This window comes from Trachypithecus francoisi, unplaced genomic scaffold (genome assembly GCF_009764315.1).
Source record: "Trachypithecus francoisi isolate TF-2019V2 unplaced genomic scaffold, Tfra_2.0 Contig01440, whole genome shotgun sequence".
Classification (NCBI taxonomy): domain Eukaryota; kingdom Metazoa; phylum Chordata; class Mammalia; order Primates; family Cercopithecidae; genus Trachypithecus; species Trachypithecus francoisi.
The window spans coordinates 25710639-25780777 of record NW_022681431.1 but is presented as its reverse complement, the minus strand read 5'-3'; the positions used below and the strand labels follow the sequence as shown (position 1 = coordinate 25780777).

Genomic DNA, 70139 nt, shown 5'->3' with positions numbered 1-70139 from the left:
GCAGTGCAGTGCTGTGACCATAGCTCACATCCGCCCTGAACTCCTGGGCTCCAGCAATCTTTCCACCTCAGCCTCTCAAAATGTTGGGATTGCAGGTGTGAGCCACCATGCATGGCCTTACCTTTGAATGCTAAGGTTTTCTAATTTCCTTCTGTGTCTTGTTGTCTTCCAGATTTTAACAACCAGACTCAAGTCAACAGTGGTTGAGATAATGGCCCATAATTGGCTGGAGAATGCAAACGTGGCATTTCTCCAGGGTTCCATTGGCTCAGAATGACAAGTGACCCCTGCCCTCACCTCCCTCGCAAGATGGCTCCCCAGGGCTTCCTCTGAGCTCTCATCCCTGTCCTGCACCTCCCTGTGAGGACAGCTGAGCTGCTGGTCCTGTTGGAGCAGCATGAACACCTTGTTGGGTATTCATGATGGAGAACAGCTCATGAAGGAATGAATCAGAACCATTGGATGCTATGCAGATAAATATTTAGGCCTGTGAGGGCTTCTCTTTGGTGATCTGATTCCACCACATACAAGGTACCTAAGCATAATTCAGACATTCCTGCAGGAAAGGGTCATAATCTCTGTCGCTATTAAAGTCCAATCTATCCTTTAAATGAAATCTACTCACAGTCCTGCAGATGAGGACTACTTCCTGCATGATGACCACAGTGGCTAAGAGGCTGAGGCAGGAGAACCGCTTGAACCAAGAAGGCGGAGGTTGCGGTAAGCGGAGATTATGCCGTTGCATTCCAGCCTGGGTGGCAGAGCCAGTCCGTCTCAAATAAATACATAAATAAATGGCCTCTGTGCTGTCTCTGTGGAGGATCAAGAGTGGTGGGACCAGTGGGGGAACAGGAGACAGTGAGGAGGCCAGGCCCACAGGCCAGTGGAGGCCTCTTGGACAAAGGAGATGAGGAAGGAGGTGAAAAGGGGCTGGATCCTGGTGTAGTCTGCAGGCCGAGTCCCATAGGATTTTCCAACACATGGGAAGAGGGGTGTCAGAAGCATTGGTCGAGAATGTCCTCTTAGGTGTTTGGCGTCAGCCATGAGAAGAATGGAATGACCTCTTCCTAAGCTGGAGAAGACTCTGGAGGGATAAGATTTGGGGAGGAAATCAAAGAGTTTGACTTGTCCCTCTTCTAGGTGCTGCGGATTTCATGGTAAACAAGAAAGAGATAGTCACTGCCTTCGTGGAGTTGACAATCCAGGAGAGGTAGCTATTATTAATATTTTTTTTAGAGACAAGGTCTTGCTCTGTCTCATAGGCTAGAGTGCAGTGGTGTGATCATGGCTCGGCTGGATGCTTTATATTGAGCTATATCTTGATTTATCCAAGTGCACCTTCCAGTACACTTACCATGTTACGACTTATCTCCTCTATATAGATATTAGAGTGTTTAGTTAAGCAGTTCTTAAGTATATTTGAGGAGAGCGACGGGCGGTGTGTGCGTGCTCCACGGCCTAATTCAACTAAGCACTAAGCAGGTTACCCTAAACTGTAACCTCAAACTCCTGGGCTCAAGTGATCCTCCTGCCTCAGCCTCCTAAGTAGCTGGAGGATAAGCACACCCTACCACACCCAGTTAATTAAAAAATTTTTGTGTGTGGAAAGGGGGTCTCACTATGTTGCCCAGGCTGGTCTCAAACTCCCGGCCTCAAGCAATCCTCCCACCTCGGCCTCCCAAACTGTTGGCATTACAGGCATGAGCCACTGCGCCTGGCCCTGAGAGGCAGTTATTGAGCAAACACGGACACACATGACTATAATTCGACATTGTGTCAGTGCTGTGAAGGGGAAGGGGGCATTAGAGAGGATCGGGGCAGAAGCCCTCAGTTTCCATGAGGATCAGGAAAGGCCACTCTGAGGATGTAATGGCTAAGCTGACCTGAAGGATCAACAGGTGTTAGCCAGGTAAAGAGGGCAGCGGGGAGCCATCCCTAATTCCAGGCGGGGAAGAGCTTGGCACCTTAGACAGAGGTGAGATCTGCCTTGCTGGAGGGAGTAGAGGGGAGAAGGAGGAAGAGAGCCAGTGAGGGCTACAGGCCTGGCCTCCACCCTCCCCTCCTCCTCCTGTTCCTCCCCTGGTAGCTCCCAGGCTCCTTGGAGCTCAGGGGAAAGTGTGGCTTTCTCTTGCCCAGGGTCTTATGGATGGATCAGGACTTGGGAGGCTTTCCCATTCGCAGCCTTACCAGGCCACAACAGGGAGGGTCTTTTCAGGGGGTTGGGGGGGCCGTGCCCATCCAGGCCTGGCTTCCCATCTGATTTCAGGGATCCTGGAGGCATGGTCTGTAACCTGTTCCAGGCCCATGCAAGGGGCTACTCCATCACCAGCCTTTTTTCCCCAGAGGCAGCCAAGATGATGAAGCCCTGCCGCAGGCCAGCACCCCTTTCCCTGAGCCCCATGGGGTTAGACATTCAGGTCTCAGAAGGATGGAGGCAGCTCTGGCCAAGAGAAGGGTGCGTGCGAGCACCGGGGATGGGGTGGAGAGAGGGGGCAACAGAGGGGCGAGAAGGGGTTACGAGGCTAGCATTTTTGCACAGGTTTGTGGACGTGTGACTTTCACTTTGTAGAAAAGAAAATAGAGGATGAGGGGGAGGCACTAAGGCCCGTCACGTGCAGTGTCTGGTTTAACCCTCACACCATGCCATATGTGGTTACTGCCTTTCACAGATGAGGACGTTGGCACTCAGAGAGGGTATGTGCATCTGTGCGTGCGTGCACGTGTGTTGGGGTGGGGAGAGAGGGTGTGTGCATGAGTGCATGTGCATGTGTTGGGGTGGGGAGAGAGGGCGTGTGCATGTGTGCCTGCGTTAGTGCACATGTGGGGGCTTCATTTGGTCTCGCTCCTTTCTGTGATGGAATGGGGTCACTTGATGGAGGAGCTGGGGTGGAGCCTGGGCTCCCTGATGGCTGCTGCTCCCTAATGACTGTGCTCACACCCCCTGCTGTGGTGCCCTGCGGTGAGTGAGTGTCGGCAGGTGCGGATCTCTGCTCCCCTGACCCGTCTGCACCCCCATACCCCGCAGGAGGCCTGAACCACCATGGAAGGGAATCGGAGAGGAGCGCAGTGCCGGCTGATGGAGAAAGTCGCAGGCATTCTTCCAGGCAGGAGGAGGGGTAGGGAACACCCCGGGCAGCTTGGAGCGTTTGGGGTCATCCCCAGGGCACTGGGCCAGGTGGGGGCTGGTGCGAGTGAAGGGTGGGAGCCCCCTCCCGGGCATGTGGCGGGGAGCCTGAGGTTGAGGCCAACCTCAAAAGTGTGCCTGCCTCCAGCTCTCACCACTGTTTAAGAAACTCGTTTTTATCGAAGCGACGCACACATGTGGCTAAGAAGTGGACCAGCCTGGAAGAGCTTGTGATGAAAAGGCCGCGGGCCCTCCCAGTCCTGCTCCCCAGAGGCGTGGAGTTGGACGGTTTCTGCTTTGAGTTCTCTGCTCTTTGTTGAAGCAGTCACGGAATGGGCTTAGTGCCCTGAGAGATCGACCCTGTCTGAGGGTGGGTTTTCCAATCCAGCATTTAGGAGCTGCCCTGGTTTTCAGAGCTGTGGCTCTCCTCAGATTTGCCACCAGCTTCTCGGAGTCACTGTTGTCTTCTTTCCACAGACCACTCCACCCACCCCGGAGCACTCAGACCCCAACCCCCGTCACGCTGCAGCCTGAGAAGTGCCCTCATTAGCACACAACCCAGGCCAATGGCAGCTTGGATTTTTAATTTGCTGGAAAAGTCCATCTATGCATGGAACCTCAATTCCTAGCAGCAGCTGGACTCTTGATGGCTTGCTGGGGCTGACTTTTTTTTTGTTTTTTAGGGACAGGGTCTCATTCTGTCACCTAGTCTGTAGTGCAGTGGCACCATCATAGCTCACTGCAGCCTCCAATTCCTGGACTAAAGCGATCCTCCTGCCTTAGCCTCTAGAGTAGCTGGGATTACAGGCATGTGCCACCAATCCTGGCTAATTTTTAAATTTGTGTAGAGAAAGGGGTCTTGCTATGTTGCCCAGGCTGGTCTTGAACTCCTGGGCTCAAGCAATCCTCCTGCCTCAGCCTCCCAAACACTGGAATGACAGGCGTAAGCCACCGTGTGGGACATGCTGGTCCTTTTGTGTGTGTCTCTCTTGTCATCTCCCTCTGCTCTTTCCCTTTCTCCTCTACCTTTTTTTTTTGAGATGGAGTCTCGCTCTGTCACAAGGCTGGAGTGCAGTGGCGCTATCTAGGCTCACTGCAACCTCCACCTCCTGGGTTCCTGCCTCTGCCTCCCCAGTAGCTGGGATTACACGTGCCCGCTACCATGCCCAGCTAATTTTTTGCATTTTTAGTAGAGACAGGGTTTCATCATGTTGGCCAGGCTGTTGTCAAACTCCTGACCTCAAGTGATCCGCCCACCTCAGCCTCCCAAGGTGCTGGGATTGCAGGCCTGAGACACCACGCCCAGCTCCTCCACCTTGCTTGGTGCTTTCCTTCGTCCTTTCCTCTCCTGCCCTCTCTCTCTCTCTCTCTCTCTTTCTCTCTCTCTCTCTCTCTGGCCTCAGGGGCCCTGGGTCTTCACCTGGATGGAGAAGGCCAGGCTTCTGTGCAGGCAGTTGTGGGCTCTATTTCCTAAGCCCTGTCAGCTGCCCTGTGCTCCTGGAAGGCCTGGGTTGAGGTCAGGAGAGATATGGGAAGAGGAGCCCCTCTGTCTAGGCCCCTGTCCTGTGCCTGCACTTTGAGGAGTTTGGGTGTGTGCTGGAGTTTGGATGCCCGGGGCGTGTGAGCCAGAGTATTTGGTTTTGGTTTCACTCTGGGCTGATTTTGCTGTTTTTAGGCCTCAGTCTTTAGTTTGGTCTTTAGTTGAAAGCTGGGGAACACTCGGGAAGGCTTGGATGTCCATGTTTGGGTAGCATTAAGGGGAAGCGGGGCCTTCCCCTCTCTGCGTCCAGGCTGGTTATGTCAGCTGGGCTCTGTGAGTGCCATGAAGGGAGCTTGGCTTGAGGACTTAGAGTTTCATTTGCCTCGTGGAGGGTCCTCCTTCCTTCCCAGCCTTAGAAGATCAGGTTTCATGTCCGTAGGCCCGGCAGTGTTTCCGACAGTCCTTATCTGTTTGGGCCATCAGAGCTCCACCCCGTTTCTCCAGGGAGGTTCAAGCTGACTGCAAAGCCCAACACAGCTGGAGGCAGCAGAACAGCCGACCTGAACTTTCACCAGTGCCAGGCTTTGTGTGAGGCACTTTACATGTATGGCCACATTTAATCTTCACAGTGATGCCATGAGTAGTTACCCTTAAGGTCACTCCCATTCACAAAGGAGGAAACTGAGGCACCAAAGGGGCTAAGTATTTGACCTAAGATAGTTTGATAAAGAACAGATTTGAGATTCAAAGCTGGACAAACCAGTGCCAGAGTCTTAGAGCAACTACTATGTCTGTGTGCGTCTGTGCGTGTGGATATGTGTGCGCATGTGTGTATATGTTTGCATGTATATGTGTGCCTTGTATATGTATATATCTGTGTGTATATGTGTGCCTACATGTGTATGTATGTGTGTATACATGTGTATATTTGTATATGTGTGTGGCTGTGTGTATTTGTGTACATGTGTGTATATGTGTGAGTGTGTATAGAGGTGTCTGTGTAAGTATGTTTGTCTCTGTGTGTATATTTGTGTATGTGTGTGTATATGTATATGTGTATGTGTATGTGTGTGTATGTGTATGTGTGTATGTGTGCTTTTGTGAGTATATGTGTCTCTGTGTATATATGTATATATGTATCTGTGTGTATATCTGTGTATGTGTGTGTATATGTGTATGTGTATGTGTGTGTATGTGTATGTGTGTGTGTATGTGTATGTGTGCTTTTGTGAGTATATGTGTCTCTGTGTATATATGTATATATGTATCTGTGTGTATATCTGTGTATGTGTGTATATGTGTATGTGTGTGTATATGTGTATGTGTATGTGTGTGTATGTGTATGTGTGTGTATGTGTATGTGTGTGTATGTGTATGTGTGTGTGTATGTGTATGTGTGCTTTTGTGAGTGTATGTGTCTCTGTGTATATATGTATATATGTATCTGTGTGTGTATATGTGTATGTGTGTGTATATGTGTATGTGTGTGTATATGTGTATGTGTATGTGTGTGTATGTGTATGTGTGTGTGTGTATGTGTATGTGTGTGTATGTGTATGTGTGTATGTGTGCTTTTGTGAGTATATGTGTCTCTGTGTATATATGTATATATGTATCTGTGTGTATATCTGTGTATGTGTGTGTATATGTGTATGTGTATGTGTGTGTATGTGTGTGTGTGTGTATGTGTATGTGTGTGTATGTGTGTATCTGGATCTTTGTATCTGTGTGTATATGTGTATGTGTGTGTATATGTATATGTGTATGTGTGTGTGTGTATGTGTATGGTGTGTGTATGTGTGTGTATATGTGTATGTGTGTGTATATGTGTATGTGTGTGTGTGTGTATGTGTATGTGTGTGTGTATGTGTATGTGTGCTTTTGTGAGTATATGTGTCTCTGTGTATATATGTATATATGTATCTGTGTGTATATCTGTGTCTCTGTGTCTGTATCTCTGTGTATCTCTGTGTGTGTATCTGTATCTGTGTATATCTGTGTATATCTGTGTGTGTCTGTGTATATTTGTGTATATCTGTGTGTATCTGTGTATTGTGTATCCGGATCTGTGTATCTCTGTGTATCTGTGTGTGTGTCTGTATCTGTGTGTGTGTATCTCTGTGTATCTGGATCTTTGTATCTGTGTGTATCTGTGTGTATCTGTGTGTGTACCTCTGTGTGTGTATCTGTATCTGTGTATCTGTATCTGTGTGTGTATCTGTATCTGTGTGTGTATCTGTATCTGTGTATATGTGTGTGTGTATCTGGATCTTTGTATCTGTGTGTATCTGTATCTATGTGTATATCTGTGTGTGTGTGTGTGTGTGTGTGTGTGTGTGTGTAGCAGCTCCCCACACCCCTCACAGGCTACCTCCTTACTCCTGCAGCCCTTATTCTTGTAAACGTGTTCTCCAAGTGACTGCATAAAGCCCTTTTGATGACTGGTTCCTTGACACGGACACAGTGAGAGCCCTGTTCCCCATCCCTACCCCTGCCCCAGGCCCTGGGCCTCAGCTCAGAGGCCCAACCAGCACCCTGGCTGCCAGCATGGGCCTGGGCCTCACGGTTGAGCCCAGCCCTGCTGGGGATAGCACACTCCGCTGCTGGGGCCTGTGCACCGTCTTGGAGACGGGCCCATGATCGGTCATGAGGGGGCACACAGAGCCACCTGCGAAGCCCCACACCCTGGGAGGGGAAGACGTGTTTCTTTCAGGCCTGGCCTCCCAATCACCAACCTGGAGCAGGACGAGAGCTGTACGCAGGCAGCACTGTCCCCCACCAGAGGGTTCTGCCAAGGGGCTGCCCTCTACAATGGCCCCAGCCCCAAAGTCCCAGCCCCTTGTCCTGGCCGCCTTAGGGTGCAGGCAGCTCTTGCCTCACACTCCTGGCTGGTCACAGCAGTAAAGCAAGGCAGGGCCACCTAGAGCTCTGGTTTGGGGATCTTCCTTTCACCAGTGGTTTGTGGGAGATGGATGAGAAGGGCGATGAGAGCAAAAGTAGACAGAGACAGGATACAAAGAGGAAAAAAGAGAGAATGAGAGAGAGGCTCACCCAAGGCGTCCCAAATAGGAGGACACCTTCCCCTTTCCTCCATGCAGGAGATGCTCCCGGGGAAACGCAGCCGATGGAGAGATGGGCTGGCCGGGGTTCCAGGCCCTGCACAGCGGCTCTCTCTGCACAATGATGTGTGTGGGGGCCCTGCAGGATCAGCTGTAGTTCTGTGAGCCAGTGGCCCAGCTGCTCACCCCTCCCCAGAGCCCTCGCCCCTTCCAGCTGAGGAGTGCTGCTGTCAGAAGCTGACCCTGCGAATCTCTGGCTTTATCCTCCCCACACATTGAAACTATCAGGCTTCGGCCCTGTGACTGCAGCTTGCCTAGCTCCATGGGTCAGAGACAAGTCTGGAACATGGTGCTTTCACGCAAACCAGACCTGGCCTCCTCCAGCCCCTTACTCCCGGGGAAGGGGGCTGGGCCAGGGTCCTTGCTCAGGCTCTAGTTTCAGAACTTTGCAACTACTGTCCTTTATTCTGATCTCTCTGAAACATTTACGAGGCTGCCTTCCACTCTTGCCGCTTGCTCCACCCTCAGCCTCCAGCGGGACTTTGAGTCAACGCTGCAGAAAACAGGGAATTTGAGGGGCCCCAAAGTCCTGGGCTGCTCCATCAAAGCAGCGAGCACCCGTCAGTACCTCATGTTCTAGGGAAGCCAAATCAAAGGCAAACCATGAATTCCTCTTGCTCGCGGCCAATAAAAACCTTGCTCCAGTGCTGGTTTCCTTTGCTGAAATCAGATATCTTGGTAATAAACAAGTCCGAAAGGCAGGGAAAAGCTCTTGCTTGCTTCTTTCTTCTGATTAGTCTTTCTTCCTTAAAAAAAAAAAAAAAAAAAAAAAAAAAACTTTCTCCTATAACAGGATGCCTGCCCCAGAAACTTGAGCACAGAAGGCTGCCCTCTCCTGCCCTGCTTCCCTCACTCCTCCAGAACCTTCCCCACTGGGCTCCTGTGGGGTGGGGGTTGGGGCTTGGCTTCCCCAGGACTAGACTGCTTAGCTCAAAGGCAGGTCAAAGGGGCTGGGGAGAAGAGGCCTTTGCTGCCTGGGGAGTTGGCTGCTGGCTCACAGTCTTACAGCAATAGCTGACTTCTCAGCCTCTGGCTGGTGGCCGGCAGCAGTGGGAAGGCGGAGTTTTGACAAAATGGAACTCCCCCTTTTTTTCTTTTTCTTCCTTTCTTTCTTTCTTTTTTTTTTTTTTTTGAGACGGAGTCTCGCTCTGTCGCCCAGGCTGGAGTGCCGTGGCCGGATCTCAGCTCACTGCAAGCTCCGCCTCCCAGGTTTACGCCATTCTCCTGCCTCAGCCTCCCGAGTAGCTGGGACTACAGGCGCCCGCCACCTCGCCCGGCTAGTTTTTTGTATTTTTTAGTAGAGACGGGGTTTCACCGTGTTAGCCAGGGTGGTCTTGATCTCCTGACCTCATGATCCGCCTGTCTCGGCCTCCCAAAGTGCTGAGATTACAGGCTTGAGCCACCGCGCCCGCTCTTTTTTTTTTTTTTTAAGAGACCGTCTCCCTCTGTCACCCAGGCTAGAGTGCATCACAGCTGGTGTGATCACAGTCACTGCAGCCTCACTCTCCTGTGCTCAAGTGATCCTCCCGTCTCTGCCTCCTGAGTCACTGGGACTACAGGTGTGCACCACCATACCCAGCTAATTTTTAAATTGTTTTTAGAGACAGGGTCTTGCTACGTTTCCCAGGCTGGTCTTGAACTACTGACCTCAAGCAATCCTCCTGCCTCAACCTCCCAAAATGCTGGGATTATAGGCACGGGGCCGCCATGTCTGGCCAAGGAACTCCTTTTCTCTTTTTTTTTTTTTTTTTTTTTGAGACGGAGTCTTGCTCTGTTGCCCAGGCTGGAGTGCAATGGCCGGATCTCAGCTCACTGCAAGCTCCACCTCCCAGGTTCACGCCATTCTCCTGCCTCAGCCTCCCGAGCAGCTGGGACTACAGGCGCCCGCCACCATGCCCGGCTAATTTTTTTGCATTTTTTAGTAGAGACGGGGTTTCACCGTGTTAGCCAGGATGGTCTCGATCTCCTGACCTCGTGATCCACCCGTCTCGGCCTCCCAAAGTGCTGGGATTACAGGCTTGAGCCACCGCGCCCGGCCGCGGAACCCCTTTTCTCTAAGGCAGTTCTTCTGAATTCCTCTGAGTGTGCCATGGGGCTGTAGGAAGCCCCATGCTGTGGGATTTAGTGTGCTGTCCACAGAGAGGTAGATCTTGGGCATCAGAGGCGCTGGGAGGGTAGAGGCCTTGGGCTTTTGCTTCCTAGGACTGCCTTGCCCTCGCACATCAACCCTCTCCTGGGCCCCTGCCTGTCCTTGTCCAATCCCAGGGCAAATGTAACTCCACATGTGGCCTGCTGCGAAGGAGTACCCTCCCCTGAGGTGCTGACATCTCTCTTCTTCCCTCCCAAATAGGTTTTTAAGTGACTTTGCTGTCAGAAGATGCTATTCTGTTTGTTTTCCTCTGACACTATCTCTCCAGAGAGTTTCTGGTCAAGAGAATTATGTGGAGGCTGCAGATTGCAAGAGAATTGCGCCTAATAGGGAACAGACAGACAAGACAGCTTTCATGTCTAGCCAAGTTTCTTTCCCCTCCTCTTTCTCTCTCTCTCCCACTTCTCATCTTCCCTTTTTGGCTTCAAAGTTGGCCTTCATTTGGGCTTGTTTCTTAGGTACATCTGGTGAATAAGGTCACACATTGATTTTATTTTCGAGATTGGCAGCCGGGTCAGGCTTAGCTCTGAGGCTGGAGAGCCACACAGCTGCTGGAGGGCGGGTGCTGGAGATGCTAGCCTGGGATAGCACAGAGCTAGCAGGCGGTGTCTCCAGGCAGCTGGTGCTGATGGGACCATTCCAGAAGGCACTCCGGCACTCAGAGTGGCCTCTGCTCCCTGTGATCTCAAGGCTCAGGAGTGTGGGCTTGTAAAATTTATTTTAAATACAAGAAAAGTGTCAAAAGCCCCTCCTGCTGTCCCCACCGTGTGCCGTTTCAGCTGATCTGTGCCGGACTTTAGAGGAAAAAAAAAAGTGCTAGCTCTGCGGTCCCTTGAGGCTTCAATGTGATTATAGAAGAGGAACTTAAGTTTAAGGACCCTTACCTTGTAAGTAGCTGCTCAACCACACAGAACCATAGTTTACACATGTTGGTGCAAACTGGGTGGAAAAGGAAGCTCTTTACTTTACCTATGTGTTCCGTAAGGGGAGGGAGGACAGATTAGTAAAACATTTTGGTAGACGGTCTGGATTCTTTTGTCCTTAGTCATGAGGCTGATGTAATAGCATCCAACTGATTTCATGGTAAAGACAGTCACAGTTCCCAGAAAAATCGTTTCCCCTTGCACCACTGAAGACATTCCACTCCTACTGCAGCCCTTCAGGAATTGGTAAGCGAGTCCTTCCTCCTTCAAAGCTTTGGTGGAATGCACAGGGCCACCTGTTTTCTGAAGGATGAAGATGTCCTGGATTTTAAGAATGTCCTGTCTGACCTCATTCCTGTGTGTTTAGCCTTAAGGAACAGAATTCACTGCTGGTCCAGCTTCAGGGGGAAGGCACAGGGTTGCACACTCTGAGCCCTGCAGCCTGTGAGATTAGCTTGAATCATGAGGAATGAGCTTGGGAGGGAGATGGGATGATGAGAGGGGAGGCCAATCCCACTCATGGCTGGGTTTAATGCTCTCCTTCCTTCTCACCCCCACTGGCTGTGGTTTCAAAGTTTGTTCTGCATTAAGATGCATCAATTCTCAACTGTTCCACTGGAATAGAAACACACACTTATTTTATAGTAATAAGGCTCATTTAAATGAAAGCTGCACATCTAAGAATATGCCACTTATCAATTATTAAAGGTAAAGATAGAAGATACCAGTGTGGAGTAGTGACCATGTTCTGGGCCAGAAAGTCAAGTCCTGAGTTTATTTCTTGTCTGGCCACCAACTCACTCTGACCTCAGACAAGGAGAACATGGAACCTTCTCTGGGCCCCAGTTCCCCGTCCACAAAGGGACATTGCCTATCAGCCTATACAAGTCTACCAGCTGTTGTGATGGTGAAATGAGAGAATATAGAGAATAGTGCTGCATATGCCATCAATGTTAAACAAGAGGGAGGGGGGTACCGTTTGAGTATTAAGAGGTTGCTTTGAGAACTGTGATAGATTCTGTGAGGAGCTCCCCAAGAGATCAAAGCCTTGATGGACTGTTGGGAGGTTTTGTGGCATCTCAAGCCTTCTGAGGCTGGCTTCAGGGCAGACAAGGGCCCGGCGTCCTCAGAGACTGCAAGGCTGCACAGGTGGGTCCAATCCAGGAGAGCAAGCCGTCCAAACTCCAGGAACTGGCTTTCATGAAAATCTGGAAGAAACCCAACCTGCCACCTATCATGTGTTAACGAAAGACAAACTCACAACCTGGCTCAATTTTCTCTCTGCAAAAGATCCCATCTTGCTGGGGACACTCTGGACACACTTTGGTGTCTTTCCCTTATCTAGATCTGATTGAGCCTTCCCTGGCTTTCCTCCTTATTCGCTGTTTTTGTTTTTTGTTTTTTTTTTTGAGATGGGGTCTCACCTTGTCGCCCAGGCTGGAGTGCAGTGGTGCGATCTCAGCTTACTGTGACTTCTGCCTCCCAGGCTCAACTGATCCTCCCACCTTAGCCCCCGGAGTAGCTGGGACCACAGGCATGCGCCACCATGCCCAGCTAATTTTGGGGGAGGGTATTTTTGGTATAGACAGGATTTCACCATGTTGCCCAGGCTGGCTGGTATTGAATCCCTGAGGCTCTGCAAGTCACCCTATCACTTGAGTCATGTCCTCTCTGGCCTCCACGAGACTGAGTAAACCAGGAGTCCCTCTCAGGGTAAATTGCTGACAGTGGAGAGCCAGTGCTTGTCCCTCCCGTTAGCCAATGTCGCCATCTAGAGGCAATTCAAAAGTCTCTTGCAGCAAGGGGTAATGTCTATTTCTGTAATTCCTGAAATGTCTTTTTTCCTGCCCTTAGAAGTTTAGAATCCCTCTCACCCACGGTGTAGCATTGGCTGCATCTGTGACTGTGGGGAAGCCCTCCTCCAAAGCCCAGCTGGCACGATGCCAAGGCACCAGCACAGCTGCTTCCTGTGGGTTCCAATGCCCCCTCCTGTTACATTCACTCACTACACCAGATCATAAAAAATAAATCTTTTAATTGCTTTGTAATTGGCACAGATGGTATAATTCAAACTCACATTTTTATTTAATAGACTCTGAAATATCACACTGTAGCTCTCACTGAAATAATACAGGAATCATAATTTTTAGGTTTACGAAAGTACATTCGGCAGCAGCATCATGTTTGAAAGTTACTTGTAACATCAGACTGGGGCTTGAAAAAATAAGAGAAAAAGCCATCTGGAAAATAAAAAACAAGCCATACTGAAGCCATCTGTCATGACTATTGGAGAATGGTGTTTTTGGGTTTTTTTAAGATCTTGTTATTTTATTAAATGATCCAGAAGAGTTGCACAATTCTGGCTTGTAAATACAGCGGGGAAGCTGTAACTGTGCCTGGAAAGTGCTCCTCAGGACAAGGAACGTCAAAGTCAGGCTTTGTTGAAACCATGTGCCTGAACGGGCTTTGAAGGAATCTTTCGTTTCTTAGCAGTAATGAGATTCACCGGTTTTTGATTTAAAAAATCATCCTAAAGAGATTATAGTGGAGGAGATAATCATTAAACTCCCATTACTGTAGGTCCCAGAGGAAAAAATCAAAAAGTCCTGTCTCTTCAGGATGATGTCAGAAAGGCCCAAGTGCTGCTTATGTTATCCCTTGATTTCAGGGATACCACAGACTGGCAGTGACACAAGCTCTCACTACCAAATTAATTTTTTTTTTTAAGAGACAGGCTGTCTCTAAAAAAGGTGGTGGGGGGGTATTATCTGCCTATTAAAAGGTTGCTTTAAGAAATGTGACAGCATCTATGAAGAACTCCCCAAGTGATCAAAGCCTTGATGGACTATTGGGAGATTTAATTTTTTTAGGCAGGAGTACAGTGGTGCAATCATACCTCACTGCAGCCTCAAACTTCTGGGCTCAAGTGATTCTTCCACCTCAGCCACCATGCCCAGTTAATTTTTAAATTTTTTTGTAGAGATGGGGTCTCCTGATGTTGCTGAGGCTGGTCTTGAACTCCTAGGCTCCGGTGATCCTTCCGCCTCTGCCTCCCAAATTGCTGGGATTTACAGGCATGAGTCACCGTGCCTGGCCAGCAACAATTTGTGTTTTGAGAATTAACCCGAGCCATTTCCTGAAGTTACCTGTACTGCCATTCCACAGTTGGGAATATCTTCACATATCTATCGGCTAGGGAAGAATCTGGGGGCAGAAATCACCTTATTCCAGAGCAGCAATCTAGACAATGTAGTAGGAGTTTGTAGGGAGTAGTTAACCATAAGGAATTTCCTATTAAAATGAGATGAAAAAGGGGAATCCCTCTGAATTCCACGATTAGAGGCATCAGTGACCAAATTTTAACCCGGAAAAGGCATTCATGCATCAGTTCATGCTCCTGGGCAGAATTCAATATTGAACACGATTCCTAGCTATTGATTTGGTATCTGTTCTGCAGAAATGTTTGAATTTCTCAAACTCAATCCAAAGTCACTGCTTGAGGCAAGCTTCCTATGTCAGAGACTAAGCACAGATGGTTTCCATCAACACACGTGATCATTAGTGCTCTCCACAGGTCATAGGAGAGCAGGACTGTGCTGGGACACAGGGAATATCGAAATGAAAATCTAGGTTAGTGCATAGTTAGTGCTCTCAGTATTCCCTGGCTCAGTGCTCCTGTGCCACCTCCAGCGCGGCCTTCACGTCTGCTGCGCACTTGTCCGGGGCGGGTTTCTTTGAGTAATCCCGCTCTCCAAAAATGGTGCTTCCTATTCGGACATTTGTAGATCCTACTTCAATCTGTAGGAAAGAAGAGAAGGTATCGAGGATCAGGTTTAAAATAATAAAATGGAGCCAGTGCTGAAGCTGTGCTCCCATTCTGGCTCTCAAGAGCCATCTGTGAAGAATAATAACACAGCCGAAGATGGCTTCGGGGGTGATGGTTCTCCCCAGAGATTTGACCTCTGAGGGCGTATACAGGAAACAAGTTGGGTTTCTCTAGATTTCCAGTGGTTGGGGAGTGTGGCTGGCACTCAGCTAGGTGCAGGTCAAGGACATTAGACGTCTAGTGTGGGATGCAGCCGCATAGCACAGCACACCCACCTTTCCAATGTGCCATGGTCAGTAGATGAAAAAAAATCCTTATAATTATCTGATCAAATTCCATGTTACTTACCAATGCAATGTATTTTTGCACTGTTTTAAGAAATACAATTTTCCAGGAATGCAAGTTTATATTTTGATTTTTGAAACTTTATCAAGTTATTTGCTATTTCAGAAAATCATGTATTTGCATTGCCAATCTAGCGCACTTGTATCAGTTGATATTTACAGCTGTTGATGTACACATAAGATTGTTGGTGAATCTACACTTAAGAGTAAGCCTCGGATGGGTGCAGTGGTTCATGCCTGTAATCCCATCACTTTGGGAGCCCGAGGTGGGTGGGTTACCTGAGGTCAGGAGTTCGAGACCAGCCTGGCCAACATGGTGAAACCCCGTCTCAACTAAAAATACAAAAATTAGCCGGGCATGATAGCAGGCACCTGCAATCCCAGCTACTTCAGAGGCTGAGGCAGGAGAATCGCTTGAACCCGGGAGGTGGAAGTTGCAGTGAGCTGAGATCGTGCCACTGCACTCTAGCCTGGACAACAGAGCAAGACTCAGTTTCCAAAAAAAAAAAAAAAGATGAAGGCTTAGGCTGCTTCACTGTGATTTGCTGTGATACAGCCAGGCCCACGCACTTATGTAATGATATGTCTTTCCAAAAATTATAGCTTAATTTCTTATTTTCCTTTAGACTACACTTATGGAATTATGTTTATAATTAATATGTAATGATATGTCTTTCCAAAAATTATAGCTTAATTTCTTATTTTCCTTTAGACTACACTTATGGAATTATGTTTATAATTAATATGTAATGATATGTCTTTCCAAAAATTATAGCTTAATTTCTTATTTTCCTTTAGACTACACTTATGGAATTATGTTTATAATTTATGGAATTATATGTAATTTTTTATTTCCTTTAGATTACACTTATGGAATTATATGTTGTTTTAAAAGTTCAGATGTCAGGCTATAATTTCTATACATTTCTTTTACTTTTATTTTATTTTTTATTTTTTTTGAGATGGAGTCTCGCTCTGTCAGCCAGCCTGGAGTGCAGTGGTGTTACCTTGGCTCACTGCAATCTCTGCCTCCTGGGTTCAAGCAATTCTCCTGCCTCAGTCTCCTGAGTAGCTTGGATTACAGGTGTGCGTCACCATGTCCAGCTAATTTTTGTAGTTTTAGTAGAGAGGGGGTTTCACCATGTTGGTCAGGCTTGTCTCGAACTCCTGACCTTGTGATCCACCCGGCTCCACCTCCCACAGTGCAGGGATTACAGGTGTGCGCCTAGCTCTTTTCAAAAAAGAAAGGGCATGGGGAATGGGAGATGCTGGAATAGCTGAGACCCTGAGACTGGGTGCCCTATTGCCATCCCAAGGCATTTCCAAGGCTTCTACAGCAAAGATCTGCTCTTGTGTCAGCCTCTCAGACACCCTACTCCCACCCCTCGAGGCAGACAGGGCACTGGCTGGACACTTACCGCGTGCTGGAAATCCACGGACATACCCATGCTCAGCTCAACCTGGTCAGCAGGGATGTTCAGCTTTTTACACAGCTCCTCCCGGAGGGCCAGTAACAGCTGACAGAAAGAGACGACATGTATTTTACTCCTGCCTTCTCTAATGATGCCCAAAAGTGGCTGAATCTGGACTTCTCTGACAACGGTTATGTATTCCTTTTTTATTTTTAATTTTTTTTATTTTTTGAGACAGAGTCTTGCTCTATCTCCCAGGCTAGAGTACAGTGGCGTGATCTTGGCTTACTGCAAGCTCTGCATTCCGGGTTCATGCCATTCTGCCATTCTCCTGCCTCAGCCTCCCGAGTAGCTGGGACTACAGGCGCCTGCCAACATGCCTGGCTAATTTTTTGTATTTTTTTTTTTTTTTTTTTTTTTTTCAGTAGAGATGGGGTTTCACCATGTTGGCCAGGATGACCTCAATCTCCTGACCTCGTGATCCGCCCGCCTCGGCCTCCCAAAGTGCTGGGATTACAGGTGTGAGCCACCGCGCCCGGCCGGTTATGTATTCCTTATGATTTCAAGGCCTGTCAAAATTGCCAGAAGTTACTGAAAGGGATTTTTGCAAACTATCCCACTTTTGAGAAAACTATTAGTCACTGGAGAGGAAGAAAGCTTATATTCTCTAAAGACTATGTTTTAGCCAAATTCAAGTTGAGTTGAGAAAGGTTTGCAGGGCTTTGGGAACCTGTTCTTCCCTTTTCCTTCTGAGAAGAGTTCAGAAGGGGGCTAGAACACTCGGACAGGCAGTGTCTGGGATGTCTCTGCAGTCCCCACTGCAGCCAGCCCTGCAACAGCACTCCAGCCCCCTGCTTCTTCAGCACATGAGCAATCTCCCCCACCCACCAGTACCTGGAAGTCTGGATTTGGTCCTTGACTAAGATCATGCCCAAAGCTTCCTATGGTCATCAGCCCCACAAACTCCAGGCTAGGACACTTGGCATTTATGTGCTCCACGACGGCTATGGTCTCTGAAGGTGGGAGGCCATGTTTACCTTCACGAAAAGAGACGGAAAACAGGTATACTGCAAGGGTAAATGGCCAGAGGAAGGCTCCATTTTCCTCCCTTCCTTATGACAGAAGAGGTGACCCCCAACAAGAGAACCTCTTGGAAGAGCCTCAAGTCCCAAAGAGTAACTTTATACTTGGGGTTTTCTATGTTGCTCTGCTTCTGGTCAGGTTCTAAATTTCTCAAGAAGAGCTATCAGTTGGATTCTCTTTCCTCCATCTCAAGATTTCAGCTGATAACAGCTAGGAGACATGGAAAAGAAAAAACCTTGCTTTTTTGGGATACCAGGAAGATTTGCATTGCCAAAATGCCAGATGAACCTGAGAATTACTTTTCTAAATCAAGAATTCTTATAGTTTTAGTAATTTAATGGAGTTGCAAAAAATTTAAAATAAAGTACATGTTAAACATTTTTGGCTATATATTTGCAAAGTTTAACTGAACTTTCTAATTAACAACTGGAGGAGAAATCTGCGGCAAGCAATGATTTGTTACACAGTTATAAGAGCTATTGAGGCTGGGTGCGGTGGCTCACGCCTGTAATCCCAGCACTTTGGGAGGCCGAGGTGGGCGGATCACGACGTCAGGAGATCAAGACCATTCTGGCTAATGTGGTGAAACCCCGTTTCTACTAAAAAAAAAAAAAAAAATTAGCCAGGTGTGGTGGCGGGTGCCTGTAGTCCCAGCTACTCAGGAGGCTGAGGCAGGAGAATGGTGTAAACCCGGGAGGCCGAGCTTGCAGTGAGCTGAGATTGTGCCACCGTACTCCAGCTTGGCTGACAGAGCAAGACTCCGTCTCAAAAAAAAAAAAGAGCTATTGATATTGTCTTCCTCCCATTTATTAGGTGGAGATGTCAGTAACATTTACTTCAGTCTTTAGGGCATATTATAGCTAATTATCAAGAAATGATACAATAAATATCTGATCTATAGTTGATTTTGGATTTCTATTGATAATTGGGATTTAAACCCAGGCAGTCTGACTCTAGGACATTATCTAGAAAACAGATGCCTCTACTGTGTTCCTGCATACTAGGATTTGGTGAATACTGGTGCTTTGGCGGTTGCAATCGAACGCCTGATCTGTAAACATTTATTCTTAACGAACAGCTGACAACATGTGTAGGGCTCTGTGCTAACAGCGTTGCCTGGACTATCATATTCAATCCTAACCACACGCTCTGAAGTAAGCATTATCATGATATCACTGCCACAAAAGGAAACTGAGGTACAGAGAAATTGGGTAACTTATCCAAGGTTACAATACTGGAAAGTAGTGTAGCTCAAACCCAAGGTCTGTCTGATTTCAAAGTCCATGCTTCTATTCACACTATGTTACACTGTTAATCCAAGCCCCATAAAGATATTCATTGACTGGTGCTCACAATAATTTTTTTTTTTGAGATGGAGTCTCATTCTGTCACCCAGGCTGGAGTGCAGTGGTGTGATCTCAGATCACTGCAATCTTCACCTCCTGGGTTCAAGGGATCCTCTTGCCTCAGCATCCCAAGCAGCTGGGACTATGGGTGCACGCCACCATGCCTGGCTAATTTTTGTATGTATAGTAGAGATGAAGTTTCACCACGTTGGCTAGGCTGGTCTCGAATTTCTGACCTCAGGTGATCCACCTGCTTCAGCCTTCCCAAGTGCTGGGATTACAGGTGTTAGCCACCGCACCCAGCCCACTCACAGTAATTATCTTCCATTCTTTCCCAATGCAACATTAAGTAATTTTTTTAAGACCTAAGAGTATTTATATACTCTTAGGTCTTAAAAATTTAAAATACTCCTTGCAGGAGTGATGGTGACCTTTGGGGATTTTCAGATGAAAGTCACAATTCCAGGCTGGGTGCAGTGGCTGATGTCTTTAACCTCAGCACTTTGGGAGGCTGAGGTGGGTGGATCACCTGAGGTCAGGAGTTCAAGACCAGCCTGGCCAATATGGTGAAACTCCATCTCTACTAAAAATACAAATATTAGCTGGGTGTGGTAGCGTCTGCCTGTAATCCCAGCTACTCGGGAGGCTGAGGCAGGGGAACTGCTTGAACCCAGGAGGTGGAGGTTGCAGTGAGCTGAGATTGCGCCACTGCACTCCAGTCTGAGCAACAGAGTGAGGTTCCATCTCAAAAAAAAAAAAAAAAAAAAAAAAAGGCCTAGTACAGTGGCTCATGCCTGTAATCCCAGCACTTTGGGAGGCCAAGACAGGTGGATCACTTGAGAGGTCATGAGTTCGAGAGCAGTCTGGCCAATGTGGTGAAACCCCGTCTCTACTACAAATACAAAAATTAGCCAGGTGTGGTGGCGTATGCCTGTAGTCCCAGCTACTTGGGAGGCTGAGGTGGGAGAATTGCTTCAACCTGGGAGGCAGAGGTTGCAGTAAGCCGAGATCACACCATTGCACTCCAGCCTGGGCAACAGAGTGAGAACCCATCTCAAAAAAAAAAATCAGAAAAAAACAAAATACAAAACAAAGTCACAATCCCCTTCTTGATTCCCCATCCATTCTTCTTCCCCTAAAATTAAGATATAATGAACCATGATGTAGTAAAGAATGATATACAGACTGGTTTGCATGTCATTATGCCACCTAGATCACACATAAAACAGTCTACTTAGAGGCCTGTGATCCTGTGATTTGTTTCCATAACCTTATCCATCGGACACTTGGGGTCACCCATTCTCCCTGAGCTTCACCCATCCTAAGGGAAGAAAAATCTACAATTCAGGTCTGGTCACTTACTCTCTTCTCCGCTGGTGTTAATCTGGACCATAACCTTTAACCTTTCAGGAGAACCTTTTTTCTGCCAGGAACTGTTCACTTTGTCTGCCAACTTCACAGAATCCACTGTTTCCAGCATGAAGAGATTGGGGACAGCTGTAATGAGACAGAGGCAAGGTAGTATTCCTTATTTGCTCTATTGCAGCAAGTAACATGCAACAAATCTCTGACTTGTTAGAGGAAAAAATATGCCAGGAAAAGAAAAACACAGTTAAATCTCAGTTCCTCTAAGAAGACAAATGTGACAGTTTTACTAGATACAAATTGAAATGTCAGACCATCCCTGGCTAATCAGCAAAGGTAAATAAGGGAAACACTGACGTACATGATCGGGCAGCATATATATCCGTATGCTTCAAGAAGCTGGTAACGGACAGATTCCTAGTAAAAGGCTTGATCTATGTCTTAGTTCAAACAGAGAGAAACAGGTCAGGATGACAGCGAAGAAAGGATAACCAGTGGAAGCCAAGATGCTTCCCCAGCATATCACCACATTCTTCAACTTTCTGGGATGAGGGTATTCTTATCCAACAAAGACATCACAATGACCCCAACACTGGCCGGGTACAGTGGCTCACACTTGTAATCCCAGGCGGGTGGATCACCTGAGGTCAGGAGTTTGAGACCAGTCTGGCCAACATGGTGAAACCCCATCTCTACTAAAAAACTGCAGCAATCCACAGGACAGATTACCACAGTTTACATAACTATTCCTCTTGTTAATGGACATTAGATTGTTTCTTATTTTTTATTACAAAAACAAAGCTTGGATATAGAAGTTGGTGCTATGTACAAATATTTCAGATGGGTAGTTGGCAAATATTTCCTCCCATTCTGAGTTGTCTCTTCACTTTGTTGTTTCCTTTGCTCTGCAAGAGCTTTTTTTTTTTCTTTCTTTTTTTTTTTTGAGACAGTCTTGCTGTGTTGCCCAGGCTAGAGTGCAGTAGCACAATCTTGGCTCACTGCAACCTCTGCCTCCCGGGTTCAAGTGATTCTTCTGCCTCAGCCTCCCAAGTAGCTGAGATTACAGGTGCCCACCACACCTGGCTAATTTTTGTATTTTTAGTAGAGATGGGGTTTTGCCATGTTGGCCAGGCTGTTCTTGAACTCTTGACCTCATGATCTGCTGGCCTTGGCCTCCCAAAGTGCTGGGATTACAGGCGTGAGTCACTGTACCCAGCCTGCAAGAGCTTTTTAATGTGATGTGATCCCATTTGTCCATTTTTGTGCTGGTTGCCTGTGCTTTTGGAGTATTTACTCAATAAATCTTTGTCAAGGTCGGGTGTGATGGCTCATACCTGTAATCCCCACACTTTGGGAGACTGAGGAGGGCAAATCACTTAAGGCCAGGAGTTCGGGACCAGCCTGACACAGTGAAGCCCTGTCTCTACCAAAAAATACAAAAATTAGCCAATGTGGCTGGGCATTATGGCTCACGCCTGTAATCCCAGCACTTAGGGAGGCCGAGGTGGTCGAATCACTTGAGGCCAGGAGTTTGAGATCTGTTTGGCCAACATGGTGAAACCCTGTCTTTATTAAAAATACAAAAAAAATTAGCCAGGCATGGTGGCACATGCCTGTAATCCCAGCTACTTGAGGCTGAGGCAGAATTCCTTGAACCTGGGAGGCAGAGGTTGCAGTAAGCCGGGATCATGCCACTGCGCTCCAGCCTGGGTGACAGAGCAAGACTAGAAAGACTAAAAAAGAAAGAAAGAAAATATACATATATATTTGGCTTCAAGTGATCCTCCCACCTTGGCCTCCTAAAGTGTTGGGATTACTGGTGTGAGTCATTGCATCTGGCCTCAAGAAGCCTTTATGGAAATGAATTGAGCTGTGAGGTTGAATGAGTATAATGGATCATCCAGAAAGGAAAATAGCACTAAAACAACAGTTCTGTTAGGCTTTCCTGCCCCTTCTACGCCTGCTGGCTCCTTCCTCCCTCCCTCCTCCCATCACCTTTACATATTTCCAACATGTTCGGGTGCAGTGGCTCACACCTGTGATCTCAGCACCTTGGGAGGCTTAGGCGGGCGGATCACCTGACGTCAGGAGTTCAAGACCAGCCTGGCCAACATGGTGAAACCCCGTCTCTACTAAAAACACAAAAATTAGTCAGCATGGTGGGGCACACCTGTAATCCTAGCTACTTGGGAAGCTGAGGCAGGAGAATTGCTTGAACCCATGAGGCAGAGGTTGCAGAGAGCCGAGATCATGCCACTGCATTCCAGCCTGGGTGCAGAGTGAGAGCCTGTCTCAAAAAACAAAACAAAACAAAACAAATTTGTCCAGACTAATGTCTTGGAGAGTTTCCCCAATGTTTTCTTTTAGTAGTTTCAGGTCTTAGATTTAGATTTAAGTCTTTAATCCATTTTGATTTGATTTTTGTACATGGTGAAAGACAGGAGTCTAGTTTTATTCTTCTTAATATGGCTATCCAGTTTCCCCAGCAGCATTTATTGAAGAGATTGTCCTTTCCCCAGTGTATGTTCTTGGCACCTGTGTTAAAAATAAGTTCTCTGTAGATGTACAAATTTATTTTTGAGTTCTCTATTCTGTTTCACTGGTCTATGTGTCTGTTTTTATGCCAGTATCATACTGTTTTGGTTACTATAGCTCTGCAGTATAATCTGAAGTCAGGTAATGTGATTCCTCCAGTTCTGTTCTTTCTGCTCAGGATGGCTTTGGCTATTATGGGTCTTTTGTGGTTCCATATAAATTTCAGGATTATGTTTTTCTATTTCTGTGAAGAATATCACTGGTATTCTGATAGGGACTGCACTGAATCTGCAGACTGCTTTGGGTAATAAGGTCATTTTGAGAATAGTGATTTTTCCAATTCATAAACATGGAATATCTTTCAATTTTTTCATGTCCTCTTCAAATTCTTGCATCAATGTTTTATAGTTTTCATTGTAGAAATCTTTCACTTCTTTGGTTAAGTTTATTCTTAGGTATTTCATTTGTAGCCACTGTAAATGGGATTACTTTCTTTTTTTCTTTTTCTTTTTTTTTTTTTTGAGACGGAGTCTGGCTCTGTGGCCCAGGCTGGAGTGCAGTGGCCGGATCTCAGCTCACTGCAAGCTCCGCCTCCCGGGTTTACACCATTCTCCTGCCTCAGCCTCCGGAGTAGCTGGGACTACAGGCGCCCGCCACCTCGCCCGGCTAGTTTTTTTTTGTATTTTTTAGTAGAGACGGGGTTTCACCGTGTTAGCCAGGATAGTCTCGATCTCCTGACCTCGTGATCCGCCCGTCTCGGCCTCCCAAAGTGCTGGGATTACAGGCTTGAGCCACCGCGCCCGGCCGATTTCTTTTTTCTTGTTAATTTTTTTTTTTTTTTGAGACGGAGTCTCGCTCTGTCGCCCAGGCTGGAGTGCAGTGGCGCGATCTTGGCTCACTGCAAGCTCCGCCTCCCAGGTTCACGCCATTCTCCTGCCTCAGTCTCTCGAGTAGCTGGGATTACAGGCGCCCGCCACCCCGCCTGGCTAATTTTTTGTATTTTTAGTAGAGACGGGGTTTCACAGTGTTAGCCAGGATGGTCTCAATCTCCTGACCTCCTGATCCACCCGCCTCGGCCTCCCAAAGTGCTGGGATTACAGGCGTGAGCCACCGCACCCGGCTACTTTTTTGATTTCTTTTCCAGATCATTCACTGTTGGCATACAGAAATGCTACTGATTTTTGTATATTTATTTTGTATCCTGCAATGTTACTGAATTTGTTTTTCAGTTATAATGGTTTTTTGGTGGAATCTTTAGGTTTTTCCAAGACTCTACAGTTTTAGAATCTCCCGGTAAGATGAAGAAGTACTCATTTACTTACTCCCTCAAATCACTGGATCTTAGCAGTCTTTAGTGATTTTGTATTTCTCTGTTTGAGGATGAATATTTTTCATTTGATTACTGGCCTTTTGTATTTTTACCACTTGTAAACGGCCTCAGTTTTTGCCTATTTTTTTTTTCCTATAGATTAAACAAAAAGATTTCTAGCTCTTTACGTATTCTGGATATTAACCTCTTCCCACTTCAAAAATATTATTTTTCTCCCACTCTGTGCCTCCCTTTTGCTTTGACATGCAGAAAGCTTTACTTTTTGTGTGATCAAATCTGCTAGTTCTTCCTTTTGAATTTATTATTATTATTATTATTAGATAGGGTCTCCTCTGTCACCCAGGCTGGAGTGCAGTGGCACAATCACAGCTCACTGCAGGCTTAACCTCTTGGCTCAGGTGATCCTCCTACCTCAGCCTCCCAGGTAGCTGGGACTACAGTCACACACCACCATGCCCAGCTAATTTTTTGTATTTTTAGTAGAGACAGGGTTTTGCCACGTTGCCCAGGCTGGTCTTAAACTCTTGGGCTAAAGTGATCTGCCTGCCTTGGCCTCTCGAAGTGCCAGATTTACAGGCATGAGCCACTGCACCTGGCCTAGTTGTTTTTTTATGGTTTCCAGATTTTATGTCTTGCTTAGAAAAGCCCAAGAAAATAAAAGTATTTTCCTGTATTTTATCCTAATACTTTTATAGCTTTATTTTCAAGTTAGATTATTTAATCTAGGTGGAATTTACAACTCAATAATGAAAAGACAACTCAATTTAAAAAACATGCAGAGGACTGACTAGACATTTTTCCAAAGAAGACATAAAAATGGCCAATAAGCCTATGAAGAGATGCTCAACATCATTTGTTATTAATGAAAATCAAAACCGCCAGGCGCAGTGGCTCACGCCTGTAATCCCAGCACTTCGGAAGGCCAAGGCTGGTGGATCATGAGGTCAGGAGTTTGAGACCAGCCTAGCCAAGATGGTGAAACCCCGTCTCTACTAAAAATACAAAAACATTAGCTGCGCGTGGTGGTACGTGCCTGTAGTTCCAGCTACTTGGGAGGCTGAGGCAGAAGACTCGCATGAACCTGGGAAGCGGAGGTTGCAGAGAGCCAAGATCGCATCACTGCCCTGCAGCCTGGGCAACAGAGTGAGACTCCGTCTCAAAAAAAGAAAAAAAAAACAGAAAATCAAGGCGATACCATTTCACATATTTTTTGAGTCCAATATATCTCCTTTGTTGACTTATTAGCTATAACTCCTTATTGTGTTATTTTATTGGTTGCTTTGGGGTTTAACTTACAACAGTCCACCTTCAAGGTGTTACACTACTTTACACAGTTTAAGAACTTTACACTAGTGTGCTTCTGTTTATCCGCTCCTTTCTGTTATCAGTGTCATGCATTTTGCTTTTACATAGTTATAAATCCCATAACACAGTTATTTTGTTTATATAACATGTAATAAGATAATAGAGACCCAGCCTTCAGGTAGGATTTATCCTAGGAATGTAGGGTTGGTTTAACATTTGAAAATCAATAGGCTGGAGCACGGTGGCTTACGCCTGTAATCCTAGCACTTTGGGAGGCTGAGGCTGGCAGATCACAAGGTCAGGAGTTCGCGACCAGCCTGGCCAATATGGTGAAACCCTGTCTCTACTAAAAACGTAAAAAATTAGCCAGGTGTGATGGCACGTGCCTGTAATCCTAGTTACTTGGGAGGCTGAGGCAGGAGAATCGCTTGAACTCGGGAGGTGAAGTTTGCAGTGAGCCGAGATCACGCCACTGCACTCCAGCCTGAGTGACAGAGTGAGACTCCATTTCAAAAAAAAAAGAATATCAATACATGTGATTCAACATGTTAACAAACTAAAAAACCGTACGATCACTTTGATACATTAAATGCAACTGACAAAATTCAACATCTATTCTTGACAAAATCTCTCAGCAAACTAAAATTAGAAGGGAAATTCCTCCTTATGTGCCCACTCTCAGCACTTCTATTCATAAAGAAGTAAATAGGGAAATATACAAAGAAGTAAACTGTCTTTACTCATAGATGACATGATTATTTATGTGGAAAATTCAATGGAATCTACAGAAAAGCAACTGGAACACAAGTAATTTTAGCAAGGTTGCAGGATACAAGATCAACATACAAAAATCAAGTATATTTCTATATACAGGTAGAGTATCCCTTATCTGAAATGCTTGGGACCAGAAATGTTTCGGTTTCAGATTTAGGATTTTTTCAGATTTTGAAATATTTGCATATACTTAACAAGTTTAGCATCTCTAATCTGAAAAATCTGAAATCCAAAATCTTTTTTTTTTTTTTGAGACAGGGTCTCACTCCAGGTTAGTGTGCAGTGGTATGGCTCACTGCAGCCTCGACCTTCCAGGCTCAAACAATCCTTCCACCTCAGCCTCCTGAGTAGTTGGGACTACAGGTTCGAGCCATCATATCTGACTAATTTTATTATTTTTTGTAGAGATGGGGTTTTGACATGTTGCTCAGGCTGGTCTTGAACTCCTGGGCTCCAATGATCCTCCTGCCTTGGTCTTCCAAAGTGCTGGGCCTACAGGCATGAGGAACTGCATCTGGCCCAATGAACATTTCTTTTCTTTTCTTTTTTTTTGTTTATTTTGAGGCAAGGTATCATTCTGTTGCCCAGGCTGGAGTGCAGTGGTGAGATCTTGGCTCACTGCAGCCTCAACCTCCTGGGCTCAAGTGATCCTGCCACCTTGGCCTTCCAAGTAGCTGGGACCACAGGTGCGTGCCAGCACACCCAGCTAATTTTTTGGTATTATTTGTAGAGACAGGGTCTCGCCATGTTACCCAGGCTGGTCTCTAACTCTTGGGCTCAAAAGATCTGCTTGCCTCAGCCTCCCAAAGTGCTGGGATTACAAGCATGAACCGTCATGCTTGGCTCCAATGAGCATTTCTTTTAAGTGTCATGTCAGTGCTTAAAAGTTTCAGACTTTGGAGCATTTTGATTTTCAGAAATTTGAAATTAGGATGCTTATAACCTGTACTAGCAACAATCAGAAGTTGAAATAGAAAAATACATTTACAATAGCATAAAAAATATAAACACTTTGGAATAAATCTGAGAAAAGATGTGGAAAATCTATACAATGAAAACTATAAAATATTACTGAGAGAAATTAAAGATATAACTAAGTACTAAGGTATTTGTATACCTTGTTAATGTGTTAAGAGAGTCAATTTTTTTAGTATGTCAAAATGTTCCCCAGTTGATCTAAGATCCAATACAATCGAGCAGGCTTTTCTTTTTTTCTTGTAGAAATTGAAAAGCTGGTTTATATGGAAAGGTAGAAGACCCACAATAGCTAACATCACTTTGAAAAAGAACAAAGTTGGAGGTTAACAGTACCTGATTTCAATAATAATTTTAAAGCTCCAGTAAATCAAAGTAGTAAGCTACTGGTATAAAGGTAGACAAATAGATCACTCATTAACAGAGGAGATCAATATCAACAGACAGTCCAGAAATACATCAAAGGATATCTGATTTTTGACAAAAATGCAAAGGCAATGCTATGGAAAAAGGATAGTCTTTCTAACAAACAGTTCTGGAACAACTGGATATTCATGTGCAAAAAAATGAACCTGGATCCATATGTTGTACCATATACAAAAATTAACTCAAAATGGATCATGAACCCTAATAAGACCTAAGACTATAAAGCTGCCAGGAGAAAACATAGGAGAAAATCTTTGTGACTTTAAGATAGGCAAAGATTTCTTAGACACGATGGCAAAAGCACATTCTTTAAAAAAAAACAAAAACAAAAACAACTGATAAATTGGGCTATTCCAATTAAAAACTTTCGCTTTTCAAAAGACAAGCCATAGACTGAGGAAAAATATGTGCAAAGCACCTATCTGATAAAGAACTCATATCATATCTGATAAAGACAGGCCTGGTGCAGTGGCTCACGCCTGTAATCCCAGCACCTTGGGAGGCCGAGGTGGGTGGATCACGAGGTCAGGGGACTGAGACCACCCTGGCTAACATGGTAAAACCCCATCTGTACTAAAAATACAAAAAATTCGTTGGGTGTGAATTGTAAATTGAATATGTAACGAACTCCCTTGTCTCAACAGTAAGAAAATAATCCAATTAGAAAATAGGCAAAATACTTTTAATAGATACTTCACCAAAGAAGATATACAGATGGCAAACACGAAAAGTTCAACATTACTAGGCATTAGGGAAATGCAAGGACACTACCATATATCCATTAGAATGGCTAAAATTGGGCCGGATGCAGTGGCTCACACCTGTAATCCCAGCACTTTGGGAGGCTGAGGCAGGCAGATTATCTGAGCTCAGGAGTTCAACATCAGCCTGGGCAACAGGGTGAAACCCCATCTCTACTAAAATAAAAAAAAAAATTAGGCAGGCGTGGTGATGTGTGCCTGTAATTCCAGCTACTTGGGAGGCTGAGGCAGGAGAATCACTTGAACCTGGGAGGCAGAGGTTGCAGTGAACTGAGATTGCACCATTCCACTATAGCTTGGGCGACAGAGTGAGACTCCATCTCAAAAAAAAAAAAAAAAAAAAAAGACTGGCTACAATTTTAAAAGACTGACCATACTAAGTGTTGACAAGGATGTGGAGGAACTTGAACACTACGGGTAGAAATGTAAAATGGTACAATAACTTTGGAAAAGTTTGGTAGTTTCTTAAAAAATTAAGCATACATAATGGGTACACAGTTTCAGTTTTGCAAGATGAAAAGAATTCTGTGGATAGATGATGGTGATGGTCACACAACAACGTGACTACAAAATGCCACTGAACTGTATGCTTAAAATCATCAAGATGGGCCGGGCACGGTGGCTCACGCCTGTAATCCCAGCACTTTGGGAGGCCGAGGCAGGTGGATCACAAGGTCAGGAGATTGAGACCACCCCGGCTAACATGGTGAAACCTCGTCTCTACTAAAAATGCAAAAAATTAGCTGGGCGTGGTGGTGGGCACCTGTAGTCCCAGCTACTCGGGAGGCTGAGGGAGAAGAAAGGCGTGAAACCGGGAGGTGGAGCTTGCAGTGAGCCGAGATCACGCTGCTGCACTCCAGCCTGGGTGACATAGTGAGACTCTGTCTTAATAAATAAATAAATAAATAAATAAATAAATAAAAATAAAAAAAACCTCAAGACAGTAAATTTTATGTTTTGTTTTATTGGAGTTATAAAAAGTTAAACACTTAACTTGTGACTCAGCCATTCTATTCCTATGTATTTATTCCAAGAAAAAGGGAAATATGTCCATACAAAGACCTGTACACAAATATTCATGGCAACTTATTTGCAACAGTCAAAAATGAGAAGCAATCCAAACGTTCATCAACAGGTGAATGGATAAACAAATTGTGATATATTTATACAATGGACTACTACTGAATGATAAAAAGAAATGAACCTTTGATACAGGTATGAACATGATGAATCTCTACACTGAATGAAAGAAGTCAGACAAAAAGAGTTATATACTTCAAGATTCCCTTTGGATAAAACTCTAAAAAATGTAAACTAATACACCTTAACAGTGACAGAACGCAGGTAAGTGGTTCTTGAGGAAGAGAAGTGGGACGGGTAAGAGGGATTACCAAGGGACAGGAGGAAACTTTTGGGGGTGATAGATACACTCACTGTTTGTCGTGATGGTTTCACAGGTGCAAACATACATCACAACTTGTTGAATTCTTTACTTTAAATATGTGCAATTTACTGTAAGTCAATTACCCCCAATAAAACTGTTACAAAATAAATACAGGTTATTTAAATTTTGATACCTTCAGGGAAATAAGTTCAGTTACTAAAGATCTCCATGTCTTTCTTAATTTTATTTTACTATGATTCTTGTTTTATTTTTTCTGAGATGGAGTCTTGCTCTGTCAGCTAGTCTGGAGCGCAGTGGCGTGATCTCAGATCACTGCAACCTCTGCTTCCTGGGTTCATGCAATTCTCCTGCCTCGGCCTCCTGAGTAGCTGGGACTACAGGCATGCGCCACCACGCCCTGCTATTTTTTGCATTTTCAATAGAGTTGGTGTTTCACTATGTTGGCCAGACTGGTCTTGAACTCCTGACCTCAGGTGATCCGCCCACCTCGGCCTCCCAAGGTGCTGGGATTATAGGCGTGAGCCACTGTGCCTGGCCTACTTTACTATAATTCTTAATTTTACTTTACTGTATTGTATTTTATTTGCTGTAGCCTTTTATTTAAAGGAAAAAGAACAGAAACGTCTCTTTTGCTAGTTAAAAAAATTTATGGGCTATGATTCTTTGTAATTTTTCGGAAAGACCACCAAATAATAATAAACATGAGGTTGGGTAGGTTTCCAAGTATATATAACCCAGACAATTGTGAATTTATTCTGTTCTTGGCATGATGTTTTCTCTTTTTATTAAGAACTCAGATTTTCCTAAAGAAATTCCAAAAACAAATGGTGAATTGGGGCTATTCTAAAAGTTGCTCTCTCTTCCACAAAGGGTAGTATAAGCAATACAATGACAGAGCAATTTTGTCTTCATATTTCGTTTTATCTTACCCATCAGTTTGTTGACATTTTGTTTCTGTAGGTGGCCAATGAAGTGCCATTTGATCTCAGGACACAAAGACAGAATCTGAGGAGAAAAAGGTAACCATGTGTAACTCAGATTTTACAGAGGCCTTGCTGGCTCAAATGCCTCGTGCACTCCCTGTCACCTTTCACATTCACTCTCTGTTCCTTAAATGTAATAAACTATCACAATCTTCACCTGGCCTCCTAATGAGGTAAAAGGATAGAGAAAAATCTAAGGCTTCTGTTTTGTCTTCCTTCCTTGTTCCCATCAATTCCCACCATCTTTCAGATATCGCCCATCAGGGATGAACTGATTTAAGCTTTCAAATCTTGAAAAGATCCAGGATTACAGCAAGCTCCTGAAACCACCATTTCCAAACAGCCACCAAGGAGAAAACGATAGTCTGAACAAAGAGAAAAATCTAGCTGAGAATTACTTGGGGCTCAAGGTGAAAGTTGACATTTCTATCCCTGGCCCAATCTAAAGTCAGCCATCCTAAAATTGCCATACAACTCAAACACCAAGATGGGTCTAATTTTCAACTAAAGAACCAAGATTCAGATATAAATTAAAGAATTCAGCTATCTACTTACTTTAGGATTTGATGCTTTTTCTAGCAGTTCCTGAACCTAAAAGGTCAAAACAGAACAAGTCAGAAGCCTGGCAATCATGATGCTTCCAAAGGGCTTCAGGAAAGGGCTCTTACGTAGTTCTCGCCAAAAGTGCGCTGCCCGTGTCCATAGGCCTCGATCACCATGTCTGCAGGTTTGGTTTTGCTGACTGCCACTAGCCGGGGCTGGATGGCTGGAAGATCCTGCCAAGAGGGAAAGAGCCATATGAGTGAATGTTTGGGAACAGTATCCCAATGAATCCCATAGGACAGATCCTGTGGATAGACAGGCATTGATCTCAACTTGGCATTAGGTAAGATCTATTTTTGCAACACTGTAGGCAGATCAATATCAAATAGTGGTGATCAAATGTTTTTTAGGGGCATGGCATTTCAATCTAATATGTTAGCGATGTCAATATATACCAGAAGAAATTTATCTCTCAGGAGAGCTGGGCAAGTTAAAGCAGTATTTCCTATAAGCATGGTCTTTGTTAAACTGCATCGGCATCACCTGGGTGAGAATTTTCTTTTTTTTTTTTTCTTTATTTTGAGACAGAGTTTCGCTGTTGCTGCCCAGGCTGGAGGAAAATGGTGCCATCTCAGCTCACCGCAACCTCTGCCTCCAGGGTTCAAGCGATTATCCTGCCTCAGCGTCCTGAGTAGCTGGGATTTCAGGCATGCAACACCACGCCTAATTTTGTATTTTTAGTAAAGACAGGGTTGCTCCATGTTGGTCAGGCTGGTCTGGAACTCCCAACCTCAGGTGATCTGCCCGCCTCAGCCTCCTGAAGTGCTGGGATTACAGGGATGAGCCACTGCGCCCAGCGGAGAATTTCCTTTTTAACAATCTCTCCAGATGACTCTAAGACATGCTAATGTTGGAGGCTTAAGAATCACTTCATTAATAGAAGGCTGCACTCTGAGTAAAAGAGAGGTCACTTCTCGCTTCTGAAACCCAAACATTAGCAGTTCTGGCGACTCATTCTGGTCCTGGTGTATCATTACACAATAATAACACTGCCCCATTTACTCTAAAAGTGGCCCACTTAGGTAACTAAGTAATTGATTGTTCAATCTGTGAATTAAGAACCAGTGGCACAGCCAGGTGAGCCACACACCTGTAATCCCTGTACTTTGGGAGGCTGAGGTGGGTGGATCACCTGAAGTTAGGAGTTCAAGACCAGTCTGGCCAAAATGGTGAAACCCCATCTCTATTAAAATACAAAAACTTAGCTAGGTGTGGTTGCAGGCATCTATAATCCGAGCTATCTGGGAAGCTGAGGCAGGAGAATCCCTTGAACCCGGGAGGCGGAGGTTGCAGTGAGCTGAGGTTGCACCACTGCACTCCAGCCTGGGTGACAGTGAGACTCCGTCTCAAAATAAAACAAAAAACAAAACAACAACAACAACAACAAAAAAAAAAAAAAAAGAAAAGAACTAGTGGCAGAACTAACACTGTGACATAAAAAATTCTGGATTCAGGATTAGATCTATGTGACATCCTCTCACTACCACTACACAAAGAGTAGGGGTTCTATGCATTCTGCTGCCACCCAATCCACATAGAAACATTAAGAGAAGAGATTCATTTATCCTTGCATGATTCAGTCTTCTTGTATCCATCACCCCCTGAAGTTTTCACAGAATCACAGTGTTCTCAAGGACGTGAAGGAGTCAGATCAATTAGAAAAATGTCTCCTTTTTCTTCCTTCCACAGGGATGCGTAATCAGCCTCTTCTGAGTCCAAGTCGTGACTATTGGGATTATGCTGATGATTGACGTTTTCCAGAGAGTTACCCGAACAGGCAGCCCATCTGCCTGAGAGTTCCCCTGAGAGAACCTCCAGGGTGATGTTTATTAGGGGAAGCCCTAGATTTTTCTTGGAGAATCACCGAGAATCACAGAATATTAACATCTGAAGAGAGCTCAGAGCTTTCAGAGCTGAGGGCCGGAGTAGTTACCTGTCTTGTTCAAGGTAACGTCTAAGGAACAGTGAAGGAAAGACTATAATACAGGTCTTGTCTTCAGCCAGCGTAAATGCTCGATTAGAGAAACCCGTGAACTGTCTGTTAAAGGTCAGTCTCATTCCACCACCGTTCAGCTTAAACTTGCACTGAGGTGGGCAGATTTTGATTCTTGGTCTAATCAAAGTCCAAGAGGAGGTAAAATATATACATACAAAAGACGAAATCTCCCCTTAACCAGCTTGGGATTGGACTGCTCCCTCCTGCCCCCAACACAAGTGCCGCTGTGGTGCCAGCGAAGTCCGGCCAGTCCACTCTCACCTCGGCCTCCGGGCGGCACTGGCATTTCTTGGGCACTTAGGTGAGATGCTGCCACACACGCGATCTCGGGCGTGTCTGGCCTCCGCGGGGTGGTCTTGTACCCCCGTCTCCCCTAACCGTCCGTGGGCACAAGCCTGGCCCCCCTCGCATCCGCCAAGGCTGTCGACCCCGAAACGACGCGGTGCCCAAGTGGCCACGATACCTGGACACTAAGTCATTTTCCCGAGGTAGCGGTACCCCCTGCTCCAACGAAGCCAATCTCCAGAAAACCTAAGAGACTCTGGGTAAGGAGGCTGGGGAAAACGTTCGCTAGCCTTTCCCTGGCCCTAGGCGGCCGACCGGACCCGCCTCTCCGGGAGACCCCTCTGCGTCACCGTGACGACCCATTCCCACGCAGGTGTCCCTCTTCTCAAGGCGGCCGCCCACCGTCCCCACGCAGCCTCCTTCCTCACCCGCGGCCGCCGCGCCACCGCCTGCTGCACGCGCTCGTTCACCGCCCGCAATGCGCATCCGACTCCCAGTTCAGCCGACATGCTGCCAGCTCTCCACATCCCCCGGGAACCGACGCCGAGCCCCAGGCCCCCGGCAGCCCTTGGCACACACCATCTTCCGGTTCCGCCCAGCTCGCGCCGTGTAAACCAATCATTGCTCACCATCTAGTCGTCTCACCCAATCAACACCCATGCAGCGTGGCGGCCCGCCCCCAGGCGGCGGCCATCTTGAGGAGGTCACCCGCGAATCTGGAAATGGGAGCCTGGGGGCCGAGGTTTTGCGTTCCTGGTTCCAAGGGCCGCTCGCCGTGTGCTTTCCTTTTCCTGCGCCTCAGTCGCTGCCGTCCCCCCACCTCCAAGGGACTTTTGTGAGGCAAAAACGCATCCTGTACTCGGGGGGTCCTGTTCCCTTTCAAAACGCCTTGCCAGGCTTGCCCGTTCCGGGCTTTCTGGGCGCGGGGACCAGGATTAGAAGCTACTGGGGCGGGAGCCAGGGCTTTTCTCTGTCAGATGGTGCTTGCGAGGAACCCCTAAGCGACACGAAAGGAAACTCTTCTTTCTTATTTTCCCTAAAGACACGGCGTGATTCAAACGTATCGTTATTTTTGTCATCCTTCAGACCAGTGCTGTCCAAGAGAAATATAACGCGATCCACCTGTGTAATTTGGAGGTTTCTCATAGACACATAAGTTTAGAAATTTTAATGATATACTTTATTTAACCCAATATATCCAAAGTAAGATTTCAACATGCAATCAATAGATAAACTAAATGCAATATTTTGATTCTTTTGAAAATCGTACGTGTTTCTGAAACCCGGTGTAGTGTTGACTTGCATGTGCTTTAATTCGGACCATCCCTATTTCAAGAGGTTAGCGGCCACCTGCGGCCAGTGCTGCCTCATCAGGGGACACAGGCAGCATGATTATTACTATTATTATTATTATTATTATTATTGTTATTGAGACAGTCTCGCTCTGTCACCTAGGCTAGAGTGCAGTGGCCCGATCTGGGCTTACTGCAACCTCCACCTCCTGGGTTCAAACGATTCTCCTGCTTCAGCCTCCCGAGTAGCTGGGACTAAAGGTGGGAGCCACCGCGCCCAGCCCACCGGCAGCTTTAGATGCTCTAGCAGGAGCTCAGCACATTCAGTTGGATTCTTTTTTTGAGATGAAGTCTCACTATGTTACCCAGACTAGTCTGGGACTCCTGGGCCCAAGCAATCCTCCCACCTCTGCCTCCAGAGTATCTGGGACTACGGACGCGGGCCACAACGCCCTGAGTTTCATTCTTGAGTCCCCTTCTGTGGACAATATGGTTATAAACTTGATGAGGAGTCAGACCATAAAAAGATTAACACAGAATGCTACATAGTCAGGTGGTAAAATAGTAGGTGCTATGGGCAAGGAGAAGGAGATCAATTTGGTTAAGGAAAGCACTCTTACCTGCAATTTCTGTTGAAAGATTCTCAAACATTAATTCAACTTAATGAAGTGGGATGCTGTTGTATTAGAGAAATGGCTAATGTTTTTTCTTCAGGTGGTCTTGTCTTGAGGTGATGGGGTTTATTAGAGCTTTCCGGAAAGAAGGGGCAATATTCTTACTCTCTCCTCTCACATGTTTTCACCAGACTCCCAGGAACAGAGATAGAATTTCATATCTGCTCTGGGAAAATCACAATAGGCAGAATCTCAGGTCCTTAAAATAAGGGACTTCTTTTTGGGAAGTCTCTGGTCATTTACCCTGGTAGACATTAACTGGGTTATCTTCAAACTAGGACTGCCGACATTAGGAGTAGTTGTGTTCAAATAAAATGTCTCTGGACTTGATACATTTGCACTCCAACCAAAATGATAAAAAATTTAAAATGACCAGAATGGCCCTTTGTGGTGTGAGCATAATAGATGCTTGCTGTAGAGACACAGGTGGGAAGGAGCGAGTCAGCAGTGAGTGATGGGGAGGACAGGGGATCACAGTGACGGGATGTGTAGAGGAAGGAGTGGGTGAGATGAAACACTTCAAATGATGCGCTATTTGGAAAACATTTTAAAACCATAAATACCTCACAGATTAGGGAATGTATAATCCAGGTATTAGGTCACTATGACAAGTAGTTGTAGCTTCATTTACTAGATTGGGCCTCTATTCTTTTTATTTATTTATTTATTTATTTATTTTTTGAGATGAAGTCTTGCTGTGTTGCTCAAGCTGGAGTGCAGTGGCGTGATCTCGGCTCACTGCAACCTCTGCCTCCTGGTTTCACGCCTTTCTTCTGCCTCAGCCTCCCAAGTAGCTGGGACTACAGGTGCCCACCACCACATCCGGCTAATTTTTGTATTTTTAGTAGAGATGGGGTTTCACTATGTTGGGCAGGCTGGTCTTGAACTCCTGACCTCATGATCCACCCGCCTCAGCCTCCCAAAGTGCTGGGATTACAGTCGTGGGCCACCGTGCCCTGCCAAAGGGCCTCTGTTCTTTGAATTACAAGGCAAGGTCATCCTCCCACCCCTTATCCATTCAGTGAACATTTATTGAGGCATTACTCTGTAAAGGAACCCTAAGAGAGACCAGGCTGAGTAAGATAGGCTTTATTGCCGATTTACTTCCAATATGCTTTTCATCTCTGACATTCTGTGATCTTATGAAAATAGAAATGGAGACAAAAAGATCATGGTGCCCCCAGTCCCATGGTCGTTTCACATTCCAATTTCTTTTTAGTTGTACTTTTGAATTAATTTCATTTCACTTTTTCCCGTTTTTTCCTTATTTTCTTTTTTAGTTTCTTCTCTTCCTCCTCCTGGGACATCAACCATCCAAGTTAACCTTTCATCCTCCCCTACAACCTAATCCTTGAAAAATACAAGTCCAAAATCATTTCATCACCAGTAATTGTCTTTAAATTGCTCCAATAATTTGCAAGGATAAAGGGGAAAAGAGAAAGATTAAAAAGGCAAATGCCCAGAGAAACAGATGTTATCAACAATCTAAAATCCAGTATACTTATTCACCATCAATGCCATCAAACTTTTAAAACACCCTCATAGTCTAGAATAAAACCAAATTATGAGAAAAACATATATGGATTTAAAAATTATTTCCTTCTGAGCCTACTGTGATTCTTTTGGGGGGATAAAAAAGTAAAATAGAAAATTGCTGTTGCCTGGTTACTTAGCTCTAAAGAGAAATGGAGAAATAATGCCCATGTCCCATCCCAGTTTAAATGAATTCAGGTAGAGTAGCCCATGAGAGCAAGCCCTTGGCAAACATGCCATCACATCTGGCCTTTGAAATGTCTGTATAGATAGTAGAACCCTACACCTAGGGAAGACTTAGGGAGGTTTCATACAGAAAGAATGACATTTAAACCATCCCAAACAGCACAGAGTCTGCACGATTTCTGAAGACCATCAGAGAAGAATATTTATTTTCTATTTGCAGGTAACTACTCCTCCCCATGTGAAAGTTTAGCAAGCCTGATCTTGTTTTTTTTTTTTTTTGAGATGGAGTCTTCCTCTGTCGCCAGGCTGGAGTGCGGTGGCACGATCTTGGCTCACTGCAACCTCCGACTCCCTGGTTCAAGCTATTCTCCTACCTCAGCCTCCCAAGTAGCTGGGATTACAAGCACACACCACCACGCCCAGCTAATTTTTTTGTATTTTTAGTAGAGATGGGGTTTCACCATGTTGGCCAGGATAGTCTCAATCCCCTGACCTCGTGATCCGCCCACCTCGGCCTCCCAAAGAGCTGGGATTACAGGCGTGAGCCACCACACCCAGCCTTAGCAAGCCTGAGCTTAAGTAAATTCTTTAAAAATCCTCCTTTATTCAAGCAAATTTCCTCTTTTTAGCTACCATTATGTAACTTTTATTTTTATTTATTTATTATTTATTTATTTTTTTGAGACGGAGTCTTGCTCTGTCGCCCAGGCTGGAGTGCAGTGGCCGGATCTCAGCTCACTGCAAGCTCCGCCTCCCGGGTTTCCGCCATTCTCCTGCCTCAGCCTCCAGAGTAGCTGGGACTACAGGCGCCCGCCACCTCGCCCGGCTAGTTTTTTGTATTTTTAGTAGAGACGGGGTTTCACCGTGTTAGCCAGGATGGTCTCGATCTCCTGACCTCGTGATCCGCCCGTCTCGGCCTCCCAAAGTGCTGGGATTACAGGCTTGAGCCACCGCGCCCGGCCTCATTATGTAACTTTTATAATCGTGAAGTCATTAAATGTCCCTTCTGCCTTTTCTGGGATCAACCTATGAGCTGTATTTCTTTTTTTTTTTCTTTTTGGTTTTAATATTTTCTTTCTAGCTTCTTCAAATTTTTTTGCTTTTTAAAATTGGAGCCCAGAACTGGACAATTCCTCTCAACAGGGCCAAATCAGGTTCTTTTCTTTTTCTGAGACAGTTTTGCTCTTGTTGCCAGGCTGGAGTGCAGTGCTGTGATCTTTGCTCACTGCAACCTCCACCTCCCAGGTTCAAGTGAATTCTCCTGCCTCAGCCTCACAAGTAGCTGGGATTTCAGGCAAGCGCCACCATGCCCAGTTAATTTTGTATTTTTAGTAGAGATAGGGTTTTTCTATGTTGGTCAGGCTGGTCTGGAACTCCTGACCTCAGGTGATCCACCCGCCTCAGCCTCCCAAAGTGCTGGGATTACAGGTGTGAGCCACTGCACCCGGCTTCTTTTCTTTCTTTAAACCAGGTCATTTTCTACACAACATTTTTGTAGAAGTGTGTATCCTCAATACTGTGTTTGCTGCATTGCAATGTCATTCCCTTCTTCTATGTGCTATCCTATTTGTAATCTTATTCCATTTTTTTTTTCACATGTGTTTGGCTTTCTACTTAGTGGTTCCCGTTTAATAGCTGTGTGTTTTTTAGCCCATTTCTCCAGATTGAAAATAAGTTGTTTTTGAATATATACATGCAAGGTACAGTGTGAAAGCCCTTCGTATGCATTATTTCATATAAGCCACTCATTTTATTAATGAAGAAACTGAAGCTTAGAGAGGTCAAAAAACTTATTCAAGACCACACACCTAAGAAGTAGTGGAGCAGTGATTTGAACTTTGGCAGTCTAACTCCAGTAACGACACTCTTAATGTACCTATTCAATTGTTAAGATCATATTATTTGTGTAGCAGGCTCTCAAACCAATAGCTTGGGAGCCCCGTTAAAAAAACCCAAGAAAGCCTGAGCTAGGGTTGCCAGACTTAACAAGTAAAATTACAGAATACCCAATTAAATATCAATTTCACATAAACAACAAATCCTTTGGTATGAGTATGTCTCATGCAGTGTTTAGGACATATAGTACCTATACTAAAAATTGTACGTTGTTGAAATTCATATTTAACTACGTATCTTATGTTTTATCTGGCTACCCTAAGCTGGGCAGCTTTCCAGAGTAAAGACTGGGAGTTCGTCCACTGAACTGATAACAAAATGAGTTTTAGTTCACTTGAAAATATCTTTGTCCTTTGGAGCTGAATTGCAGTGGTGTGTGAACTGTTTAAAATGATAAATCTCTATAGCACCTACCAAGAATTATGCCATGTTCACAAATTCTGTATCGATAATGGGGATAGATTTTCATCGGAGTATATTTTTAGAGAGATCTTGTACTTAACTCACTAGTTGGGGATGTTTTATTTCTTTATATCACCTAATATTAGCTATTGCTAAATTTCACTTTAATCAAAAAGTAGATACAAAGACTCATTTTACTTAGCAAGACTGCAAATAAAACTAAGACATAAATTCACATGTGGCTGTTAGTATTGTCCAAAACAATTCCTCCAGCTATCAACCTAAGGCAATCAATCCAGCAGTATCATTTATAGAATGATTACTAAAACAAGAATCATTTCTCAGTTACAAATGGGGTCATTAAGCCCTTGGGGCTCTTTGAAAGTAGAAGTAGTTTGACTATTTAATCATTAGTCTACACAAAGGCAGAAATACAAACACAAAATGATTGGTTATTACCTCTTTTATAAGGAAACAAGGAAAAAAAAAAAAACAGTGGCTAGAAACAACAAAAAAGCAGTGGCTAGAACCCTACTGAATAGAGCTTAAAGAAGTACTGGTTACATTCACAGACACAGTAGCCACTAGCCAAGATATAGTTTATCTCCATCAAACTTAAATAGATAAAGTCGGTAAGTATGACCATCTTACTTTCACTATTTACTCTCTTTAAATAGTAAAGGTATCAGTTTTGAAAGATACATAGAACCACAGGAACAGTGAATGATCATTTATAAAACAGCTCCTTTTCCTGAATCAATATATTGCTAACATTCTTTCAGTAACCCTCCCTTTTTATATGATCACAGATCCCTCTACATCTATTTTATTTTACTTATATAAAAATTATTAATAAACTTTGGTTTCCTTGCAAACATTCGGTCCTTGTATTTTAAAAAGTGATTAAAAACAGTACTGAAGATGAATCACTTCTGCAAAGTTTAATGAGTGAGAAACATTCAACCAAGGTGATTTCTCCTTGGAAAATCCTACAAAAACTGAATTTTATAAACAGTTACTTATTTTGATAGATGTTCCATTTATAAATAGCAGCCATGACTTCACTGTCTACAAAATTGCAGGTTGTCACATTTTACATGTTTAGAATTCAAATGTTTTAAGATTAGATTTTCTAGTAAGAGTTGAAAACAAAGTTATACAGACAGGTGGGTTAGTTGTCCTATGTAAAGAAAACAGCTGATTTCCATGATTTTGCTATTTAGACAGATAAGAGACAACCATTGGAATGACACTAATGTGTAGGATAACGTATTTTTTGTTTAAAGAGGAAATAATAGAAACTTGGGGCGGGGCAGCTGCAGCAGGACTTGACTCTACTGAGGCTCTTCTGTGGTCATGGGACAAGCTATCGCAGGATGTTAGTACCGGAGAGGCCCTCAAGTTAAGACCTGAGCAAAGTATGCTATTCAGAGAAGCTGAGCTATCCCTGCTCCCGGTTCTATTGTGGTGAATTGGTGTTTTCTGAGGCCTAGGCAACAAGAGCTCAGGGTAGAAGGAGTAGTCATATTTGGGAAGTGGGGATGCTGGGCATGTCATGTTGCTCTAATAAGTGATTAATAGCACAGAAGTGGGAGGAAGATGGATGTATTTTAAATGGATACCCCCTATGCTGGTCTTGGAAATGACCACCTTTTTTTTTTTTTTTTTTGAGACGGAGTCTCACTCTGTTGCCCAAGCTAGAGTGCAGTGGCGTGATCTTGGCTCACTGCAACCTCTGCCTCCTGCATTCAAGCGATTCTCCTGCCTCAGCCTCCCAAGTAGCTGGGATTACAGGTGCCTGCCACCAAGCCCAGCTAATATTTCTATTTTTTGTAGAGATGGGGTTTTGCATGTTGGCCAGGGTGGTCTTGAACTCCTAACCTCAGGTGATCCGCCTGCCTTGGCCTCCCAAAGTGCTGGGATTACAGGCGTGAGCCACCATGCCCGGCCAAGGGAAATGACCACCTTCTGAAAGGACTCTGGAGCACATTAAAATCCATCACTCCCAGGCACATTTTGTTGCCTGCAAGAACTGTGCCCAGGACATGAAGTCCCAGAGGTCAGAATAGAGAAGGGCAACTTTGAAGTAAGGGGAGTTAACACTGTATCTTTCTAGGCAGGCTCAATGCTCCCAAAACTCCTGAGCAAGCTGGCCCAAGCTCTGGGACCATTCCTTAAACCAGAAGTCTGGGCATGGGCCCAAAAAGAAGGCAGGGACTGCTGCCAGAAAGGACCATTCATAGATTCACCTAGGGAAGAGGGGTACAGCAGGTGGTGTGTGGTGGGGGGGGCGGTCAGCTCATAACAGGGCTGAGTCCTAAGCCAGAGGTGGTCATGGAGGGCACCAATATGCTTGCAAGTTAACTCCAGATAGCTGCCCTCCACTTAATTCTAGACACAACCCATGGGCTATACAGGTTGGACACCCTCAGCCCCTCAATCTCAGGATATAAGAAAAACTTTTTGTTCACATTTGCTCTCCCCATCCTGAATCTCCCAGGGCGACTCAAAATGTTCTGACCTAGTAATGAAAAAGAAAACCCTTTGAATGGATTTTGGCACAGCTATTCCAACCCGGGGACTTGGGCATGAACTCTGACTTGCTCCACACAGCTGTCTCTGGAGACTGAATGTTCAGCCTGACTTGTGTTGCTGCCTGCAGCCCTGGATTTAAAAACACAGGCTACTTAGTGAACAGAGTCCTTTTATCACTAAGTCAGACCCACTCCCAGCACAAGCCACAGGCATTAAGACCAGGACATCTCGACCGATCGTTCCTCCTCCTGCACACATGGTGTCAGACCTCTTCACTGCAGAATCTCTACAACAATAGAAAGACACTTCATCTCCAGGTGCACACATAGCCTGTCAGGCAGGTCCTGCAGTGGCTGAGAGATAACAAGGATCCCACTCCAGCAGCTGTTAAGACACCTGAGTTGTTTGTCCCTGTCTTCTTGATACTGAGTGGAACTAATGAACGGAATTTTTGAGAAGAAAAAAAAAATCACAGGATAGGTGAAAAGATGCAGAAATAATTGAGTGGTGGTGATCAAGCTCTGACTCTAGAAATATAGTCAGAAACCACCACTCTGAGCCCTAGGGCAAGGAGCAAAGTGTATACAAAATCTTGCAAAACCTAGCACCAGTACTTCCTTATGAGGGCTCAAGAAAGCACGCCTCTAAAATAACTCACACACATGCGGACAAGAATGCCAGGAAGGTCGAACGTTTTCTGCAGCTGTTTCTTCACAGCTCTACTGGCAAACTCATGGCACATATTTGCTCAGTTGCTGAGCCTCACCCACAGACATCTCCCACCTTGGAGGCAGAGGTGAGAAGGCTGGATTGCATTTTCCCAAATAAGGGAAATCAAATCAGTTGGAGGTAACACTCTACATTTCTCCCCCTCCTCAATGATAGCATCCCTAATTAAGCCAGCCTCAAAGGATAAAATTAGTGTCTAGAGGTCAAAGGTCAAGCCCATGGTTTATAAATCTTATTGGAAGTCATATAAACTGCTTACCTGAAATAAAACCCCCCATCAGTCCCCACCCTCCCTTCCCTGGAAAGGGAGTATATTTAAGTTCATTTCTTCTTTTTCACCACAGTAATTGGAAGACAGAGAAGGTAGTGGGGGAGGCAGGAACATTCTGATTCATCTTAAAAAATAAAGATCTGCTTAAGTGTCATTTGCAGTTGTATCAAGTTTTTTTCAATTCTCCTTAGCGGCCGTCTCCAAGGGCTCATCTTCTAAGCCAAAGCTTAGCTTGTCAGCTAGCCCCTCAAACTGCCTGCTCACACTGCCCGCAGAGTCCATGAACATGTTAGGAATGTCTTTGCCAAAGTAAATCTTGCTGTTGGAAGCAATGGCCTTGTACTTCATCAGCTGAAGATATTCAGGGGTTAGCTTCAGCTGTTTAAAAAAAAAAAAGTATGCAAGACTTAGGTGGAACCATGTTAGAGAAGATGGGGGTGGTACCCCTTCAATTTTCCTATGACGAGGTTCTCTGTCAAATATTTATGCCCCTACCTACTTTTTGTGGTCTCATTGTTACATTTCTGTAAGAGACAGTCATCTCAGATCTTGGAGCAGAGTTGCAAAAGTTAAAAGTTTCCATGTTTAACACAAAATTAAACTAAACTTCTATCAAGCCATGTCCAAGGAGAAGAAAAGTACTTGCACCACACAGCACAGGTGTCCTTAGTTCTGGCCATGAAGGGCTTTGGGTGGTGGTAGGCACTCAACACTGGAAACTCTCCCACAATACAGACCCAGACCCAGACTCCTCTTTATCAGGCTGTGCGGGGTCTTTACCTTATTGGCTTCGGCTATTTTCATAGCAGTGTAGCACTCAGCATCCGCCTTTGCCTTCTCCCGGGCCAGAAATGCAGCATCTGAGGGGGAAGGAGTGCTGTGAACTTGGTGAAGTGCTAAAACTGAGTTCTTTGCAGGAAGTGCAGAGGCTATGGGAAGACTCTGTTCTGGTCCCTGGAACTTCACCCCGATTGCCTCTGTGACCTGGGGGAGACTGCTTTTTCCTCTGTTTTATATGCATTTTCCCCTATTGTACAAGTTGTTGTAAGGATCAACTAAGATGAAAAAGTGTTTTGAAAGCATCTCCCTTTGACAGGGGCAGCAAGTCTGTGGCTATGGCCCAAACATACATGTTGACAGCGCTATGGAAGAAAGCAGTATTAGCCAGAAGCGCTTCCTGTCTTACTTCTTTTGGAGATCCATGTCTGTGAAGCACAGCAGTGGGACCCTGCCTCAAGCTCTAGGCCAGAGCTCTCCACTCCTCCCTCTTATGCTACATAGCAAAAGCAGGAAAGCTCAAAGGTGGCTCTAAGTACGGCCAGAGGTGGATCCACCCTAAAACTGAATGCCATGAACATAACATAGTTCAGTTCCTCTCCAACTTCAATTCCCTTTTATTTCCATCAATCATTTCAAAAAGGTCCTAATTAACAGTGATTAAGCTGGCGCGATTCTGAGAGAGAATTACATGCCATGGTCCAGACCAACACGTGTTTGGATTAAGAACTATTTAATTCCACTGTGTAAGCCATACTCTTCCCTAATCAGCTCTGAGACTAGCTTTCTGTCAAGCTGATAGAAAATTTTTGATATTTACCTCCTTGCCTTGGGAATGGGCCAGCCTCATGTGAGTAATATATGTAGCAACATGTCTGGGAGAAAGGTCAGTCTGTGGGTGGGTTCTCACTGTGTGCCCTCAGTGTGACCCCTCGTGGAAGGAGCCTCAGTCCAGCCAGGGTTCTGGCTGCCATGGGGCCCCCTCAGCTGGCCTGAGCACTTGATGACATGTATTTGTGAGAAATAAAAAACGTGTTGCTTTGCTAAGAGCTCCCTAATGAGGAGCCACTGATCTGTGAAATCCTAACTGGCTCCTCTATGGGCCCCTGCAAAGCCTGACAGGCCCAATAATGAGTATAATTAGACATAACACTTTGTAGCCTGAAGCTGGGCCTTGAGGTCCCAGTTTTGCCTTGGAATTTGCTTGAAATAAGCCACCCCAAGAAGAGGTGGGCAGTGGGAAGGAGGTGCAGGCTTAGGAGCAGGAACAGAAGGTGAATGATATTCAGAAAAGCCAGCAAAGAAAACCTTTCTCGCCAGCTCCTGTCTGACAGGTGCTGAAAATCTATCTTCTTCAAACCTGGCTTAATATCTGCATAGACCTGCAGAACAGACTTGGAGCCCAAAACCACGGTGCCGACCAACTTTGGAGCAGAAGAAGCTAAGGCAGTGGGGAGAGCCAACTGCTGAGAGTACACTCCCACCGCTCCAAGGCCCCCGCTAGCCTGGGAACTCCAAGACAGCAGGTCTACGGGACTTCCTTTTTCTCATGCCTAACAAAATGCTGGGCACATACTGGTATTCAAGCCACATTTGCTGAATGAACAAATGCTCTCTGAAGTAGAAAACAGATGCTAGCCTGGCCACAGTCGCCTCAAAATTCAAATCTCTGCATGGAGAAAAGCTGCTGTTGTGCGGAGATCATGACATCCTTGAGCACAGTTAAAGGGCAAAGGCAGTGGCTCCCCCACCCACTGGCCCCAGGGCGTGGTCTGAGGAGGACTCAGGCATGACAGCCACTTCTGCTTACCTTCAATTTCTGAAATCTTCTTCTCAGTCTCCTTCTCCATCACCTTCTGCCCGTAGGTGATCTCAGCCACCTGCGCCACTTTTTCTGCCTCTGCATAAATGATAGTGAGGAAAGACTTAGGGTTCTGGCATTTCAGAGTTTGACTAATATCACCTTTCACCCGAGCTGAGTGTCCTGGTGGGCCAGCGTGGCTGGAGAGCCCCCAGAGGGCAGCTGTGAGGGCACACATGGGCAGAGTGGGATGTGCCAGTGAGCACAGCCCCCTTCCATTGGCGTGAGACAGTAACCGAGGAGACCTGGGCCCAACGCAGGAAGCATGAGCCCTAACTTCACAAGGGAACTTCTCCAAAGGAATATTCTATAAGAATGGAGTACTCTAGCAGGGTTCTGCCTGGTCCTTCACTGTAGACAGGGCTCAGGTTGGTTGTTGATAATACAGCGCAGTGGCTAAGACCATAGCTTCTAGAGCCAGTGTCCTTGGTTTGAACCCCAGTTGCACCCCTTACTTGCCATACGCCCTTGGGCACAGTATTTTACCCCTCTGTGCTTCGGTTTGATAAAACGAGGTTAAGGATAATACAGTACCTACCTCACACAGTGGTTGTGAGGGTTGACTTAACCCACATATTAAGTGGTTAGAAAAGTATGTGGCTCACAGTAAGTGCTTAATTAAGTGTTAGCCATTATTATGAAGAATTAACAGCCTGGGCGCAGTGGCTCACGTCTGTAATCCCAGCACTTTGGGAGGCCGAGGTGGGCAGATCATGAGGTCAGGTGTTCGAGGCCAGCTTGGCCAACATGGTGAAACCCCATCTCTACTAAAAATACAAAAATTAGCCAGGCGTGCTGGCATGCGCCTATAATTCCAGCTACTCAGGAGGCTGAGGCAGGAGAATCACTTGAACCTGGGAGGTGGAGGCTGCAGTGAGCTGAGATCATGCCATTGCACTCTAGCCTGGGTGACAGAGCAAGACTCCATCTCAAAAAGAAAAAAAAAAAAAAAAAAAAAATAGGCGGGGCTTCTTTCATTTAAGAGATAAGTGGGAACTCAAAACTCATTACCCTTGGCCATGATCTGACAATTTCAACTTTGTTTCTGGGAGTCCACCTGCCACTCCTGCACTGTGGAAGTGGTTTGGAGGACCATGGGGTCTCACCAGGCCTCAGCCTCCTTGCATCTTCCCACCACCCCCAGCCCTTCTGCCTGGAAAGGGGGATCACAGAACCACATTCAGACCAATGAGCGCCTTCTTCCGCTCTGTCTCTGCTTCCTTTTCCACCACCTTCTGTTTCTGGGCTGCAATAAGAAGCTTTGTCTTCTCGCTTTCCCTGAAGAGGAACAAAAGCTGTGAGGCAGCTATGGAAAACTCAGGAGCTTCATTGTCCCCAGGAGAAGTCGAATTCTTCTGCTGAAGAGAGGCAAACTCCCATTTCCTACTCCCATTTCCTGGGCCTGGAAGGCTGTTCCATGGCCCAGGTAAAAGCTGATCTGTAAAAGCTGATAGTAACATAGCTCTTCTCCTCCCAAGTAACTCATTTGTGGGAAATAAAACATAATTTAGTAAAATACACCTGCCTGTCCGCTTACTGGTCTCTTGCTCCTGTCTACCCCTTGGGCATGAGTCACTGAACACAAACAAGGCCCCTTGGCCCTTTTCAAAACATCGCTGCTCTACAGGGCTTATCCTGCCGTTCTCAATCACAGGCAGGGAGCCCCAGTGGTGGCCCTGACGTGCCTGCTCAGTCTTACAGTGCAGTGGGCTGTGGCAAATCCTCCAGCAAGGGGATAACTGAGAAGCCTGGCAGCTTCAGTTACCTCTGGGATGGGATGAGGTGGGAGGTGGGAGGTGGGAGTCAGTGGTGGTCACAGCCCAGGTGGAGGGTATACTCACATCAACTCGTAGTTTCTGCGGATTGCCTCTGGTATGTTGGGCTTTGTTACCCGCACAGCCTGGAGAGAGATTAAAACAGCAGCTGATGGGAAAGTGAGGGTAGTGAGGGGACACACGCAGTTCCCACTGGGCCTTGATCTTCCTGCACAAAAAGGACATTCCTTGGGAGAAGGGATGCAGTGTCAGAGAGAGAGGGGCTGCTCCCATGCAGCAATGCTTACTTGAATGACCAGCCCAGGGGCCATGGAGGTCAGGTCCTGTTGCAAAGCCAGTTTGAGATTTTCATCAATCTGATCTGGAATAAAGACAAGACAGAGAAAAAGGAGTTGTTACACTTTCTAGATGAGGGAGGGCAGGATGAGGGTAAAGTGCAAGCTCAATCACCAGCTCAAGAATGTACCCTCCCAAGGGAGTGTGCTTATCAAAGCTCACAAATCTAAAGATCCCCTGCCCAACTTCTGAAGCAGCCTACGCAGGCAGCCCTCTACATGGCGAACGCAAGGGCATTCTATTTCTGTGCTTCAAGATAAAACTCAACCTTTGTTCTGAAAATACTAAACATGCCCTACAGTGGGTGAGAGCTTAAAAAGAAAAAAAAAAGAACAAAGAATTCTAGCACATTTCTTGCGTGAGGCAGCAGCCTTTCCCTAGACAACAGCTGGCAAAAGAGAAGGAAGGTTCAGTTTCCATGAAGAAGGAAGGTGGAATGGTTATTTAGGTTTTGTGGAAAGAGCTGAGCACATTAAATCTAGTAATTTTAGAAGTTTCTAAAAGAAAAACAGACTTTGACATCAAGGAGAGCCCCAAGGAAGACTGTTTCTATTAGGAACTCCATCAAACAACAGGAAGGGAAAATTAAAATGTACAGTTCTGGAAACGAGCCCCAGGCTTTTGATGTGCTGTTTGCGTTGGTCCTGATTTCTTTGTCTGGAATCCACATGAGTTGTTTCACAGACAAATGTAGGAACAGCTGTAACTGACTCTCCCCCTGCCTCCTTTCCAGCTGCAATCTCAGAAAAGCAGCACCAAAGCTGCCTTCTTTGGCCTGGGCTTCTCAGGTTTTAGAATCCCCTTCCTTGCCTTCTGCCCATGAGATCCTCGATAAGATCCCGGAGGGGCTTAGAGAAAAAGACCAAGTGAAATCAGGCTGGGACTTGTACACCGCATCTCTCCTTCGCTGTCAGCTGCCATCTGCTTTAAGTGGTCCTTCTGTGCTCACCTGCACTCAATAGCCTCTGAAGAAGAGAAAGTCTCCGTCCTTTTACTGATGCCAAAATGGAGGCCCATGTAAGCTGGCTAGTAGCAAAAATAACACGCTTGTTTAATTGGCGGGCCTTGATTCTAACAATCAGGATTTTAAGACAGTACTATCAGTAAACAAGGGACGGTAACGTTTCTACATATAGGATGTGCTCTCACAAGCCTGAGCACTGAAGGAGAAATGTCATCAAGTCGGCACCTCCCACCTGCTAGGGGGTCAACCAATTTAACAACTAGAACTAAATATTACATTTCACATTTTAAGTAATTTTAAGTAGAATACCAATCAAACTTTAAATGGCCCGTGTCCTCCATAAGCTAATAACGTCATTCATCAGACCAAATTGTATCTCAGTCAAGGTGGAAGCCTGTGGCCCTGGGCTAGTAGCTAACCGTGAAAATGTTAAAGAAATACTTTTCAAGGTGTTTTAGTAATAATACTGATGTTCATATGTTATGGAAATGTTGATAAATGCCATTTAAGTTATATTATTAAGGTAGCCGCAGGGAAAAGGCGAACGGCGCGCTCGTGACGTCATTTCGGCGCGACCCGCTTCTTGGCGTAGTGTTTTCAGGTTGCTCTTGGAAACCATGCCGAAAGTAGTGTCTCGGTCAGTAGTCTGCTCTGACACTCGGGACCGGGAGGAATATGACGATGGTGAGAAGCCCCTCCATGTGTACTACTGTTTGTGCGGCCAGATGGTCCTAGTGCTGGACTGTCAGTTAGAGAAACTGCCTATGAGGCCCCGGGACCGGTCCCGTGTGATTGATGCTGCCAAACATGCCCATAAGTTTTGTAACATAGAAGATGACGAGACTATGTATCTGCGGAGACCTGGAGGCACTGAACGACAGTACAGAAAGAAATGTGCAAAGTGTGGACTGCCGCTCTTCTACCAATTCCAGCCGAAGAATGCTCCCGTTACCTTCATTGTGGATGGAACAGTAGTCAAGTTTGGCCAGGGCTTTGGGAAAACGAACATATATACTCAGAAACAAGAGCCTCCTAAGAAGGTGATGATGACCAAACGGACCAAAGACATGGGCAAGTTCAGTTCTGTCACTGTGTCTACCATTGATGAAGAGGAAGAGGAGATTGAGGCTAGGGAAGTTGCTGACTCGTATGCACAGAATGCCAAAGTGATTGAAAAACAGCTGGAGCGCAAAGGCATGAGCAAGAGACGACTGCAAGAGCTGGCTGAACGGGAAGCCAAGAAAGCGAAAATGAAGGGGACCTTGATTGACAACCAGTTCAAATAACCAGGCTTTTTTCTGAGCCCTAGACTGGAGGCAAGCATTTAGATCAGGAGACAAAGTAATTTCTTGATTACATAGACTGGTTCCTATTTATGTATTAGCAGAAGGCTTTATGTTGTTTCCCACTGATTCTCCCACATGCAGTGAGGTCTTTTAACTGAGTGCATTTGACCTGCTTTCTAGGAGATGAATTTTCTCTATATTTTTCTTTTTTTTCTATTTTCTCTATTTAGGTTTTCTGTACTATTTTTTTGGCCATTTGATGCAAACTTATTCAGCTGTGTAGAAACTTTATGAATAGATCAGTGCTTGAGTGTCTCCAGTCTCTAAAGTGGCTGGTTTTATTCTTTCATCAAAGTTAATAATATGTTTCAAGATTTTTGGACAAAATATTATGGTGTGTCATAGAGAAAAGCAGCATGAATTATATTTAGGTATAGCAAGTCAGATCCTTTGAAGTGACTCTATCTCTGTTCTTAGAAGGGTTCTTGGAATTGGCTGTGGTTTGAATCTTTCTATCAGAGGAGACCCATTAAAAGCCAGAATCTGCTTTCTTTACTTCACACACTGAAGCTATAGGTGAGCCATCCCATGTCAGACTTTATACTCAAAGAAGGAAAAGCCAGATTGCAGTGAGGGGGTAGGACAGCTGAGATCCGAATGAAAATGGGGTCTCAATAGGTAACCCAAAGGAGCTACCCTCTAGTCGGACAGCTAGTACTGCTTCCTTGCATGGACACATGGGAGGGAGATGTTATAGATTAATAAATAAATGATAGTGAGGTAAACAAAATGATCTGTTGGGTATCTTTTACTTTACATTTGCTATTTGCAGAGGAGTGTTGTATATATAGATATTATTTTATGTCAGACTGCTTCAGTGATACCTGTATCCACCTGTTTGTATCCATGTTTTTATCCAACTGTATTAAAAGGTGTTGGGATAGGGAAAAAAGTTGTATTACTAAGAACACACAAAGAGGTTCTTCAGGTAAACTTCTGAGTAAGTATTAGATAATACTTTAATAACATGGGCAAAGAGGATGCGGCAGAGTAAGAAGTGATGAAAATTATGCAGCTTCATGTTTAAAGTCTGGGCCAGGAGAGTCCTGAGAGAAGGAAAGTATAGAAGAACCTTCTGAGTTGAAGGGCCAGGACTAGAAACATGAGCTCTTCCTTTATGGATATGACAGATTCTAAGCCAAGTAGTGCCTGCTAGCAAGACTGAGATGTAAAAATAAAAAAAAGTTTCAAAGCAAATATATTTCCCCAGCTTCTCCATACAAGCAGCTGTACTTCACTAAGCTACCAAGTTTAGCTGTAAGAAAGTAAGTTTTCTAATGAAAAACAACTTTGTATTTTAATTTTCTCTTCAGGGACATTGGGGATCCTTTGTCTTTTGTTTCAGTGCTTTGAAATGTTTATGTAATGGCACAAGCCCTAAGACAATGGCTAGAGAGAATTAATATTTTATACAATTCTATTAGTTTGAGGTTAAAAAAAAATCAATGGCAAATTTACCAACTTTTTCTTAAAAGCACACTGAATCCCAAACTGATAAAAGACTACAAACCCTATAAAATGAATTTAGATTTTCTACTGCAGAAACATTAAAAGTAATTTGGATGATTTCCTAAATCTTAAATGGTACGAAAGGTGGTTTGCTTAATTATGATTGCTGGCGATGTGGATGATTCCTCCTGTCTGCTATGAAAAATGTTCTCGCTCAGGGTCCCTTTTATGAAGATTCCTGGGAAAAATCATTTTCCAGTCCTAGTGTCAAGAACAGTTATACTATTGGTTAAAAATTCATTTACTTTTGGCATTGGCTATTAGAGAATTTCTGGCAGTGAGTTTAAACAGAATACTTGACTGCAAACAAGTTTTAACAGTTACCCAACTGTGTCCTTCCTTTGCTGCTAAGTCAGGTTGCCTTCACTTTGAAAAAGGTAAAAAGGACAAAACATTTCTACTTAGGCACGTGGAGTCTTTTTGTTTAAAGTGTTTTTCTATTTGTCGCTACAGGTACAGAGTAAAAAAATAATAACCACAAAGGTTCTGGGAACTGGAAGGAACTATGGTTCTCATTTCACTTCTAGAATTATGAATCATGTCTTTTTCATCATCCATTCCTGGGGGCCCTCCATTCAGTGTGGCATGGTGAGAGGAATGCTGAAGAGCCAGGAGAGGAAGGCTCCTGTTTCAGCTCCACTACTAACTGGTACCTGGCTCTGCGACTTTCTCGCTTTGGGTCATGGTACCCTCATCTTAAAATGAGGATGCTGGGCTGGAAAATCTCTGCAGTTCTTCTAGAATGGATCTTCTCTTCATTACTGAATGACAGTTTAGGGACAGTGGAAACACATTTCCACTCCAGCGTCTGATTGAGGCCAGAAGTGAATACTCTACTCCACTATGATCCCTGTGCCCAAAGCTCCAGCCCTCTAAGGATCTTGTTGCGTTGCCATCAGCACTCTCCAGGAACTCCTTTGTGACCAGCTCCTGAGCACGAGATTCTTTAACATCTTTAACATTTCCTGTCCCTAAGTGCCCATCACACCCTGCAGGCAGCCAGGCATTAGGCAGTGGAGACACATGGGGTTCCAGGAACCCTGCTTAAGCATGGCACGCTCAAGAGAGACTTTCTTACCAAACAGCTCAATGTAGACCTCTTGAAGTGTGTGCACACTGCAGAACTGGTTCAGTTCGTGGTGGATCTTGTTGAAGATGAGGGCCTTGTCATAGTCGGCAGTATAGTTCTTCACTATATCATACACTGAGAGGGAAGGAGAGGGCTTGGCATAAGAAAAGGCAAGACTCAAAATGCCCTCAGACACAGCAGCTCTCCTTTTCCGAGGTGCTACAACAGACACGGGAGTGGCATGCTGGGGAAAGTGAGCTGGTGGTGGGAATAAACTGTTAAGACGTACCTGCGTTCGGGACCAGGAAGTTCACCACTTCAATTCTGTCAAAGTAGATCATCACACCACCACTATTGGAGGGAGAATGGACAAGAAGTCACTGGGAAGCTCTGGGATATGGTGCAGTCCCCCAGGGTGATGGCGTAAGATGTGGGCTTGGCAGAAAAGGAGTAGAAGAGTTCACGGGAGGTTGTAAGGCAGCTTGGATCTCCAAACAGGAGGTTCTGCAGGGCTCATGGCAACAACATACTCTCCTGAGAAATCACACTGCCTAGGAACATCTCTACAAAGACACGAGTGAGACTTTTGGGGAACAGTATGAAAGGGAAACTCATATCTTTGGAATCAGCAATGCCTTTTGATTAATCAGTTGCACAGAAAAGACTAAGGAGGGTCAAGGTGAAGTTTTTAGAACTTACAAGGTTACTATGGAATGTTATGGTCAATGTTTCTTAAACTGTCTTCACTATTACTTTAGTGTCACACTCCCTTTGCCCTCAAATATTTATTATAAAAAGATTTCAAACATAGAGAAGCTGAAAGAATAGTACAACTAACATCCATATCCAGACACCTGAATTCAGCACTGATAACATTTTACCTTATTTATTGACCTTTTTTTTTTTTTTTCTGAACATTTCAAAGTAAGCTGCAGTTAGGATACTTTATTCCTTTACTTTGGTGAGCACGGTCTAAAATGATCATTCTCCTACACACTCATTATATCATTCCCAAGCCTAAGAAAATTAGGTGTAATATCACCTAATACCCAGTCCCTATTCAGATTTCCCTAACAGTTTGTGTTATGGACTGACCTGTGTATGCCTCGCCCCTGGATTCATATGTTGAAGACCTAACCCCCAATGTGACTGTATTTGGAGATTAGACCTTTAAGAAGGTAATTAAGGTTAAACAGGTTATAAGGGTGGGCTTGATCCAGCAGGTCTGGTATCCACCAGAGACCTTTTTCTCTCTTCTTGCACACACAGAGGAAAGGCCTTGTGAGGACATGACAAAAAGGTGGTCACCTGCAAGCCAGGAAGAGAGGTCTCACCAAAACTACCCCTGCTATTACCCTGATCTTGGACTTTGGGCCTTCAGAATGGTGAGACAATATCTATTATTTTAGTCCCTTGGTGTGTGGTCCTCTGTCATGGCAGCCTGAGTAGACTCACACAGTTCCCGTTGTATCTTTTATAGCTGTTAATTTTGAACCAGGTTTTAATCAACACTCACCCTTGCTTCTGTTTATGTCTCTTGTAAGTCTCCGTTCAATCCAGCATCCCTCTAAATATGACCACTTTGTGAAGAGATCAGGCCTGCGATCTTGTGGGATGTTCCAATTCCGGATTTGTCAGAGTGTTTCTCTGTGGTATTCTTTGTTACTCTATCCCAGTTTAAACTCTCTTTGCTTTCCAGTGGGACCGCTGTCGTAGTGTTCTCTTCGGATCTCTTTGCCCTGAAGGTCTCCCCTAACTTTATGACATTCTCCTTAGTTATGCAAAAGTTATCTTCTTGTATCAGGTCATTTATCTGCTAAAAACCTTTGTGCATCCTCACTTCTTTTTTTTGTTTTTACATTAAAATTTTATTTTTTTTTCCTACGTTTAAGTTCACAGGTACATGTGCAGGATGTGCAGGTTTGTTACATAGGTAAATGTGTGCCATGGTGTTTTGCTGCTCAGATCATCCCATTACCTAAGTATTAAGCTCAGCATCCATTAGCTGTTCTTCCTGATGTTCTCCCTCTCTCCACCTCCTATCCACTGACAGGCCCCAGTGTGTGTTGTTGCCCTCCATGTGTCTATGTGTTCTCATCATTCAGCTCCCACTTGTAAGTGAGAACATGTGGTGTTTGGTTTTCTGTTCCTGTGTTAGTTTGCTGAGGATAATGGCTTCCAGCTCCATCCATGTCCCTGCAAAGGACATGATCTTGTTCCCTTTTATGGCTGCATAGTATTCCATAGTGTATATGTATCACATTTTCTTTATCCTGTCTATCGTTGATGGGCATTTGGGTTGATTCCATGTCTTTGTTATTGTGAATAGTGATCCTCACTTCTTTTTTTTTTTTTTTTTAAAAAACAGAGTCTTGCTCTATCGCCAGGCTGGAGTGCAACTGCATGATCTTGGCTCACTGCAATCTCTGCCTCCCAGGTTCAAGTGATTCCCCTGCCTCAGCCTCCCTAGTAGCTGGGACTACATGCGTGTACCACCACACCTGGCTAAATGTTTGTATTTTAGTGGAGACGGGGTTTCACCATGTTGGCTAGGATGGTCTCGATCTCCTGACCTTGTGATCCGCCTGCCTCGGCTCCCAAAGTGCTGGGATTACAGGTATGAGCCACTGCGCCTGGCCAATCCTCACTTATAATAGAATAAGTGCAAACTCCTTATTACATACGGCATTCTAGCCCCTCCTGAACCTTCTGTGATTTCTTCTACTGCACTCCACCACCTGGTCAAATCAATATAGGGAGCTACGAGACAGGGAATTAACCAAGAAAGGGTGCCTCCCTTTTCACTGTCTCTTCCTGCAGCCAGCCAGATAGCCTTTTCTCTGACTTATTTGGGCTTAAAAGCTTCATTCTGGGTACCTTACCTAGTCCCACAAGGTACATTCTTCACCTCATCTGTCTGGAGTGTGGTCTGGAAACAGAGGAAACATAAAGTGCTAGAGATGGGCAGTGACAAAGTAACTTACGTTTCAGAATCCTAAATGCCTTTGTCCGGGAATAACCATTTGGGTTGAGCATTGCCTTCATTAAACATGATTACCCCACCTAATCCTCCTTCCTCACAGGGTTGCTACGCCAAGCAAAGGCCCCTGCCCCAGCTGTAAGTAAACCACCACACGAACAAGCTGAGTAATAATGGTTTAGTGAAGACGACACTGGATTGGGCGCCTTAAGACTTATGCTTGCTTCTACCTCTTCTATTTATGGTAGGCACGGTCTATCCTCAGGGGGATATGTTCCAAGACCCCCAGTGGATGCTTGAAACTGGGGAGAGTACCAAACCCTATAGTACATATCTATGATAAAGTTTAATTTATAAATTAGATACAGTAAGTGATCAACAATAATAAAATAGAACAATTATAACAATATACCGTCATAAAAGTTATTTGAAGGTGGTCTCTTTCTCAAAATATCTTATTGTACTCTAGTCACCTGTTTTCAGACCATGGTTTATGGTGGGTAACTGAGCCTGTGGAAAGTGAAATAGTGGATAAGGGGGAGGGCTACTGTACTAGTTTTGAAACAGCAGATTACTTACTTAACCTGTCTCAGACCCTAACAGCTGCCCAGCCCATTCTCAGGATTACTACAAGACTCAAATGAGACAATGTACCTGAATGCACTTTGAACGCCATAAAGCCTGGTAAACAGCACATGAAACTTACAGGGAAAATGCCTAGCAGGTATCCCAAGACATTCTCCTGCATCAGTGTAAAGTGTAAAATCTTGTTATTCTTCTTGGCTGGACATACTTCAGAGATGGCGAATCTAACTTAGCCAGGCTTTAGATCTGCCACAACTAACCTCATTCCTATTTTAGATGTCACCTCCCCTCACTTAGTTCAACTCCTCCCCACTCACTGCAAAAATTATGTTCGTATTTCTGAATTCAAATAAGAATCAGCAAAATTACTATGTTTTCTTTCCATCTAACATGGTAGTTTGTGATTTAAAACATACACACATACACCCCGACTTTTCCTTCCATATACTCAAAACAGGTTCTTCTCTGGCTTTATCTTGAAGGAATACTCCCCAGCCTCATTATATATATATATATAAAACATATATTAAAAATATATTTATATATAAAACATATATATATAAATTATCCTTATATCGTTCTCTAGAATGGCATTTTACTCATCCAATGGCTAAATAATTTCAAATCATGCACTAGTTAACATCCCAAATTTGCAGTCATCCAGTCACACCACAGAGGACAAGCATACCTGCACAGACTTATATGATGTGATGAAAGGCAGCATGAGATGGAAACCAGGGCCGCTGGTCGAAGTCAGCAGGGCACCGCCTCTGCAGAGGAGGGGGAGAGAGAGGCAGCTTCAGTTTGGCAAGAAGGCTCTATTAGATCAGTATCATGAGCGTCAACTTTCCCTTCAGCCCTATAAACACATAATAGAGAGTGACATGTGCTGGAGCCATGGCCACAGATCCCTTTCTTCCTCTCAGCTAGATCCTAATATTCTAGGAAGCCTGATGGTAAAACATAAAACCACTGTTCATGCTTTTGCAATGAGAAAAATAGGCACACAGGCTAAATGGAATAAAGACAGCAGAATCCGCTAGTGCAGTCCCAGCGCTTTGGGGGGCTGAGGTGAGAGGATTGCACAAGCTCAGGAGTTTGAGACCAACCTGTCTCAAACAGTGAGACCCTGTCTCTACAAAAAAAGAAAAGGAAAAAATTAGCTGAGTGTGGTGGTTACATGCCTATAGTCCCAGCTACTTGGGAAGCTGAGTTGTAAGAACTGCTTGAGCCTGGGAGGTTGAGGCTGTAGTGAGCCATAATTGTGCCACTGCACTCCAGCTTAGGCAACAAAGTGAGACTCTGTCTTAAAAAAAAAAAAAAAAAAAAGACAGCGGAATCCATGGGTATACTTAGATAACAGGAAGTCTGGCCAGGCACGGCGGCTCACGCCTGTAATCTTTGGGAGGCTGAGGTGGGTGGATTAGGAGGTCAGGAGTTCAAGGCCAGGCTGGCCAACATGGTGAAACCCCGTCTCTACTAAAAATACAAAAATTAGCCAGGCATGGTGGCAGGTGCCTGTAATCCCAGCTACTTGGGAGGCTGAGGCAGAGAATTGCTTGAACCCAGGAGGCGGAGGTTGCAGTGAGCCGATATCTTGCCACTGCACTCTAGCCTGGGCAACAGAGCAAGACTGAGTCTCAGAAAAAAAAAAAAAGAAGATGAAGTCTGTTTTACTTTGTCATATCTGTTGGGCTGTGGCAATCCATTAGGGCAGTTAAGTCCAGTAATATGGTTATCAACTACCTGCACTAATGCTAGAGTCCACTGACATGATCAACCAAAAGAATAATTTGAAGTACTTTATAAGTAATTGAAATATATGTCTTGGCAATAGAGTTACCTTTCTAATCAAGTTATATGTAAATGATAAAGTTAAAAGCCTTTTTGGGGAACATGTAAGCAGATCATGGGGAGAAAGAATTAAAGGAGAGAGGAATTCCAGAGTTTTAGAACTTGCTGTTAGTAATCCAGAAATAAGCATCACAACAGCACATATAAGAAGAGTTCACAAAGACATAAAGCAAAAAACTTGGTCATAGAGATTACTAAAAAGAAAGCAACCCGACTTATAAGTGCTTCTTTGCTTTATATTATGCAAAGAATTAAAAAAAGCCAATAAAACAAACAGTGATATAATGGGCTCCTAAATTTATTGTAGGAACCACTATCCTAAGGCTTGCTTTGACTGACATAAGTCAACCTGCAGGCTCTTTCATTTTTCGTGAAATGTTAATATTATTTTAATTTAGTTTTAGAGACAGGGCTTTGCTCTGTCACCCAGGCTGGAGTGCAGTGGTGTGATCATAGCTCACTGCAGCCTCAACTCCTGGGCTCAAGTGATCTTCCCACCTCAGCCTCTCCAATAACTGGGATTACAGGCACATGCCACCATGCTCGGCTAATTTTTTACTTTTTGTAGAGATGGGCTCACTATGTTGCTCAGGCTGGTCTCAATCTCCTGGGCTCATGTGATCCTCTCACCTTAGCCTCCTGAGTAACTAGGACTACGTGTGTGTGACACGTAGTCGGCTAATTAATTTTTTTTATTTTTATTTTTTAGAGATAGGGTCTCGCTATGTTACCCAGGCTGGCTGAAATGTTAATTTCAAAAGAGTATCCTAAATTAGCAGAGTAGGCTACCTTCTCAAGTTGCCATCAAGAACTGGGACTCAGCTAGCTTTTGTAAAGGTAACCTAGCAGTGTAGAGCTAAGACTGCCAGAGGGATGTAGGAGAAAACAGTATTTTAGGGATGATCTGTGAGGAGCACCAGTTTCCTTTAGATTTTGCCTCTAAATCTATATAAACATTTATTAATCACCACCCATGGCATCATCTTGGACTACTAAGTGAAGTTCTAAATTTACATATATGTGTGTGTGTGTATTCTCTTTCCCATGGTTACTGACATAAAAAGCTCAATCTGAAAAGGCTCCCCTATTCAAGGAAATATAAACAGAGATGTTCAGCAGTATCTGCTAGGAAAGCAGTGACCAGGAAAGGGAGCTATTTAAGAGAAGTTGCCGACTTCTCTCTGTCTCTGCCTTACCTGTAATATACCCCAATATGTCCCTCTTCTATCTTGTGCACAGCTGAGAAGAGCGATGCACACAAGAAACTGGAAGCCACAGCCACAACTGCTCCCAACTGAGCCATCAGTGAGCCTTTATCCTACGGAAAAGACACAGGAAAATGTGTGTGGCCCAACGTGCAGGAGAAAAGGCCGCAACAGCGAGAGGACCTCACCAAGCTGAGCTCCCTGCGAGTGATTCATATTCAGCCTGGTGTCGTGTGAACACAAGGCTAGATCTACAACTCGCTTCCTCCTCGTTCTCAGTCAACGTTCCCCTTTCCTCAACTGTGAAATCAGGGCCCCCACCGCACTGAGGAAGCACTGGCTCCGGATACAGCCGTTGCTCAAGGGAGAACCCGTGCCAGCTGGGTAGGGATCAGAACACAGCCTTGTCTTCCTGTGAACACGAATGTGCTGTCACTGAATTTTCATACTAGTAGTAGGGAAGAGAGGCAGCTGCAGTACTTTGGCCCAAATTACAGAGGATGCCAAATGACAGGCAGTTGTGGCTATGTAATTCTGGTCAGAGCCTCCCACTCCTAATTGCCTGCAGTTTCAAGGGAAACCATTATTTACTCCTTTCAGATGCTGGAGTGGCAGAGCCAGCAGGCGAGCCGAGTTTCAAGGTAGGATTCGCTGGCCTCGCATCCACCTTCTCAGTTATTCCTTTGGCCCTAAACAGGACAGGGCTCTGAACAAGCCTGAAGCCACCACTCCCCTCGACATACTTGGGCACTTTGCACCTGACAGATCCCCAAGCCCGTGGTCAGAGAGAAAGGCAATGTCCCAAACTGCGAGCTTCTGGGCTCCTGGGTCCAACCGCGTTCAGGCACCAGGAAGCGGAGGAGTTGAATCCTGAACACTGAATGATCTGGAACTATGGTGACTGACTGCAAAGTTTAGCTGTGCGTGCGTGAGCCCGTGAACGCAGGGCGTGGATTCTGCCTCCCAGGTCTAACTTAACCCGGGCGCGGACATCTGCGAGGCGCTTATTTTACCGTGGCGGCCTCCGGCTACCGATCTGCAGTTGCGTCCTTTCCTGCCAGTGCCCTTCCCTCCCCGAAGTCACCCGCGCCCCTTCCCCGCCCCGTTCCAAGAGAGGGTCAAGCGCCCTGGGCTGGGGCTGCGGCTCCAATAGCCTCCGCTCCGTCCCCCTGCGGCTCTCAAGGAGGGGACGCGACAGAAAAGGGTTTCTGTGTCTCTCCAGGAGCGGGCCGGCGGAGGGAGAGAAGCTGCTGGGACTGAGGCTCCCGAGGGTTACAAGTCAGCCCCGACCCGGAGCTGCAGCTAGGCCCAGCGCGCGCACGAAGGGGCGGGGGCCGCGTACCAGGCTGTCCCTGCAGGCGCTCCGTACTCGTCCGAGCCCACGAGCAAGAAAACCGTCACACCCCTCAGCACGCGACTTCCTTCTGGGCCGTCGCTTCGATGACGCCATCAGTTCACGCGAGAAGACCACACCCCCGCCCCGCGCTCTCTCTGCGCCCCGCCCCTCGCGCTTCCAGCGGTCAGTGGCCGCAGCTGGCCGCCAGGGATCGCCCGCGACTTGGTCCTTGCGGTCCTGGACCTCTGTCTCGGGTATCCGGCCTGGGGCTGGGGATGAGGGCGGTGTAGGTGGGAGCGCCCCGAGAGCGAGCGGCAGGACGCGCGTGACCCGGAGTACTGAGACCCAGGGTGTCCTTTTCCAAGGCGTTGGCTTTGGGGATTGCTCCTGATTTCCCTCTGCATTAGGCCGAACCTGGTTCGTTTTGTTTTTTTTTAGAGACAGGGTCTCGTTCTTTTGCCCAGGCTGGAGTGCAGTGGCACGATCATAGCTCACTACAGCCTCGAACTCCTGGGCTCAAGCGATCCTCCCATCTCAGCCTCTTGAGTAGCTGGGACAACTGGTGCGTGCCAGGACACTTGATAATTTTATTTTTAGTAAAGACAGGGTCTCGGTATGTCTGGTCTCAAACTCTAGCTTCAAGCAGTCCTCCTGCCTCGGCCTCCCAAACTGCTGAGATTACAGGCGTGAGCCACCATGCGCTACCTTTTTTTTTTTTTCCGTCTTGATAAACTACTAGCGAGTTGTAACTGTTTGTTTTCCTATAGCACAGCTGAAATGAAACAATCTTTTCAGTGTACAGATTAGCATCATTACCTCACTAATCAAAAATCCCTACCTTGAGTTCTTTATATTTTTCTGGGAGCTTTGGCCATTGCGACCCTGCAACACCACAAAGTATATTAACAAGGAATTATTCTAATTTTAATGAACAGAATCTAAGAAGTTCAGCGAGGTTCAAGGGTAAAAGCCAAGGAAAGCTTCCTTTGTGTTTGCTTAATATCTTGAGTTCACTGCTTTTTTAACTCCTGCCACAGTGCACAGGGGCTTGTGCACTTCGTCTTGCTAGATAAACTGTGTGTTCCCGGGAGAGCAGAGACTGACTTTCCTTCCACACCCCCGGGGCTTAGGTGCCCAGTAAATACAGACTGAAGGCAACGTGGGACCAGGCCTGGAATCCAGACTTTGTGTCTCCTAGGCTGAGGGCCTCACGTTTTCCTCAACCTGCCCTACTCACCAGCATCACATTGGGGCATTTCTAATTCAGCCACTGAAGTTATTAGTATTTTGTTTGCAGAAGAGAAAGAGTCCACTTAATTATAGCCTTCAGTAAAAGAAAAACTTTTACACCGGGAAGATGGCAAGCCGGTGGTGTTAGACAGATTTAAGACTCAGGAAAAGGGAAGTGTGGTTTTTTCCAGGCATGCCTGCTTGGGATTGGCCCGTTTACCTTTCCTGGGTTTGCTCTGGGTGTTGGGATGTTTCAGCATTACATAGTGAAGCCCATACGAGGGTTACATGGTGCTGTCTGGGAGCTCTGTGCCCATCTCCATAAATGAAGACCTTTCCTCTCCCTACTCTGTTCCTGCATCCCCCACTCCAAACATACACAGCTGGCCAATCTCTTGATCAATCCTATCAGAACTTGAGTTTTTTCTCACCATGTTCAGTGATATAACTCAGCTGGGCATACTTAATACATGTTTAATAGTTGAGTAAGAAAAATGGAAATATTAGGGTTCATTAACCCATGAAATGGGGGCTAGCCTGCAGCATCAAGTATTTGAATTACTTGTAATTTAAGAATTTCCTTTAACCAACCTCTGGCAACCCCTGACTCCTCTCCCCTTCCCATAAATATGTACTATTATTATGTGTCAATTAAAAATAATAAAAATTTCCTCACATTAAACTTTGGAGTGAATTGTGGGTAGAAGTTTTGGGATTTTGTTCTTAGGAGTCATTTTACCAGGCCTGAGTTATTTAGCTGTGGACCTGCCTAAAGGCGGCGGGGTAGACTTCATGATGTACAAGTACATGATGATCTAGTACTTCTGAAAATCTCTTTCTTAAGAGACCTGTGATTTTTATGTTACCCACCAGATGGATTTGTGATGATTTGTTTAACAAAAATGTTTACAATTTCTTTCCCTCCCTCCCTCCCTCCCTCCCTCCCTTCCTTCCTTCCTTCCTTCTTTCTTTGTCTCGCTCTGTCACCCAGGCTGGAGTGCAATGGCACGATCTCAGCTCTGCAACCTTTGCCTCCCGGGTTCAAGCGATTCTCCTGCCTCAGCCTGCCGAGTAGCTGGGACCGCAGACGCATGCCACCATGACTGGCTAATTTTTGTATTTTTAGTAGAGATGGGGTTTCACCATGTTGGTCAGGCTGGTCTTGAACTCCTGCCATCAAGTGATCCACATGCCTTGGGCTCCCAAAGTGCTGGGATTACAGGCGTGAACCACTGCGCCTGGCTAAAATTTTATTTTTTAAAAAATCTCGCAATATAGTGATTTAGCTCAGATACTCCACAGTCAGCCTGCCTTGTTTAAATCCTGGAGCCTGCCTCTTATTAGTTCTGTAACATTGGAAAAATTATCTGTGCCTTAGTTTCTTCATCTGTAAAATTAAAGTAATAACAGTATGAAACTTATAGGACTGTTGTGAAAAGCATACACAACATTTGGTACATTTTAAGTGTTCACCAAGTATTAGCTGTTGCTGTTTTAAATAGCAAATTCCCTTAATGTGTTCTTGCATGTTTGTGGCTTATTATTGCAGATTATTAATGTGACACAGGGCGACAGAATGATAAACTTTAAGTTGTGTGGTATTAAATAATAACCAAATGAAGGCTTATCAGAAGAAGAGAGAAAGGCTTCTGAAATTATACCTCAATGGATATTTACAATACAGATTTCATAAAGCTTTATTGAATACTGTCTATGTATCAGCCCCAGTACTTACTTTTTCTCATTTTATGTAATCTTTAGGTCAGCCCTTTGAGTTCAACTCCATTTTAGAGGAGAAAGGTGAAGCTTAGAGAAATTAAGAGATTGTCTGAGATCACGAAGATGATAAATTGCAAAGGCAGAGTTCAAATGATCCCAAGTCTATTTCTTTTTTATACTGAATGAGTTAGAAAATGATTCAATTTCACACACACACACACACACACACACACACACACACACCACATTTATTTCACATGGAACCTTTCAGGAATGTAGATCAGTGGTCAGAAATTGTGAGACTTTTCTAATTAAATTGGGCCAGTTCATTTTGCAGTTGTAGGTTGAAGCAGGTTAAAAAATACTCTCACCTAGCAATCCATAGTTTTCTATTTCTATTGCTGTTTGTTGGGTCCTCTTATCAAGAAAATTGTTAGTGAGAGTGTCATTCCAAAGAGAGAAGAGACCCCTTCTTTCACAATTAGGGATTTTTAAGTCAATTTCACAATTAGACTTTTTAAGTCAATAACCAGGTTAACTCCAAAGGATTCAGGCAACTCTTAAAATCTTTTGCTTCAGTTCAGTTCAGTATCACAAGAGTGGAAATTGCTGGAAAAAGTTTCTGTTTGATTTAAAGTTTATCTTTTTTACTTTAGGCTCTAAAACACGGAATAGAAATAATCTTTTAGAATGTTTGATTCCAGTAAGATTTTGGTGAGCTTATGGGAAGAGGAATGAACTGTATCCTTACTTATTAAGGGGGCTCAGAAATTTTTCCTCTTTTCTTTTTTTTCAGTTGCAAAAACCCAGGATTGGTGCCTTCTGAGAACAAAAGCATATTTGCCTGGGGCCAATGATGTTTCTTCAAGGCAATTGGGTAAAGGGATCAAAGAGCCATCAGGAAAAAAATTGAGTTGAAAGTCAGCTAAAGGTCATTTTGTGATTACATGTTTTTACAGCTTTATTGAGATATAATCGACATATAATAAACTGTTCATAAAGTCTACAATTTAGTTTTGACTTGCAAACACCTGTGAAGCCATTACCACAATCAGTATGATGAACACATGCATCATGGCTCCAAATTTCCTCATGCCTCTTTGTAATTTCTCCCTCTTACACCCCTTTGGGACACCCCCTTTTCGATTCTCAAAAGACCACTGATCTGCTTTTGCCACTCTAGTGTGCATTTTGTAGAGTTTTATATGCATGGAATTGTACAGTATGTGCCCTTTTTAGGGGGGGAGGGTCTGGCTTTTTGGAAACCCAGAATAATTATTTTGAGATTCATCCATGTTGTTGAGTCTATCAAGAGTTCATTCCTTTTTATTGCTGTGTAGTGTTTCGTTGTATAGCTGTACAACAATTTGTTTATCCACTCACCTGTTGATGGACAGATAGGTTATTGCTATGATTTTAATCCAACCCAATTATTTTACTTGTAGAGAAGTCTAAGGAGAAGAAGTCTCCAGAAGGGGGGCTTGGCTAAGGTTCCTACTGCATTTGGGGGATGATGAGACCTGTGACCCTGAGATTGTGTTCCAACAAGCCTGGCAGTTGCATTTTGGCTTGGCCTAATGTGCCTGGGATGACCTTTCCGTTGACATCTCTAACCCTCCAACTCTGAATTTATAGTAACATTAGGAATTTTTTTTTAAAGATTGTATGAAATTTTATCTACATATACTTATCTACACATCTCTTCATGTCATTGATAGACTTCTTTTTTTGCTATACATAAAAGAAACCTTGTATACAGCGGTGTGAGTCTCAGAGGATAAGGTAACCCATGTTTATTCTAGGCCAATCTTTTTTCACCTGGTTTCTTAATCTCATCCCTCCTCTTTCCTCAGGGACCTAGAGCCTTTAATTATCTCCTCTTTCTACCAGTTCTTTAGCCACAGCCTATAATCTTGTGCAATTTCTCCACGCCCTTCCCTCTAAGCCTCTCCGTTGATCCTATGTAAGCCTCTAGTTCTTACCTGATTTGTCTCCTTCTCTTTGAGCAAAGTTTCTTGAAAAAGTAGTCTACACTTGGTGTCATTACTTCCTCACTTTCCATTCCCTTGTTCTTAACCCTTCAGTCGCTTTCTCTGATGCACGTGGTGCTGTTGATTGGTTCCCTGAATTCTTAGACTCTTCCTCTTTTGGCCTCTGTGAATGATTCCCTCCCTCCTGGGTTTCTGTCTACTTGTCTGAGTGTTCCTATTTTTAATCTCTGCTTGAACTCATCTTCAACTATTCCTCAGAACTCTGTCCTTGACCTACTGTTTGCTCTTGTCACCCAAGCTGGAGTACAATGGGGCAATCTCAGCTCACTGCAACCTCTGCCTCCTGGGTTCAAGTAATTCTCCTGCCTCAGTCTCCTGGGTAGCTGGAATTACAGGTGTCCACCACCATGCCCCATGCCCGGCTAATTTTTGTATTTTTAGTAGAGATGAGATTTTGCCTTGTTGGCCAGGCTGGTCTTGAACGCCTGACCTCAAGTGATCCACCCACCTCGACCTCTCAAAGTGCTGGGATTACAGGGGTGAGCCACTGTGCCCGGCCCCTACTGCTCTTCTTTTCTCTATCTTCTCTTTCTGGAAGGCCTCTTGTGTTCTCCGTATTCTAATTATGTGGTCACTGGTGATGCTCCTAAATGCATATTGATAACCACAAGCTACATACTAGAATACCATTTTTTGGATTTTGGACAGGGAGAAACGGATCATCTCTAAAACGGAACTCATAGTTCCCTTCAAATATCTTCCTCCCACTAAAGACGCCACCATTCACTCAACCATCCAGGCTAGACACTCAGCCACTGTCTTTAATCTGTCCCATCCATCGTAATTATTCCTTGACCCTGTACTTTCCTCTCCAGGCAGTTCAGGGCTTTATCACCTGGATTATTGTAATAATATAATTTTAGTCATCTCCTCACCCCCACCTTCCATTTGCCCTTAAATCAGTGTGTTGTCTACAGTGTACCCCATGTGTTCTTTGATGGATACCTTTTCTGCTTAAAAACACCATAATAGGTTTCCTATAGAAAAAAGTTCAAATCCTCTTAACTTTTCATATAAGATTTTTAATGATGTGATCCCCTGCCTATACCTGCAGCTTTTATGATCTTATTCTGCAGTCTTTTTTAAATTTTGCTAGACCAGCTCTTATTCATCTATCTTTCTTTCTTTTTTCTTTTTCTTTTTCTTTTTTTTTCCCCTCTGTTGCCCAGACCAGGCTGGAATGTAGTGGTGCAATCTCGGCTCACTGCAACCTCCACCTCCTGGGTTCAAGCGATTTTCCTGCCTCAGCACCCCGGGTAGCTGGGATTACAGGCGTGTGCCACCATGCCTGCCTAATTTTTGTATTTTTAGTAGAGACGGAGTTTACACCATGTTGGCCAGGCTGGTCTCGAACTCTTGACCTCAAGTGATCCAGCCACCTAGGTCTCCCAAAGTGCTGGGATTACAGACATGAGCCACCATGTCCGGCCTTATTCATCTTTGAAGACCCTTCTAAGTGTATCTTATCTGTGTCCACAATATCCTGTGCATTCTTGTCGTACAGCACTGATTATAATACACTGAAACATTCTAGTTTTTGTCTGTGCTTCTTACAAGACTGTAAGATCTGCGAGGGCAGGAGCTTTGTCTATTCATTTTTGTACCCGTCCCACCCCCGAAGGTCTAACATAATTCCTGGCATACAATAAGCACTCAATAAGTGTTTGTCAACAAAAATAATAAACATCCCATGACCTTTTAGAATGTAAAAGCGCTGTCAGTTACACCAACCAGCTCATTGAATGCTCGTAATAGTCCATGAAGGTAATAGCACCACAACTCCACTTCACAGATAAGGACACACAGGAGAGAGGGCTTCAACGATTCCTCAGGGTCACAGGCAGATCAACTGATTGTAAATCCAGTATTTTTTTCCCTTACATTTCTGATTTTGGAAAATGTCAGTGTGTTAGGACAGAGATTTAGTTTGACTCTGTAAACATTTATTGAAACAACTATATTATCTATGAGCCACAATCCTAAGTGTGAAAGCAATGAAGGAGAGTTGAGAAGACCACTTATGCCTGGTAAGGTTCTAGATACAGTCTCCCTCCCTCCCTTCCTCCCTCCCTTCCTTCTTTCCTTCCTCCCTCTCTCTTGCTCCCTCCCTCGCTTTCTTCCTTCCCCCTCTCTCTTTTATTTTATTTACTTAGTTGAGATCCAGGGACTCTGTCACTCAGGCTGGAGTGCAGTGGCACAATCGTAGCTCACTGCAGCCTTGAACTCCTCGGCTCAAGTGATCATCCTGTCTCGGCCTCCTGAGTAGCTAGGATTACAGATGCACGCCACCATGCCCGGCTGTATTTCTGTAGAGATGAGGTCTCACTGTGTTATCCAGGACAGGTCTCAAACTCCTGGCCTTGAGCAATCCTCCTGCCTTGGCCTTCCAAAGTGCGGAGATCGTAGGTGTGAGCCACCATGCCTGGCCCTTCCTTCTTTTCTTTCATTCTTTCTTTTTCTCTTTCTCTTTCTCTCTTTTTTCCACACTGTGGAGTAGAGGGCCTGGCTTGTGCATTGTAGGACATTTAACAGATTCTCTGGCCTCTATCCCTAGATGCTGGTAGCAACACCCCCACCTCATTATGACAACCAAATATGTCTTCAGGCATTGCCAAATGTCCCCAGTCGTGTGTACGTGAGACAAATTTGCCCCTAGCTGAGAACCACTGTGGTGTGGATAGACTTAAAAAGGAGGGGATTAAGAATAAGAGGGCAAGCTTTGCTTCCCAAAGCGTGGCAGGTGTTACATGGATGCAGTTCTGCATGGGCTAAGAGTCAGGGGAGTAGGGGAGGGAGAGAAGGAGATGGTAGGAGTATGTCTGCATGGAAGCAGAAGCCAAAAGGAGTTCTGGAAGAAGAAAGAAGATGGGCGAGTGGTGTTGAAGGGTGGGGTCCTAGAGAACCCATGAGAATAGGAACGTTGGCTATGTAATGGGAGAGGAAGAAGTTTGTGTGTGTGTGTGTGTGTGTGTGTGTGTGTGTGTGTGTGTGATTGACATCTCAGCTCATCCTACCCAACCAAATTCTAAAGAGGAGAGAGTCAGTTGTTCTTTGGAAGACCAGACTTGGGGAGAAGCCAGGCTATAAATCCTGGAGGGGAGGACTTTACTGCCACTTAGAAATCAGGCCTGAAACACCCATAATGTTTGTCAGTCCACACTTTAGTGTTCTTAAGTAAGTGTGCAGGGTGTGGGGGATGAAATATGGCAGGTATTTGATTTAAAAAGCCTGCACAGATTTAATGTCTTGATAAAATGTATTAAATCTTTTAAGGTTTTAATGAATCTAGTATGTGTTTCATAAATCAAGAACTCTGCTAAGCCGTCTTCTGGTTTAATAAGAGTAAACTAGGAAATTGCTCTGAGCAGAAGCAAAATACATTTATATCACACTGAAAAGTAATAGATTTTTAAGCTGAGGGGGTCTTTCTGGGCTTTTTATGCTGTTTGCTTATTATGTTGCTCCAGTTCCTTCAAATATTAAACCACAGGCAAACATGTGCTTAACCATATCAAGATGTCAACTAGCACAAAGGTAAATATTATTTGTAAGAGAGCAGAAAACAAAGCCAGTATTTCCTTACCCTTAGACCTAGGACCACGTTGATTTCTGCACTGACACCTGGCTTTGTGTATCTAGGCGTAAGGTGGTTGGTTAAAAATCATTATTAGCTATTATTAAATCACCTTTCCCAAGTTCTCTCATTCCTCCATCCTCACCCCCTTAGTACATCTGCCAGATTGAAACCGTGAGTGTATAAAATACTTCTTGAATTTTACAGCTGGCCGTGGAATGGCCTTGTTAAACTTGCTGGCCAGACTGTCCAAAGCAAGTGTTCAGAGATCCTTCTGTCATCTTAAACCCAAGGGCCGAAATGTTCGCTTTCATTCTTTTTCCTTTCTTCCAGCCCCATTGCTCAAACTTGAGTGGAAATGGGAAAGGGGCTTTTGGGGGTGTGGGTGTAACAGATGGGTGTCTCTGAGCAGGCGGGGCTTGCAGCCCCACTACCCAGCTTCCTTGGTGGATGGGCAAGATTCTGGGGTGAGATGGTGGTTCAGAGAGTTGGGGGGAGGTGGTGTTGGAGGAATGAAGGGGGGTGGGGCTTGAACATTCCAGTGTACAAAAGCTGGCAGGGCTTGTGAGCTCTGCAGGGGAGGGAGCGGGCCCGTAAAGCTCAGTGTGGAGAAGCCTGTCCAACCTCATTAGCTGTCACGGGCAACAATACTGATCTGGCAATAGAGGCGATTCCAAACCTGTTGGTCATTAATCACCCGCCTGACAGTTGCGAATGGAAGTGGAAAAACCTCATCCCCCCTCCACCCTTCCCCTCCTCCTGGGCCCAGCTCTGGAGTTTAGAGTTACCTCTTAGTGTATCTGTGGTTCGCGGCTGTGTGCTGGGTCCTTCCCCCTTGGCTTTTTTAGGGGGTCGTTTTCAGCACGGAGAGGCTACAGGTTGGCCAGAGACTGGCAGACAG

General features: G+C 45.0%; 3 protein-coding genes and 1 long non-coding RNA gene across 9 annotated transcripts in view; 1 reads left to right on the top strand and 3 right to left on the bottom strand.

Annotated features, from left to right (window-relative positions):
* Positions 1–12810: 12810 nt before the first annotated feature.
* On the bottom strand, positions 12811–34190 carry PLPBP (pyridoxal phosphate binding protein). 2 transcript variants are annotated; one of them, XM_033230868.1, is made up of 8 exons: positions 33978–34190; positions 31334–31441; positions 31221–31256; positions 30612–30687; positions 20169–20303; positions 17272–17414; positions 16384–16482; positions 12811–14593 (listed from the first exon to the last, which is right to left on the bottom strand). In XM_033230868.1, the coding sequence occupies exons 1-8, from the start codon at positions 34179–34181 to the stop codon at positions 14462–14464; spliced, it is 933 nt and encodes a 310-aa protein (XP_033086759.1). In that variant the 5' UTR covers positions 34182–34190; the 3' UTR covers positions 12811–14461. The 2 variants fall into 2 exon arrangements, with proteins under 2 accessions (XP_033086759.1, XP_033086768.1); XM_033230877.1 differs by lacking the exon at positions 16384–16482.
* A 4086-nt stretch (positions 34191–38276) lies between these two features.
* Positions 38277–60786, bottom strand: ERLIN2 (ER lipid raft associated 2). Of its 5 annotated transcripts, none has more exons than XM_033230819.1 (12): positions 60671–60786; positions 59320–59441; positions 56958–57039; positions 55587–55633; positions 52994–53055; positions 52714–52839; positions 47768–47841; positions 47547–47605; positions 46892–46983; positions 45655–45744; positions 43848–43927; positions 38277–43445 (listed from the first exon to the last, which is right to left on the bottom strand). In XM_033230819.1, exons 1-12 carry the CDS (start codon positions 60776–60778, stop codon positions 43245–43247), a joined length of 1143 nt encoding a protein of 380 aa, XP_033086710.1. In that variant the 5' UTR covers positions 60779–60786; the 3' UTR covers positions 38277–43244. The 5 variants fall into 5 exon arrangements, with proteins under 5 accessions (XP_033086710.1, XP_033086728.1, XP_033086718.1 ...); XM_033230837.1 differs by having other exon boundaries at positions 59920–60715; XM_033230827.1 differs by having other exon boundaries at positions 60342–60715.
* On the top strand, positions 49351–50856 carry LOC117094736 (UPF0428 protein CXorf56-like). Its single transcript, XM_033230891.1, has one exon. It carries the CDS (start codon positions 49398–49400, stop codon positions 50064–50066), a length of 669 nt encoding a protein of 222 aa, XP_033086782.1. The 5' UTR covers positions 49351–49397; the 3' UTR covers positions 50067–50856.
* A 3059-nt stretch (positions 60787–63845) lies between the features above and the next one.
* LOC117094738 overlaps positions 63846–70139 on the bottom strand; it is a 16837-nt gene continuing 10543 nt past the window's right edge. The window contains exons 2-3 of the long non-coding RNA XR_004441662.1: positions 70027–70139; positions 63846–64272 (exon numbers count right to left, since the gene is read on the bottom strand). The exon at positions 70027–70139 is cut by the window's right edge and continues 18 nt beyond it. This is a non-coding gene — a long non-coding RNA (uncharacterized LOC117094738). The remainder of the gene's footprint in view (positions 64273–70026) is intronic.

Coding starts and splice junctions, on each gene's coding strand:
- LOC117094736 (XM_033230891.1), top strand. CDS start 49,398: ATGCCGAAAGTAGTGTCTCGGTCAGTAGTCTGCTCTGACACTCGGGAC.
- PLPBP (XM_033230868.1), bottom strand. CDS start 34,181: ATGGTGAGCAATGATTGGTTTACACGGCGCGAGCTGGGCGGAACCGGA. Junction 20,304..30,611: donor AAATGTCAACAAACTGATGG/GTAAGATAAAAC, acceptor GTCTCATTACAG/CTGTCCCCAATCTCTTCATG. Junction 14,594..16,383: donor CCGTGGATTTCCAGCACGCG/GTAAGTGTCCAG, acceptor TCTTTCCTACAG/ATTGAAGTAGGATCTACAAA.
- ERLIN2 (XM_033230819.1), bottom strand. CDS start 60,778: ATGGCGTCATCGAAGCGACGGCCCAGAAGGAAGTCGCGTGCTGAGGGG. Junction 57,040..59,319: donor CATATTGGGGTATATTACAG/GTAAGGCAGAGA, acceptor CCTCCTCTGCAG/AGGCGGTGCCCTGCTGACTT. Junction 53,056..55,586: donor AATGTACCTTGTGGGACTAG/GTAAGGTACCCA, acceptor TCCCTCCAATAG/TGGTGGTGTGATGATCTACT.